At 39.3% G+C, this 58628-nt stretch overlaps 2 protein-coding genes across 2 annotated transcripts; both read right to left on the reverse strand.

Moving 5' to 3' along the window:
• Positions 1-4744: 4744 nt before the first annotated feature.
• edem1 (ER degradation enhancer, mannosidase alpha-like 1) lies at positions 4745-27911 on the reverse strand. Its single transcript, XM_062996704.1, has 12 exons — positions 27355-27911; positions 21274-21346; positions 19443-19546; positions 16390-16561; positions 15695-15878; positions 14312-14486; positions 12790-12910; positions 10891-11061; positions 9730-9803; positions 9495-9591; positions 7879-8040; positions 4745-6041 (listed from the first exon to the last, which is right to left on the reverse strand). Exons 1-12 carry the CDS (start codon positions 27807-27809, stop codon positions 5952-5954), a joined length of 1878 nt encoding a protein of 625 aa, XP_062852774.1. The 5' UTR covers positions 27810-27911; the 3' UTR covers positions 4745-5951.
• Positions 27912-29974: 2063 nt separating this feature from the next.
• On the reverse strand, positions 29975-52474 carry arl8ba (ADP-ribosylation factor-like 8Ba). The gene is made up of 7 exons (XM_062996705.1): positions 52234-52474; positions 39591-39671; positions 38009-38082; positions 35128-35221; positions 34505-34572; positions 32083-32153; positions 29975-30945 (listed from the first exon to the last, which is right to left on the reverse strand). Exons 1-7 carry the CDS (start codon positions 52354-52356, stop codon positions 30896-30898), a joined length of 561 nt encoding a protein of 186 aa, XP_062852775.1. The 5' UTR covers positions 52357-52474; the 3' UTR covers positions 29975-30895.
• Between the last annotated feature and the right edge of the window lie 6154 nt (positions 52475-58628).

Raw genomic sequence — 58628 nt, forward strand, 5'->3', positions numbered from 1 at the left:
AAAGGCACAAAATTGAAGTAAATTTTTCAAATTCAAATACAGTGAAAAAATAAATGTACAAAAATGACATTACAAGGTTCTGCAGGGAAACATTAATATTTTACAGATTTTCCTGAACTATTCTGAGCAACGAGTAAAAAGTTAATAATAATATTTAATTAATAATAGTTAATGGTGTAGTTTGAGTGTACAAGGAAGGTTGCCCAAAGGCTCAGCCTTTGCAAGCAAAGAGGAATCCAGGCTCACCGGTTCCTGTGAGAATTGTCAATCTTCAAATACTTTAATGGCTTTTACCATCTACCATATACTGTATAATATTATGAAAAGATTTAGGGAGCAAGATTTCAGTCTGTGTAAGACAAGGCCAGAAGGTACTTGTGACTGTGTGTGACCTTCAGCCCTTAGACAAGATTGAATGAGAAACCACCAAAATGTCAAGTTCTTCACTCGAATGATGAAATAGACAATCCAGACTGTCCCTCACTGCCTTTCAGCCTATCTGATATGAGAAGGTCCATGGTACAAATGCCAATTTATGTCATGGTCCATGTACATTTTCCTAAAAAGTACATGGATATTTTAGCAATACAGCATCAGGTCTTATTTCAAACACATTACAACAGTGTGGCTTGGTGGACAAAGAGTGTGTGTGTCTGGCCTGTCTGCATTCCAGATCTGTTTTCTGTTAAAAAAGTATGCAGCATTATAAAGACTGTTGAGCAAGAATAGGCCAAAATTCCACTTTTAAAAAAGCAAAAATTAGTACCCTTACTAACAATTAAAAAGTGAAATACATTGGAAAGGTGAACGAACACAAAAGTAAACATACATCTGTCCCAACTCTAAGTATTTACATTTACATTTTTAGCATTTAGCAGACGCTTTTATCCAAAGCGACTTACATGATGAGCTGAACACGATGAGCAATTGAGGGTTAAGGGCCTTGCTCAGGGACCCAACAGTGGCAACTTGGTGGTGGCGGGGCTTGAACCGTCAACCTTCTGTTTACTAATCCAGTAACTTAACCACTGAGCTATCACTGCCCTGTATGTAGTATGTTGCAGGTTTCGAATTCGTTTATATTATAATTTCAGAATACAACCAAATTGGTGTCTATTCTTTCTACTTTTGTCAGTTAAATACAAATTCGATAGAATAAACAATAACCCTCCATAAAACTTTTTTTTTAATGTATATACAGTGGAGCCAAAAAGTATTTAGTCAGCCACTGATTGTGCAGGTTCTCCTACTTAAAAAGATGAGAGAGGTCTGTAATTTTCATCATAGGTACACTTCAACTATGAAAGACAAAATAAGAAAAAAAAATCCAGGAAATCACATTGTAGGATTTTTAAAGAATTTATTTGTAAATTATGGTGGAAAATAAGTATTTGGTCAATAACAAACAAGCAAGATTTCTGGCTCTCACAGACCTGTAACTTCTTCTTTAAGAAGCTCTTCTGTCCTCCACTCGTCACCTGTATTAATGGCACCTGTTTGACCTCGTTATCTGTATAAAAGACACCTGTCCACAGCCTCAAACAGTCAGACTCCAAACTCAACCATGGCCAAGACCAAAGAGCTGTTGAAGGACAACAGGAAGAAAATTGTAGACCTGCACCAGGCTGGGAAGAGTGAATCTACAATAGGCAAGCAGGTTGGTATGAATAAATCAACTGTGGGAACAATTGTAAGAAAATGGAAGACATACAAGACCATTGATAATCTCCCTTGGGGTCAAGATCTCATCCCGTGGGGTCAAAATGATCATGAGAACGGTGAGCAAAAATCCCAGGACTACACGGAGGGACCTGATGAATGACCTGCAGAGAGCTGGGACCAAAGTAACAAAGGCTACCATCAGTAACACACTACGCCGAGAGGGACTCAAATCCTGCAGTGCCAGGCATGTCCCCCTGCTTAAGCCAGTACATGTCCAGGCCCGTCTGAAGTTTGCCAGAGAGCATATGGATGATCCAGAAGAGGATTGGGAGAATATCATGTGGTCAGATGAAACCAAAATGGAACTTTTTGGTAATAACTCAACTCGTCGTGTTTGGAGGAAGAAGAAAAACCCAAGAACACCATACCTACTGTGAAGCATGGGGGTGGAAACATCATGCTTTGGGGCTGTTTTTCTGCAAAGGGGACAGGACGACTGATCCGTGTTAAGGGAAGAATGAACGGGGCCATGTATCATGAGATTTTAAGCCAAAACCTCCTTCCATCAGTGAGAGCATTGAAGATGGAACGTGGCTGGGTCTTCCAGCATGACAATGATCCCAAATACACCGCTCGGGCAACGAAGGAGTGGCTCCGTAAAAAGCATTTCAAGGTCCTGGAGTCTCCAGACCTCAACCCCATAGAAAATTTGTGGAGTCCGTGTTGCCCAGCGACAGCCCCAAAACATCACTGCTCTAGAGGAGATCTGCATGGAGGAATGGGCCAAAATACCAGCTACAGTGTGTGCAAACCTGGTGAAGACTTACAGGAAACGTTTGACCTCTGTCATTGCCAACAAAGGTTATGTTACAAAGTATTGAGTTAAACTTTTGTTATTGGCCAAATACTTATTTTCCACCATAATTTACAAATAAATTCTTTAAAAATCCTACAATGTGATTTCCTGGATTTTTTTTTCTCATTTTGTCTCTCATAGTTGAAGTGTACCTATGATGAAAATTACAGACCTCTCTCATCTTTCTAAGTAGGAGAACTTGCACAATCAGTGGCTGACTAAATACTTTTTGGCTCCACTGTATGTATGCCAGCTACTTTTACCTGGAATTCAGACTGTCAGTAATGGTGGCATACTTTGACAATACCATGCTGAAAGTCAGAGCTTTTTAAGCTCTGTATGAACCATTTTATTGCCAATGATTTTATTGTCTGGCCAGTGTCTGGCACGTTTCACCTACAAATGTGGTTTAAATGGCAGAATTTACTAGTAAGGAGGGGTTAAAGTTGAAGATACAAAATGCAATTCTTTCTTTCATTTTTTAACAAGGGGTTAGTGACATACAGACATACTGTAGTTTAAAATGCTTAGAAAACCATAAAAAAATTCAAGCTACTAACTGAAACAACACGTAATCATTTATATCGTTTTTATGATTTCAACAAGTTGATTAACAAGTTAACATAATAAAATCACATGAAAGAGAAACATTAGTCCCAAGATTAAAGTAAATCCGTAACATTATTTGCACAAATGTTCATTAACAATTCACAATCCCTTTTTATGGCTTTGTTCAGGAATCACACCATCAATATGAACCTCATTGTACTAACCAAGTCTTACTAGTTAGAAAATAATGAGGGGGAAAAATAATAATAAAAAAATCCTGAGAATTCTCCTGAGATTTCAAGTTCTATAAGGCACACACCAGCCCAATCAGTATGGCTACTCCATCACTATGAATACAAGCAAGAATTTCAATAATAATAATAATACAAAAACGGAGACAAAGACATTGTGACCTGATTACAAGCAGATGTGCAAAGAAATATAGAAAAAAAAACACATCACAGTAAACCTGATGCTGTGACAGAAACAATCACACCTGTGCAGTGGCACTGACAGCATGCTATTGCTGAATGAATGCATTTCTTGTAAACAGTTTCATTCGCTGTATATTTCTGTAAGGCATGCTGTGCAAGCTCAGTACAACATTTTAAGAGGAAGCTCAAACTAAGGCTAGTTCTTATGAGAAGAATATGTGAAGATATGTGCAGTGGCTTTTGCTGACAAAATAAAATATAATGACACCAACATTAGTTCTAAAATACAGAATACTACATTAAAAAAGTACACTCTTACTCCATGATTATTGGTCAGCCATGAATATAAATTGGACACTTAATTATAACCAGATGTTGGAATGTTATTTACAAAGAAAAGCTTGAAAAAAAATGCAGAGGCAACAGTTTCACCTAGTGCACACTACACAACTTTCACACTCATTATGCAACATGCAATAACCTCAGATCTCAATCTGTCTTATATTTACCAGAGCGTTCAACTGACTAAAGCTGTAAATTGTATCTGAACCGTTGACTCATTGTGCCTTACTTAAAACAGAGAAGGTAATAATCTGTGAAATTATAAATTGTCCATCTAAAGTAACTGATTTTATCCTGATGAAAGAACTACTATGTACAGAATGTCACATATTTTATGTCTTTGTTGAAATGGGGTTTCTGTCAGCATGAGCAGAGTTGCTAGATATCAGTATCATAAGCCCCTAACCCCTAATTAGTTCTAAAGTTCACATTTTGCATATACTCTTCATAAACAAAAAAAGTGGCACTTAGCAGTTGCAGCAGTCATTTATGCTATGACACTAACACACAGGCTTGGCCCACTGGTCCACAGACATCAACAACAACATCTGAGGGGAAAAAAGGTGGACATTGCCGCTGCAAATGTGACACTTGCTCTCATGCTGATGGTATAAAGAAAAGTGATGTGTTGAAGAGAGCATGTGATAGTCTACAGTCTAACCAACAAATGCATTAATCCAGGACCATACAAGAAATAATTTTCCCATGGTGGTGTAAAAAATGGGAAAAATTTCACACAAAACAGGCCAAATGATCTAAAAATGTAATGGGGTGTGCTTCAATTATCATGGTTCAAAAACTCACTGCAACTATAAGACTCACTTGTTGGTATTGAATCTTGTTGTGGTTCTCATAAGGCAGAGCTTACTGCATGATCGATTACTGAGGGTCTGACACTGCATGATTTATAAATCAGTTTTTTTTATTTCTGTGACAAAATCCTATGGTATCATAAAAATAAATACTCATGCAACATAATACTTAAAAAATTGAAAAAAACTAAATCAAGGACTGAATGTCATCAGGAATACATTACCAGGGAGCATGTAACACTTAGCATAAGACATTTGGGTATAATATCCAAACGTTACATACAGAGTCAGGGGCGTTGAGGCTACTGCCGCTAGTGAGCTGAAGAGCTGCTTCTTAAACCACATACTATTTGTTATACTGTAACTAAGTTTAAAATAGTACTGTTGCTATTGGTAGAACACTAATGAATACTATTTAGGGACACAATAGCTCACTTTGTATTTGCTTTGTCATGACGCAATGAGTTTATGGCAAAGTGTTATATGTACCCACTTTTGATTAGTGCAGTTGTGTGGTGATAATTTAAAATAGCTGAAAAATACATAAAGTATATGAGCCCAAAAGAATGAAAGCAACTGGGTAAATTATGTCACTGATTCAGCCACACTAATAAGGCTGTCATGAAAGGGAATGTCTAGTGGTGGAAGAATGTGTGGCCCAGAGAGCTCTTCTAAATTTCAATATCTTTAACACACTGGCCACAGAATGGAAAACAAAATAGGGAGCGAACATTAACAAGGTCCTCAATTCTTTGGGGTCAAAGCAAAACCTAATGGCAAGCATTACAGAACTCATGTAGGGCCATAAAATTATAGAAATTAGAAATGTCTGGTCAGCAAAATGCTTTTCTGAAAAGCCGCCTAAATCCTATAAAAGTTGTTTGTGTTTAGCCTGCCCCCTTATGTGTCTGACACATGCCAAGTTTACATCACCACTATGTACTACAAAAATCTGCCACATCTAACATGGAACCCAATGTATACCATTCATTTATTAAAAAGTGGCGACATTAAACCAAGTGTTAAACTAGTGATAAAATGCTCAAACTAAATTCCAGGCATTATGGGGTTAACTACTGATTTGTCACTCTCCCTGAACTGCTAGTAATAAAAACTTGGCCTAATGCAGCAACATTATTGTTTAACAAAACCGAACACTACTTTTGTCCTATGAGCTTCTCCTTAAAATACAATTCTGTGTGCAACCAAAGGTTGTGAGTGTGGAAAACCACACTGCTGAACCCCTCCAGGAGTTAATTGTTAAGTTTTTTTAAACTCCCAGAGGCAGCATTGAGGTCATAAAAGGCCAACCATGTGGTCGAGCTGTCTCATGTACACACTCTTCAATGGAAGACCATAGCGACGCTCCTCTGGGATCCGGTCACACTGGAAAAGACATACATAAAAATAGTTTTGATTACATTTGATGTAAATAAATGCAGTTCATTTACAGCCTAGTGTCGCTTATTGCATTTTCTTTAGCCTTTAAATGATCTATCAGGCTTTCTAATAATCTGCTTTTTTTTCCTGGCTTTCCCCCACCCTTTAGCTTTCAATCCAGTAATTTCCAATTCCCAACTATGAAACTGCTGCTGCTTGTGCAACCCCCAAGCTGACCAAGGAGAACCGGATTACCACACGCCCGCTCTGTCTTCGTATCATTTGCCAGTGTTGGCTTCCCTTATTTAATCGGCCTTGGGACCGACACTAAGAGCTCACTGACGTGCACCTCCCACCCTCCTGCCAAGGGACACACACTCCCTCCGACATGTTTGCAGTCCAGTGACCCCTCTTATTGGCCCATACTTTGGTGGATTCACACAAGAGGCTAGTTTCGCACACGGAGAGTCATGCACATCCCCCTTCTTCCACATACAGGCACCTCAGGCTACTAACCAGTTTACTTACACAGCGTTGAAGACCCCACCACCTTTTAGACTGGTCTTTTCCCACCCAGCAGACTTTAGTGCCCCCTTTTTTTGCTACACTCACTACCAATTGTGGGGGTCTCCAGCAGACCATTAGCAGAGCTGAGTTCAGAATTCCAGCACTAGTGTGCTAGTGGAATATCCCGCTGTGCCACCTGGGTGCCCGATATTCATGCATTTAAGCGCAAAAGACTTTTTTTCAAAGCTTAACCCTTCCTATGACTGAAACATAAGAGGTGGAAAATTAAATTTACTATCTACAGGCATTAAAATGGAATTTGGAAGTTTTTATCTCTCATATGAATGTTACTGTTTAGTCAAGTATGCAATTCTTCCTCAGTTCTACGTTGACTAATGAAAATTAAAAGGTACTTAAATACAAAACATATGAAAAAAAATTTCAATGAATTGTTCTTAAGTAAATTTGACATCTATACGGCTGCAGACATGATACATGGCAAAACTGTTTTGTACTGGCTGTGCCGCTGTTTCATAAGAAGCACCTGTGTTTCTTTCCTAGCCGCTGCGCTACCTTGAGCTTGATTTTTACTGCTTGTCGGTGTGCTCAAAGTTCAATCTGACTGAATTTTGCTGCAGTTTGTCACTGACCTTTTCAAAGAGCTGCCAGTGAGACTAATTATTTATATGATTTTGACAAAAGTGAAGCACAGCAACAACAGATAGAAACTGATTCTCACCAATTCACAAAAACCCAAACTGTTTAATTCAACCTCAACTTGGATTTTAAGTTGTATAAGTCACACACTGTGTAATTGGGAAATTAGGTTTGCATTTTACATTTCAAGTCATGGCTTTGTAGCTCTTTGATATAGTGAAATTTACCCCTAGATTAATGAAATAAGAAAGTTTCATGAACCTGATTTATTTATTGATTTGCTAGGTTTTTTATCTTGTCACATCTCCAAATGATGGCCACTGTCAGAGCTTTCTTGTATTAAACTAAAATACATTTTATACAATAAACAAACCATAGTATATAGTAAGTATTTAGTATATGAATAAACCAGTATTGAGTATTGTATTCAAGTTTGCCGCTCAATGACACAGCCAGCTAAAACCAGTTTTGCCGTGTATCATGTCAAAGCCTTAACAGCTGTGATAAGTGCAAATATGCGCCCTCCCCATGGTATCATGTAAAAGCAGCTTATATCACTCAAGAACATAACTTACAGTTTTTAGCAGCTTGTCTGTTGCTAATAACCGTATACTGAATGAGGCACATCCAGAAGTCTCCCTGTTTTCATATCAATATTTAATCTGAAGTTTACTCTTACATTGGTGATATTGGCTGGGGGTTCCTTGGTGGGCTCATCACATGGGAATTGCTCTTCCCAGCTTCTCTGTCGAAAGCGCGGGTCTATAGGCACTACATGCCCTTCTGTAGTAAAGAGGAATCTGTTCCCAGACTTGTGCAGTGGGTTGTCTTCATCAAAGAGCTACAGAAAGCAAACAAACCAATCACTATGTTTAGTGATTGCACACAGGTAAGACTGGCTATGCCTGGAGGGAGGATGTCCTGTCTTGGGTGTTACTGCATTGTGCCCAGTAGATCCCCATTTCCAGTAAAGTTGGGACACTTTTTTTTTATAAATGCAATGAAATGTAATTCAGTAATTTTTTTAATTCTCTTGAACCTGACGTTTCACTGTTTTGAGTGACAAACTGACTTTTATTTGTTAAATAAACTAATTTAGACATACCTGAAACACACCCAACAAAAGGGGGACAAAGGCATGTTTAGCACTGAATCACATGACCTTTTTTATTATACTTTTTAAACATTTGGGATTTGACGATACTACTGGTATTCTTGCTGTATACAAGACTTGAGCTGCTCCACAGTCTGTGGTCACTGTTGTCTGATTGTGCTCAGGGCTGGCATTGTCCTGATAAAACAGACATGGAGTTCCTGGGAAAAGAAGTGGTCTTGATGGCAGCATATAAGCCTCCGTATGAATAATACCTTTACATAAAAGCAGATCACCCATGCTGTGGGCACTAATGCACCCCTGCCTGGATGGTCTTTCATCTTTGGCATAAAGAATCCAAGGTCTATAATGTCTATAGTCTATGTCATTATGGTCTATAGTCTATTATCACTCGACTGACCACATAACACATTTCCATTGTCTTTTAATCCATCTGAGATGACTTTGAGCCCAGAGAATTCCCCGACATTTCTGCACAAAATTAATATATGCCCTCCTTTTTGCATAATACAGTTTCAGGTTGCATTTCTTAATGCAGTGGCGGACTGTGTTACGTGACAATGATTTTCCAAATCACACCTGAGCCCAAGTGGCTCTGTCCATCACAGTAGCATGACGGTTTCTTAAACAATACAGCCTGAGGACTCGATGGTCACATACATTCAGCAGGGATTTTACCCTTGGCCTTTATGCAACTTTTTTAAGTCCCTTGGCTTTCTGAATCTGTTCATGATATCATGAAGTGTATATGGTGAAATACCTCAATTCTTTGCAACCTTGTTGCAATTCTCTCCTAAAGTGGTGAAATATGACCCCTCCTTGCTTGAAAGACTAAGTCTTTAATGGATGCTCCTTTTACACTTAATCTTGATGACCATTTTAACTGCGAATAGTGGAACTCTTCAGAACTGGGTTACATGTATAGACTTAGTCTTATTTTGCCTCTGTCCCAATGTTTTTGATTTAGTTGCATGTCTCATATTTTGTCTTATTATTTTATATATTTACAAAATACAATTAGGTTAGTCCATGAAAACACTGTTTTCTTTGTACTTTTATCAGTTAAATATTTTTTTTAGTTAATTGAAGCATTTTTAGAAAGTGTCCAAACATTTCTGGAAATAGGGCTTGCACAAGAATTGTGGAAAAAATATTATACGTACACAAAATAAAGTACATACCAGGTACAGGTATTTGCATGTCTCACTCAGGAAAAAACTCTCCATGCGGTCCTCCTTGGATTTGTCTACCACATGATGGAGGGTGGCATAGCCACATCTGCAGTAAACAATCATATGTAACCATGAGAAGAACATGTGAACTACAGAACATGTGAATTAGAAAGAAAACTAGCCTTGACAGCGTCATGTAACTTCTTGCTGTTATAAAGGAATCCCTTCAATATATAAAGCTTACTTGACTTTGGTATTATTTTCAAGGCTCTGAAGGATGTCCATGCCAACATGTAGATAGAAGGGATTCTTGGTGGCCTTTAAAAACACAGTACATTTTACAAAGTTACTGTACTATGATTTACTACACTGATCAGCCATAACATTGAAACCACCTCCGTGTTTCTACACTCACTGTCCATTTTGTCAGCTCCACTTACCATATAGAAGCACTTTGTAGTTCTACAATTACTGACTGTAGTCCATCTGTTTCTCTACATATCTTTTTAACCTGCTTTCACCCTGTTCTTCAATGGTCAGGACCCCCACAGGACCACCATGGGGCGCCGTTGGCTAGATATTTTTGGTTGGTGGACTATTCTCAGTAGCTGGGCGGTATAACAGTACATTCGGTATACCAGCTTTGATTCGTCTTATGGTATGGATTTTTTTTTTTTAAGCTGTAGGCTTCAATAGGCAGCAAATCATATAATATTGTTCGCTGCTAAAAGCGCTATGGAGCGCCGTGAGGATTAGGTAGAGCTCACTAGTTAGCCAGGTAGCTGTGTTGGCAGTTTAGAAGTTTAGCACATTTGAAACATACTGATTCCATTATACAGTATATTGTGTCATTTTGTGGGGCCAAGCAAACCTTATAGTACTCAAAACCTCCAATACATACATGGTGAAATTTAGTGAAATGTTTTATATTCTATGTACTTATGACAGTGAAATCATCCACAGACATATAAAACGTCCCAGTCATACAAAAAAAAAAACATACTGTGATATACTCTAAAAACCTTAAAAATATAAAAAAATACTGTGAAACAAATTTTTGGTCATAACCACCCAGCTCTAACATGAAGCTATTGCATAAAAAACTATTTATGTGTGTGTGTGTGTGGTGATGTTATATTTCTATTCTGCAAGTACATGTGTGGTAAACAGAGTAGTTCATATGCTCATACAACATGCAAATAAAGGCCGGATCTTGTTTCCCCACAACCAGAGTGGTTTGATCAGCTGCACTGGGTGAGCTTCATAAATCAAACAATAAGCAGTTTCACTTTGTGCACCAGAAACAACATACAAACTGCTTTCTATGTAACTGATGATGGTATATCTGTCCTACTTTGTCTGGTCTGTATTCATTAGTGAGAAAAAAATGAGAGCAAACTTGTACCTGATAGAGCAGGTATGTTGACTCGACTAACTCAGGTCTTAATGGATAAAAGAGTACATCCGGGGCTTGAAGCTGCCAGTTGTACCTTTCTGGCAGTGCCCCAAAGCGCCTCCAGATTGCATAGTAGAAGGCATGCAGGCAAATAGCGTTCTCCACATCTCCAATTAAAACCTAAGAAAAAAAGATCATGAGTGAATTCCTGTTTAATCATTTAAGATCAACTACATAATCCTAAAGCTTAAAACATTTCTGGGAAGAGAAACCACTATTATTATTACTATCTAAATAATTTATAGAGTGGGTGGATGAAAGATAATAGCTGAGATCATTTTCAGATTTCAGGTACAAAGGGAAACACTATTTATTTAACTACTTCAAAATGAATCAAACCCAAAAATATTTTTTTATATATTGTATACATGCTGCTACCGCCATGTTTCACTGTAGGAATGGCATTAGCCAAGTGATGAGCAGTGTCTGGTTTCCTCCAGACATGACGCTTGGAATTCAGGCCAAAAAGTTCAATTTTGGTTTCATCAGACCAGAGAATCTTGTTTCTCATGGTTTAAGAGTCCTCTAGGTGCCTTTTGGTCTGTGTGCTTCCGTCTGGCATGATTCGTGGAGTGCTGCCTGGATGGTTGATCTTCTGGAGCTGGAGCTCTGTCAGAGCGACCCTCGGGTTCCTGCTCACCTCCCTGGCCAAGGCCCGTCTTCCCCGATTGTTCGGTCTGGTCAGGCGGCCAGGTCTAGGAAGATTTTTGGTGGTTCCAAACTTCTTCCATTTACGAATGATGGTGGCCACTGTGCTTTTGAATTTTATATTTAATTTTTTTTTTTTTACCCCTTTTTCTCCCCTTCTAGCGCATCCAATTGTTCAATTAGCATCGTGCTTCCTCTCTGTCTATGCCGAACCCTGCCCTGACGGAGGTGATTGAAGCTAACCCGTATCCCCTCCGAAACACGAGCAGCAGCCAGATGCATCTTTGCCACCCACACATTGACGAGTTTGGCGCCACCTAGCGTTGCATGCGGAGAGACACACCCCAAGGGCACCCTCTCCCATCTCTGTGTAAGCGCCTCCAATCAGCCGGCAGAGAACGCAATCGCATTCTGACAAAGAGAGACCCACATCCGGTTCTTTGTCCCACCCCCCACATGAGCAACCGGCCAATCGTTGCTCATATAGCCACTCCGCTTCGAACCGGTAAAGCAAGGCTGGATTCGATACCACGCCTCTCAGAATCCAGCCCTGGTTGCAGCGCGTTTCTTTTTACCGCTGCGCCACCTGAGCGGCGTGCTTTTGATTTTTAATAAATTAGCACAAATGTCTAAAAACCTGCGTTCACTTTGTTTGTCATTGTGGGCTATTTCGTGTAGAATTTTGTGACAAAAAATGAACTCAATCTATTATAGAACGAGTCTGTAATGTAATAAAACGTGGAGAAAGTGAAAGGGGTGAGCAGACTTTCCGGCTTGACTGTATGTTACATTGTTTTTTTATTACATAGTATTTTTTATTGCTCAAAGTCCACATCACTGTTATTTCATAGCAAGTTAAATAACCGTTTCTATTTTGAAAATAGAAAACACGTGACAATGAATATACCCTGAACGTGACTGGGGGGGGTGTGGCCGAACAATCTACCATTTTTAGGTGCACTTATCAGTGCGCTCTTGGTGCTGGTCCCAAGCCCAAAATATGTGATGTTTAAATGACTTGTAGAATAATACATTTGAATATAAGGTATTTTATTTAAGAAAACAGAAGATGCAGAAAGTTTTGGTCAAGGTGTAGTTTTGTCTACAATGTTTTCTGGCAATAATTTTTACGCATTCCTACACATATTAGGTCAAATAAGCAAAAGTGTGATAACAGACTGTATAAAGAAAATGACTCACCTGCAGTCCAGGAAAGAAAGCCTGAAGAGAGTCAATCCATGTGTTCATGATCTGGCCATTAAACATATTCACATTTACATAGAGGGGAGGATCACCTTCTCCTTCATTACATGCCTCTCTCCTATAAAAGTAACACACAGACATCCAACAATCAACAACACCACCAAATCAGAAAAAGTTGGGACAATACGGAAAATGCAGATGAAAAGCCCTCCAGTGTTTATTATATTCACTTTAACTTTTACTTCTTTGCAGACAGTATGAACCCAAGATATGTCATGTTTTGTCTGGTCAACTTCATTTTACTTGTTAACATACAATCATTCCTGTAACACATACTACAAACATTGGCATTGGGCAATTTAGGGCTGTTTAGGGCAGCGTTTCCCAACCTTTTTTGCACCACGGACCGGTTTCATATAAGATATAATGTCACGGACCGGCCGAGAAGGCAGGACTTAATAATATTGCTCACAAATGGTGTAAAATGAGCTTTTTCCGCTGCAATTAGACGCTGCTTTCTATTATTGACAATCAGACAATAACAAAAACAATGCAAACTGCTTTTCAAGCAAATTATTCATTCTTTCTGTGCGGCCACGTAATAAATGACCCACGGGCCGAGTTGGAGACCACTGATTTAGGGTATTAAGGGCTGTTAGGCATGAATTTAGGGCATTGAAATGTTTGAAAACAATGTTCTTGTCTTAACGAAAAACGAATCAGTAATTCAGATCTTTTTACGAAGAAATGGACTTGTCTGCTTCGGACCAAAGATGAAAGGGACCATCCAGACTGTTATCAGTAACAAGACCAAAAGCCAGGGGCTGTCATAGTGTGAGGTTGTGTCAGAGCCCTCGGCAAAGGTCTGTTACACTTCTGTACAAATGAACATAGACATTTTAGAGCTGCCTTCAAGACAACATTTTTTCCAGGGACGTCCATGCATTTTAATGCAAAACCACATTCTGCACACATTACAAAGGCATGACTCTTGGAAAAAAGGGTACAGGTACTGAACTGCAGTCTGGGCCCGCCCGCAGTCCTGACCTGTCCCTAGTAGAAAATGTGTGTATTATTTCAAAACACACAATAGGACAAAAGAACACCTGAAACACTTCATCGCTTGATATCCTTGCTGCCCAAAATGTTGTAAGAAGAAATAACAACATTACAAAATGGTAAATGCTTTAGCATTCAAACTGTTTTGGAATGTGTAGCAGGCCTGAAATGCAGAATTGAATGTATATCAACAAATAAAATAAGACTGATCAGACAAAAAAAATACAAGGGGTTCATACTGTCCGCAGTGGTTTTTATTTGCATTTGTCATATGGTCCCAACTTTTTCTGACTCAACTTTTTATTTACATCGACATACAATAGCAAACACCAGTCAGTAGAACTGTGGTACAGTACGTTTTTAAATATGTGATCCCACATCTCCATTTCGAAGGTATTATTAAGGATTCAGACTACCTGTCATATAGGTCCTAATTGGCTGTTTTGTACAGAATACCTACCCTCGCCTCAAGTGGCTCTGAATGCTCTCATAAGCAGACATAAACATCCTGTAGTCCTCTTTTTCTCCAAACAGGATGTACGACTTGAGCAGGTACTCATAGAAAGAGTCCATGCCTGCACCAAGGCCGCTCTGCATCCCCACCCACTGACCTGTCTGGATGTTTACTACATTCCCTAAAACAAAATAAGAGACAAACAATGAAAATAAGAAAACAACACAAGCAGTGAGAGTTTTCATTTCATTTTCTGGTTAGGGTCACGGTGGTTCCGTTTGCTAGGAATCACTGGGCTCAGTGCAGACGCCAGTCTAACCATCCGGACATAGCCAATTATTTCTGTATGTAGACGCTTGACCTGCAGATAGCACCACTGGGAATTCTAACCCTGGATCCCAGCGGTAATGGACTAGCATAATTTACCACTTATGCACCACATGAGCAACCATTAGAGTTACATTTGACTTATTTATTTAACTAACTGCAAATTAATTTATTAAGCATCACCCACAAACATTGTGATAAATACCCTGGATAGGGTGTCATATACCCTGGGGTTGTTATATACCCTGGTTACGGTGTCATTTACCCTGGAGTTGTTATATACCCTGGATAGGGTGTCATATACCCTGGGGTTGTTATATACCCTGGTTACGGTGTCATTTACCCTGGAGTTGTTATATACCCTGGATAGGGTGTCATATACCCTGGGGTTGCTGTATACACTGGGGATGTTATATACCCTGGATAGGGTGTCATGTTCCCTGGGGTTGTTATATTCCCTGAATAGGGCGTCATATACCATTGGGTGGTTATATACCCTGGATAGGGTGTCATATTCCCTGGGGTTGTTATATTCCCTGAATAGGACATCATATACCATTGGGTTGTTATATACCCTGGATAGGGTGTCATATACCCTGGGGTTGTTATATACCCTGAATAGGGTGTCATATACCCTGGGGTTGTTATATACCCTGGATAAGGAGTCATATACCCTGGGGTTTTTATGTATCCTAAATAGGGTGCCATATACCCTGGGGCTGTTATGTACCCTAAATAGGGATAGGGTGTCACATACCCTGGGGTTCTTATATACCCTGGATAGCATGTCAATCCATGGTCAAACTAGTTTCACATTGAAGCTGCAACTGTAGCATATGCTGGCTGGCCGAGATGCCTGAATGAGAGATGGTTGATTAATAGATAGTGCTGGGTGATTTGGGTCTGCAGCAGCAGAGAAAGTTACATCTGGAGAATTAGATATGACTAGGAATAGAACAACTCTCTGTATTGCTCTGTAGCACCCTCTCGTGCCACTATGCTGGCCGCTTTTGCCAATGCAAAAATAAAGCAGATTTCATTTTATAATGCATTGGAATTTACCCAGCAGCCCCGTCTGGTTGCTCCTCAGGTTCCAGAGAGCTCGGACAGCCCTTCTCGCCACCCACTCAAACGTGGAGTCGCCGAGGAGACGGCTCAGGATGCCAAACTCCACCAACAGCGAGCCTGCGCCCGCTGTGCACGTCTCGTTTATACTGTTAGGAGGAACGCCGCTCTTTAGATTTACCTAAAACAAAAAGTACGCTAATTTGTGAAAATGCTTTTCATTTTAAAATATGGGCATGTCTACAGCATTAGTTTACATACTTGTTTTAAATGCTTAGTTTACATTTCTTCAAGATTTCCATGGCATTGTGCCCATTTAGGCAAAAGAGCACTATGAAGTTAGACACTAATGTAACTGATGTTCCGAATCATCCCAAAGGTGTTTAAATTGGCTAAGGCCACTTGAGTTTCTCCAGACCAAACTCATCAAACCATAATTTGAATGGGGCAGTGGTAGCTCAGTGGTTGAGGCACTGGACTATTGATAAGTAGGTCTCAGGTTCTAGCCCTGCCATCACCAATTTTTTTTTTTTTAATCTTGTCAACTGGTAGATCACAAAACTACACATAAATGAAAGTCTTTACCACTAAGCAGAAAAACATGTATTACTTTCCATTTCTCTCAAAATTGCGTTATAAAATATGTATAATTTGACAATGATAAATAACAGAGATATAAAAACAGGTCTAACCCTCGGGTAGGGGATGCCAGTGCTGGTGTTTTCGAAGGCAGGTAGCAGCCGAACAGCAAGATCATGGGCCAGATGCAGCAGCTCATTATCATAATCTTCCAGCCCAACATCCCCGAATGGGTGCCGAGGATCAGTCAGAAGAATATGGGCTGAGATTAAACTGCCCAGGATCCTGAGCAAGAAATGAAAGACTTTCATTTCATTTTGTTCTTAATGCTCAAAAAAATCATTCAAGTGTTAACCACACAACAAAATTTTGAAAAGATCAAAATCACAGAACAACATTAATAACTACCTACAACAAATGTTCATTTTCATGGTTTACAGATGGTCAGGGTCACAGTGGGTCGGGTTTCCCTGAAATCACTGAATGCAGCGCAGTGACAAATCCCAAACAGGGCACCAATCCATTGCGAGGCCTCTGCAATTCCTCGCCCTCAGACATAGCTAATCAAGTCTATATGTTATGTTGACGCCCGACTGGCCGATAGCATAGCTGGAGATTCAAACTCTGGATCCCAGCTGTCTTGGGCTAGTATAATTTTAAATGGCTATCAAAGTCCACAGACTAAAGTCCACCTGCTGGTATGACAGCGGTAGGAGCTCAGACCTAGTAAAGCAGGCTTTATGTATGCAGACTTTCATAACAATTGTTCATAGTGCTGGAAGTGCAAGCATTTGCCAGAGCCTGACCTACATACCTCAAGGGTTGGGCAAGGATCTCAAGGAAATCACAAACCGGTTTTGGCCTACAGTTTAAACTATGCTTTACTGGCTGAATAACAAATACATGGGTGCAGTTTTAACACCAGGATCAACTGTAAAACATTATATGCTCAGATCAGTTGTTTAATATGAAGACTTTCTAAACTTTAACTGGAGGGATCTTCTCAAACAATTCTTTTATTTTCTCAACTCTATAAAAATTGGCTAAAATTGTAGGACATAGTAATAAAATATGTTTGGTTGTTAGGGGTGTATCACAGAATTGACAGGTTGGTGCCTGCTCTCCAACCAGGAGGTGTCGGTGGGTAAGGGCAGTATGACCAATTCGGCACCTGGTTATAATTGTCTGGTCGTGCCTATTTAAGAAATATCGATTGTGTTTAATATTGATGTTGGGAGTTATTTCATACAGTTTGTTTTGGGTATTGGTGGACCAGTCTACTTGCCATTTTATTCTGCAATAGTTTTTGATTTCTGGGTAAGCATCAGTTTTTGGGATGTATCTCCAAGCAATCTCTTTGTTTCTTGCTTCCTTTGCCAAGCTGTCTTCTTTTTCATTTCCTTCTATACCACAGTGACTGGGAATCCAGCAGTAGACAATGGAAACTCCTCGGCTGTATAGTTCTTCGTCCAGTTTAAGCAGTTCTTGTATTATTGGGTGATCTGTTCTCATGGACTCGAGTGCTTGCATGCATGATTTAGAGTCAGAGCAAATCACAAATCGTTTATGGGGACTAACAGATATACTGTATGTCTAATGGCCAAGAGGAGTGCATGAGCCTCTGCCGTGAATATTTAGGCACGATGAGGTAGGCGAATACTATAACAGTGGCCATTGGTAAAAAAACGCGGCACCCACATGGGTCTCTGTTTTTGATCCGTCCGTGAAAAAGAAACTGTATTTTGGGAAACTGAGTCTGAATGTGTTGTAGAAAGACAGGTAGTCAAGTGGTGACATAGTTTTTTTGGAGGACTTTGAGGAAACCGAATGTAATACTTAATGTAGCAGAGTCCAAGGGGCAGGTAGAGGGGGCTTGGTGGGGCCCTCAGGGATATTTAAAGTAGTCAGTATGTGGCCAATTCTCAGGCCAAGGTGTCTGATAAGCTGGGGTCTGGCATCGTAAAGATGAGCAAGTGAGTCATCGAAGATGGCTTGATACGTGGGATTATTTTTGTTATCCTGAATTCTAAGGGCTGTTTGTAAGCTAATCTGAAGTCTTCTGATTTCATTTAATCCTCACACATAATAAATGCAACTTGTTCATTTTCTTGCTCTGTGTTCTCAGGTTTATAGCTCACATAGGGGGAAAAATTACTAACATTATTTAGCAAAATAAGTTTTTGTATATACACACACAGTGCTGTGTAAAAGTAATTGCTTTCTTTTTGGCTTGTCTCAGCTATTACATATTTTTTAATCAATTATTTATGGATTGTCCGGGGTGTGTTACATATACCACCCTCCACTTTATCCTGCTCAGGGTCACGGTGAATCTCTTAAAAACGTTGGGCACAAGGAATGTGCCCCCCCCCCCCCACCCCCAAACCATTGCAAGGCTTCAACCACCCACCTAGATATAACCAATCATATCTATGTAGACACCCCTTTAGGACTTGCTACAGTGTCTCTTTTGGGTTCAAGTCAGGACTTAAAAACATCATTTTTTTCCCCCTTTGAACCATACAGATGTGAACTAGATTCTGTGTTTTAAACCAGTCCTGCTGCCTAACAGACCTCAGCTATAGCTCACTGACATATGACTACATTTCTCTCACAAATTGTCAGAAAAAAAGTGTATCATTTAGTTACTGGGGGGCAAATCATTCCAAATAACTTAATATATTAAAATAGCCACTATTTGGAGAAGACTTTGCAGTATGGGGGAACGTGTGTGGGAACATGTGCGGGAACATGTGCCGATTCAGTCAGGACAATTTGTATGGCTGGGCACTGACGTTGGTCAAGAAAGCCTCAACTGATGTTTCAGTTCATTCCACATTCCGTTCGAAGCATATAATTTCCTTTAATTAATTGATTTATTACACCTGTTAACAATTACTATGGCTGAAACACATGAATTTATTTATTTGGATTTTAATGTTTAACACGTGTTTGTCATTTTATGGCAACATAGGTGTTATGTTTCTGTCTGCTTACTTTATCATGTCTTTATCATTTGGGCTAAACACATGAATTAAAAAGACTTTTTTCCATATAGTGTATATTGCCTTGCAGAACCCACTCTACCAGCTGCTGCAAAGTGCAACCCCGTTCAGAGTAAATATAAGAGAAGTGAAACACAAGAAGATTATAAAGAAAGCTCTACCTGATGTTGGCCTCGAACACTTGCACGGTGGAATCCTTGTCAAAGGAGACAGTGTCGATCACCAGCCTAACAGCCCGGTGGAATTCAGACACGTTCCCAAGCACCTGCAGAAAAGAACAGAACAAACAACGTCACTCAAAACTAAGATTTTTTTTTTTTTTACTTTAAAAAAATTACAAACAAAAAATAACATATTGTTAATATGCACTTTACGATCAATAACAACAAAACCTATTTAAAGTCATTTGACCAATAACCATTTGGCTTAAGCGGCACTTTCTTTCTGTTGGCTGTGCCACTAAATGGCAATCTTGAAAACAGTACACAATCTTTATTAATGTGTAGTTTTGTATAAAATGTATTACCACTTGGAGATGTTTATCATCATTTGAAAAAATAAAAAAAAGAAGATATGGTTTCATGAAACTTCATGAAACAATGTGCTTCAATCAAATAGTGTAATGTAAATGTAAACAGTGCATTAAAAGAGCTACAAAGCCACAACAAGCCATTCCAGGATTAGTATAATATAAAAAATCCTTCTGAGCGCTCATGTGGAGCAGTGGTGGTGGATTAACACAGGATGGCAATTACGCCGGATGCCCTTTATGCAACAACCCTATTTTATTCGGGGCTAAGGACCAGCACAGAGAGTACACCGACAACTGCACCTCCCAGTAGCCACTACTGCCCCCCTAACTGACTAACCAACCAATAGCATGCTAGTGTGATTTACCACTGCACCATCCAATCATCTGTGTAAAATCTACGGATGTCCCGATCCGGGCCGATCAAGGCATTTTTAACTGATCGGTATCGGCTTTACCAAGGCCAATCCTAAAGCCCGATCCTTCGTTTTACGTCAGCATGTCCGCTGTGTGGAAATACTTTAAATTGGAAAGTGAAACAAGTCCAACAGTGAAGTGTAATGTCTGCATCTACTATTTATATGGTGTGTGAGTCAAGGATCACTCGGGTTTACAAAACAATAACTTTTAATCCGAGTATGAAAACTTCAGGACCATAACATACAGCTTTTACGAGTTTACGTGTTACAAGACTGAACGACATCTCAGTATCAAGCACTCTGATTGGCTTAGTTATGTAACCGAGCATCGTAGTGATGCACTCGCTTAATAAAGAAATAAATACACGGTATATTCACAAATTGTCGGGAGCAAAACACTTTATTAACTTCTTCTGTTACGGTACTGAACAGCGGACAGCTAGAGTCATCGCGTTAGCCAAGCACGCTATTCTATGCACTATGGAAGCCCCGAAGGGTCAAAACACACTCACTTTGCATAGAAACGTCCATCAAACCATTGTCACAATACAACCACAGAAAAGTCTGTTACAGTTACAACACGCATACAAGTACGGTGGCTCATAAGAAACAAATCAGATATCATTTAACCAAACGATCTACAATTACTACCAATTTGATATGGCACCTAAAAAATAAACACTCAGCCGAATACAGCGAGTTTATTATTATATGATGAAAAGAGGAACCGGCTGTCCACTAACACGGCAGAGAACATTAAGCAATAGCTTGGATGCAGGCAATTTTTTTCCTACAGCACTTGAATAACTGTAATGTACTTGAAGTGTGCACTGTGTGAACAGTATTATCTAGTTAATATCTAGAAAATACAAGTATCGGTTTGAGACTCGGTATCGGATCGGGATCCAAATTAATGATCGGGATCGGGAACAAAAAAACGTGATCGGGACATCCCTAGCAAAATCATCTATGTAAAAAGGAGTTAGGGTACATACTTTTATCAGGTAACTGTACATTACATTTGTTTTCTTTAGCCAGACTCACCAGAAGAGTATCAAGTGTGTCAATTAGCGTCAGGGAGTAGTTTCCAAGCACATCATTGATGTTGATGTTTGACCTGAAATGAAAGCATTATATGTAAGTGAAACAAAAACCAGAGATGGTTTAATGCATCATAGATATTTTAAACCATTTCTTACATGCTCAGCAGTCCTGGTACTACAGTATTGTTTCCCTGATTTAATACATGAATCACACCAGCCTGAGGAAACTCAATCTGATCCTGGGACGTAAGCACAGTCAGTCCCAGCTAATTATTGGTTGGGAATACCAGGTTCTGTACTTAGAGGTAGCTTAGCCATTAAGGTTCTGCACAGGTTAGAGTGCCAAGTGGTACATCAGTCAGAAGAGCCGTGTCTGAGCTAAGGAAGGTCAGACAAGGGGTCTCTTCCCACTGCCGATGCGATATGTGATCTCTGGGACTGGTCCAGGCACCAGAAGCAGCCTCAGATTAAACACATTGGAGGGGTGTGAGTGGTGACCTGGCCTCTTTTTGATCAGATTGGGGGTGGTGCAAGTAGCAATGGATTCATAATTGGGAATCAGAAATTAAAAGACTGGGAGGTAAAAAGTGAGGGGATCTATTTTTATGCAGTATTTATGCAATATAAACAGTAAGTGTGCAGTAAATAGCTATGCCCAGATCAAACCTTGTCTTGAGTATGCTGCATTTAAGTCCTGTTGGAATTAAAGAGTAAGCAGACAGAAAACACCAATTAATAGAAATTGCTCGTAAAAACACAGCAGTAAAAAAAAGCTATGGTGGTTGTCGGTAGGGGCGTTACAGTAGATCTGATTAAAGTGCACATGTGGACAGATAGGATTGTAAACTAGCTGTATATCCATTATTAAGAACACACACTGTCAGGCATATTTATTTTAGTAATTAATCCATACTCAAACATATGCTGGTTTTAATATCAGAATAGAACTGCAACTTCATTAGACTGTGGATTCATTCATTCTGAATGGCTATAATTTCCATCAAGTTTCACTTAATCACCCATAATGATGAGGCTAATTAAGAATAAAATAAAAATAAAAATATGTATTGTTTTGTGGAAAACTGACTCAAAATGAAACCTCTTCTTCATAAATGATCGGCATTCTCTTCTGTGGCACGCCAAATTGTGGTCAGGTGCATCCTGTTCACTTTAGTTATGTCTAGAGTTCAGTTGTTTGGTCCCAGGAGTGTATTCAAACATCATAACTAAGGTATTCAATTAAGTTGTAAAACATTTATACATTTACATGAACAAAGCATATACAAATAAAAAATAAAGACTTCATGCTAGCTCATGTTCAGGATCTTGTAAATTTGTGGTTTGGTTTATGCAAAACAGCCAAATTCTTCACAGCATGAACTTTGCTGCAGTGTGGTTAAATGACATCTGGAAGCAGCTCTGTGTATAATACAGGCAGATGTTCAGGAAAGCATTCTCAGAGATATAATGAGACTGGGATGACTAGGTGTTTGTTTCGTGGTTCTTAAAATGTTGTAACACTGTAGGTGTTTGGGTGGTGCAGATTGCAGCAGACGGTATAGACATGATTGTTTATGTCTGGTGGGGGGCACCCTGTTCAGAGTATTCCCGCCTTGTGCCCAGTGTTTCCAGAGCAGCTGGAGCCACTGCAACCCTGACAATAAATAATTTATTTATTGTTTTTAAATTCTATTTAAGCATTTTTCCATTCTTGTCCCAATCCAGTCGAATCCAATTACCCAGCTGTATCTTCTCTACTGCTGCAGGCCCCTAGCCTGACCGAGGAAAACCATACCTAACACACACCCCTTCTTTTCACCTGCACGAGGCGTGTTAAGGTGTAAAGGATCAGTATTGCGTAATGAGAGACATGAGATGATCTTTATTATACCCCAACTCTTTGCAGGTGCCATCGCCATCGTCATCGTATCTAGTGAAGTCCATAATTGCAGCAGCAATGAGGCATTCTTTGGCCCGGCCACCATCAAACACAGCCAATCATGTCTGTATAGATGCCCGTCAAGCTGTTAGCAGAGCTTAGATTCAAACACCGCCGCGCCACCCGAATGCCCCTCTGACACAAATCAACAAAAATATTTAAGTTGTGGCATGGGAAATGTAAAAACAAACATGCGAATGCTGCCTGCCTTGTATGGACAATTAGCACACCAGTTAGGAACTAGACCCTTAAAGTTATTACCACTAACAGGATGGAACTTGTCATTGATTAAATGGACTGGTATTTTTTAATTTACAGACTTTTAGCTGTTAATAATGGCAGTAACAAATTGATAAATGCCATTATCCTGCTTTCGGCTGCCACTAATGATTGGTCTTCTGGCACTATAAGTACTTCTGGCCACTCCTTTCTGCTGTGGTTATGGTGGCAGCTAACGACTGAAAGATATAATTCATACAGTTTCATACAATGTTTTCAAACAGCTGCAGCTACCAAATGTCAGATGCCTATTCATCTAGCAGCTCATAATACTAATAGACCCTTACAGTACTGGCCACTGAACGACTAGCAGGTACTAATACAGACCACATGTTTGTAACGTCTGGCAGCTCCTACTGTTTAACTGAAAGCTGACATGAACTTATATCAGTCATTGTCTTCCAGCTGCAAGTTAGAGAATCCAAGACTTTGTGTCTACAAACTTGCAGGCCATGGACCTGCCACCAAAAGTCTTTCAGATGCCACCAGTAACAGCTACTGCCACGGCCTGCTATGTCCTGGTGCAAGCTACCAATGTAGTAATTTAATCATTACAATGTTCTTGCTGCTGACAAACCAACTCACCCAATAGACATGCATGTCACTGACCAGGCTAGTGGTCTGGCAGCTGCTACTGCTGCTAGTTCCAGCTGCCAATTAGAGATTAAACTATTTAGAGTAGTAGTTCATGATAGACAACAAACTGACCTAACTGGTAAGACACTGATATATGGTCAGCTGTCACTGTGGCAGGAATGAGAGTTGGCAGCTCTCAGTTTTAAGAATCCATTCACATTTCCTACTCTAGTTTAAGTAGACCCCAGTCCAGGAACACAGATCTGTCGAACCCCTGTTAGAACAATTTTTTTGTTAGAACAGGGTTTTAATCATCTTTTAAAGACGTTAAGAGACTCGGATGTTCAGACCGACAGAGGAAGTTTGTTCCACTACTTGGGTGCTAGTACAGAGAAGAGCCTTGATGCATGTCTTCCCAGAGTTCTGGGTGGAGGATCAAGGCTAACAAGACTAGTAGCTCGGAGGTTGCGTGGAACAAAGTAGGATGAGTTTTCAAGGTAGTTTGGAGCTGGTCCATTTTTGTCTTTGTAGGTAAGCATCAGTGATAGCTCAGTGGTTAAGGTACTGGACTAGTAAACAGAAGGTTCCCGGTTCAAGCCCCGCTACCACCAAGTTGCCACTGTTGGGTCCCTGAGCAAGGCCCTTAACCCTCAATTGCTCATTGTGTAAGTCGCTTTGGATAAAAGCGTCTGCTGAAAATGAAAATGTACATTTTAAACTGAATGTGTGTAGCTACAGGAAGCCAGTGAAGAGAACGCAGCAGTGGGGTGATGTGGCAGTGTTTAGGTTGGTTGAAAACCAGGCAGCTGCATTTTGAACGAGTTGCAAGTGTTTAATAGTGAACATGGGAGCACCTGCCAACAGGGAGTTGCAGTAGTCCAACTGAGAGATTACAAATGATTGGACAATCTGAGTGGCTTGCATGGAGAGAAATGGACGAATCTTCTTGATGTTGTAGAGGAGGAACCGGCACGATCTTGTCATGTTGGCTACATGAGGAGAGAAGGACAGCTGGTTATCCAGGACAACACCAAGGTTTCATGCCTTGTCAGATGGTTTGATCTGAAAGTCATCAAGAGAGATGACTAGGTCTTGGGTTGGAGATTGATCTCCAGGAATAAGTGTCAGCTCTGTCTTGCTGGGATTTAGTTTTTTGTACAAGTAATACTAGCTATCATTGGCTGTTACTAGTGGTGGGCAGATCGATCCAAATATCGATATTATCGATACCAACGCTGGTATTGGTATAGGATCGATACTAGTGTGATGGGATCGATACTTTAGTTGTACTTTTTCTCCGCTACATTCAGCACGTTTTTCCCGTTTCATCAGAAATTAAAGACCATGTCTGTACAGTCTCGCTCCTCTCACATCTTACATGCACAGCTCGCTCCTCCTCTCCTGCTCTGCTGTGTTTTGTTGTGGTGCGGTCATGTTGTGTGGTTTGTTGTGGTGCCGATGGTGCCGACATCGGTACAATGGTAGGCATCGGAAGATTGTAAGTTTTTGAATACTTTGCTTTGCAGATAAAAAAATAGGGTCAACTTTATGGAAGTATTAGTGTAAACTATACGTACGTAAAGTACGGCCGCACCTTACGCACTTTGCGCAAATGAATCGGAGCATGCGTAGGCTCTTATTCCTTGTGTTTTGGTGAATGAGAGCTCTTTTCTTTTGACTTTGTGCTTATACAGAATAGCATCAATTTTTTATTTTAAATAAATAAGGACACATATATTCGGTCACTATTAAAAATGTACCGATTTATTCACCCAGCAAACACAACTACGCGTTATGAGTTAGCTGCTTGGTGGTGATAAGCCATAATGGTAACGTTGTGAGAAAGTAAAGCTCCAGAAACAAGAAATCGGACCGCTTTAAACAACTGAATTGATCTACAACCCTACTGAGAGCAGCTACTTACAAAAATGTATGCATTACAATAATACACATAAAGGTCATGAAAATTCATTCAGATTTAGCAATTTGATGATGCATTTACCTTAATTATTAAAAAGTATCGATACTGGTATCGGTATCGGCTAAACTGGCCCTGTATTTACTTGGTATCAGATCGATACAAAATTTTGCAGTATCGCACACCACTAGCTGTTACTGCTTTTAGCCGCTAGTTAGATATGAACCCATATCACAACCAAACCAGTTTTGCAGCTGTGCAACTGAGTAGCAGCTGGTAGTCAGTCACTAGTGGAAAATGTGAAGAGAACACCAGCAGGCACTGACTTCGGCACTGGCTGGCGTGTATGTCTGGCTGCTGCCAGCTGCCAGTTACTTAGTATTTATTCATTTAATTATTAGGATTTTAACATCATGTTTTACACACTTTGGTTACATTCAGGACAGAACAAGTAGCTACTGGTTACACAAGATTCATCAGTTTAAAAGTTTAATGTCAAACACAGTCATGCAACTTTGCATTTCCAATTCTCCTCCCTATTTGTGTCATTTATTGCAAACCTCATCTTCAGTTTATTACACTCGCGCTGCTCATCGTATTTCACTGAAGGTTCCTAAAACGAACACCAGTCATCATTTCAAGTGGCTGCAGCCATAGACTGGAACAAACTGCAAGAAACTCTAAGGCTGGATAATTTTATTTCTAAGACAACTTTTAAAAAACAAATTACAGATATCTTAAGAGATACATGCAGCTGTATGACAAATTGATTCTTCTTTTATACTATTGCTGGGTGATTCGACTATGTGTTGTTGTATTGTGATCATCGTTGTTTGTTTTCAATGTCTTATGTAAATTTGTTTGTATGATTGTTCCTCAAGAGGCTTTGCCTTTGCCTTTTGCCAGGCCGCCATTGTAAATAAGAAGCAGTTCTTAATGACTTGCCTGGTTAAATAAAGGTTCAATAAAAATAAAAAATAAAACCTTACTGGCATGTTGGACTGTTAGAGGAAACCGGAGCACCCGGAGGAAACCCACACAGAAAGGTCATGTTTTACACTTTGGTTACATTCATGACAGGAACGGTAGCTACTCATTACACAAGATTCATCGGTTCACAAGTTTACATCGAACACAGACCTGGACAATTTAGTGTCTCCAATTCACCTCACGTGCATGTCTTTGGACTGTGGGAGGAAACCGGAGCACCAGGAGGAAACCCACGCGGACACGGGGAGAACATGCAAACTCCACATAGAAAGGACCTGGACCGCCCCACATGGGGATCGAACCCAGGACCTTCTTGCTGTGAAGCGACAGTGCTTCACAGCACGCCCACACTTATCTAAGTAAATATTAAGGAAACTCACGGGTTGAGTACGTCTGGTCCTCTTCCTTCACAATCAATGGGGTTAAGTTCATCTTCAGGAAAGGCATATTTCATATAGTTGTCATAACCGAAGTAGAACATGTCCCTGGCCATTTGTTTCATTTTTATTTTGAGAGAATCGGGAAACGACCCATACTTCCTATAGTTCTCATCTCGGCTAGCCTTAAAGAAGCTGAGGTAGGACTTCTTGGGCGTATTCTCGTTGATTTTGTGGCTGGTTCCCTCACGGTAGTCCTCGTACACCCGCTGTGACCAGCTGCTGCCCCGCTGCTCGGCATCTGGCCGCTGCTGCTCCACAAGTTTGTTCAGGTTGAAGCTGAACTGCAGCGGCAACTCGAAGCCCCAGCTGGGGGTCAGTCCAAACGCCAACCACAGGACGCAGTTTAGGGCCAACCGAAGCACAACAAGACCCACTACTATTGACCTCCATTGCATGTTTGCGCAGCGACAACCGTCAGAGTCATAATTCACGTCCACGACGCTTATTCTGAATTTATTAAAGCTTCTCTTCTTCCTTTCTGACTCACTGAAAAACGGTTCCTGTCAACAAACCGAGCCCTTCTCAATGCTCAGCTCTGATTGGTTTACGGGGTGTGTCGTTACCAGAGAGGCTAGGATTGGCCGGTGTATCTGTCAATCATACGCGCACGCATTGCATAGCTGTCGTGGCGAGTCGCTCGTTAAACTCAGAGCGGTAGAGAGATACATACTCTATCTACGGCTCTGGTTAAACTGAGCTGAGCCAATTATAAAGGCGAAAATGCTGTAGTCTCGCGATATTTCATATCGCTTTTTACAAATATGATTGCCATGAGTCAGGGAGTCATACTAAGAGTCGACTCGTTCAGCTCAGATTCTTCGTCCCAGTTGTCAGTGCGTTCCACAATAACTGATATCCATAAAAAACAGTTTTTATTGCTTCTCCTTTTGATGATTTATTCAAAATATGAAAATACTCCAATTTATTTGAAGAATAGTGATTGTTTATTAGGATTTTAACGTCATGTTTTACACTTTGGTTACGTTCATGACTCATGATTCATCAGTTCACAAGTTTAATATCAAACACATTCATGGACAATTTTGTATCTCCAATTAACCTCATTTGCATGTCTTTTGACTGTGGGAGGAAACCAGAGCTCCCGGAGGAAACCCACACAGACACGAGGAGAACATGCAAACTCCACATAGAAAGGACCTGGACAGCCCCACCTGGGGATTGAACCTCTGACCTTCTTGGGGCCCACTGAGCCACCGTGTCACCCAAGAACCCCAAGTAAACTACACCTGATCATGTTTTTCCCCTTAAATCTGTGTCAAATTACATTTTATCCAAAGCGACTTACAGTTGTTGCTCAAGGGCCCAACAGTTGCAACCTGATAGAGGTGAGGTTTGAACCGACAACCTTCTGATTACTAGTCCAGTACCTTAACCACTAGGCTACAGCTGCCATAATATTTTGCTTTTATTTAGCAGAAGCTTTTATCTAGTGCAACTTACAATTATGACTGAACACGATTGTGCATTTGGGCCTTGCTCAGGGGCCCCAACAGTGGTAACTTGGCAGTAATGGGGTTTGAACCGGCAACCTTCTGATTGCTAGTCCAGTACCTTAACCACAGAGCTACCATTCCCCTCATACTCAAATTTATTTTAAGAACAGTGATTGCTTATTTATATATTTATTAGGATTATAACATCATGTTTTACACTTTGGTTAGATTCATGACAGAAATGGTAGTTACTCGTTACACAAGATTCAGGTAAGAGTGTTGTCAGGCAGATTCGTAACATCAGGTTGCTGTAAATATTTTTATTATGGCCCTAATAGTGAAAATTGGCATTTATAACAACTTTCTATTGAAAATCATTGCTGTATTTAGGATTCAATTAGGAGAATTAAGGCTGCCCCTTTTTGCAGTTACTGATACTCAAGTAAAACAAAGTCATGACTGACTTTGACATGACGCCTTTTCTTAAATTTTAGATAATACAAAGGTTTTCGAGGTTTTTTCAGGGGTGCCAATACTAAAGGAACTATACATGCTTGGTATCTTGGGTAATTCTTTAACAATTCTTTTTAAATAAGGAGATAGCATTATGCTTGTTCTAAAACTATAAACATACAATATAACATTATAAAAACCCCATTTCTAAAAGCTGAATTTTTTTTGTACAATGCAACAAAAAAGAAGAATCTGTGATTTGTTCATTTTCTTGAATCTTAACTGATAAATGTAAAAAAATGTTTTTATTGAACAACCTCACTGTATTTTGTAAATATAAACAGAGTTTACCCCTGTGTTTCATCACCTTTCCTATTAATGGCTCTTTTTTAATGGGTTGGGAACTGAGGACACTAATTGTTGCAGTTTAGCAAGTGGATTTTCTCCATTCTTAGTTTATACGAGTCTTTAGCTGCTCAACAGTTCATGGTTGTTGTCTGATTCTCCTCTTCATGTTGCACTATACACTTTCAACAAAAGACAAAAAGCCAGGTCAGTCATTTTCAACGACTATATAAGAGCAGGCCAACAAGCTCTGTTCAGATGTTTACAGACTTCTAGCCATATAGTGTGCAATCAAATGACAAAACAGCTTTTGGTTAGATGTCAAGAATTTATTGGTCATATTTACAAAAGTGCACTGGTAATAGTAGGGTTTCAAATCGTTTTGCCTTTTACATACACCAAAGCAAAGACTGGGTTCATAATGACACTGATACAATAATCTATCTTAAAAGCATGCCTATTTGTTTCATTTTCTTTCAATTTCATACAGGTTCTTTTTTCAACTCACCCAATTCTGAGAGGACACACCAGGCATACTGTTCAGCTTCAGAGAGAGAGAGAGAGATCTGCTGCACAAGGCACTTTAAACTTTGCCATCTTTCTCCCATTTTACTGACAGCAAGACATCACCGAGTTAAAGGAAAGTCTACATCTAAACCTTTCATACATTCACTTAAATAGATTTCTGCTAATCTTAGTAAAAATGTTAATCAACATTTGTACACATCAGTCAAGCTGATCTGCTGACTTACTGAATCATTTCTTTGTGTTAAATATTACATACTTGTTTCTCAGGAATAAACATTTTGGCCAAAGAGAGGAAAGCGGGACAGGGAAAGAACAAGAAAAGAGCAAAAAAGGAAACAAAAACTGGGTGGTGGATGTTGATTGCAGCAGAAGCAGACCTTCACATGTAAAGCCTTCATTTTCCCACGATTTTGCAAACAGGGCTGTTTTGAGGGTGCAACCCACAAAACCGTTTAAGTGGTGTGTACAGGAGAAGACATGAGCATCTAGATTTAGCGATCTCCTCGGAAGTGGAGTCTGCAGGCGAGCATCTTTAAGCGACAGACTTGGAAGATGGACTCTGAGTTACTACTGGCACGGGTGAGATGTTTGGGAACAAGAAAGGTGGAAATAGTATGACGGGACGACTGTACAGTTTTACAGAGTGAGCAGGACAGGTGAGAGAAGAACATCAGCAGACAGAGCAGGAACACGTACAGCTTTCAGCTCCTCCGCGTTTTTGAGTGATGGATAAGCCACTGCAGTGTGATGTCTGGAACAAATAATTAAAAAAAAAAACTGTGAAAATCATACATCATACAGAACGAGACAAAATCCCAAACCCAATTATTAATATATTACGTCATGTTTTACACACTTGGTTACATTCATGACAAACGGTAGATTTATCGGTTCACAAGGTTATGTCGAACACAGTCATAGACAATTTTGTATCTCCAATTCACCTCCTTGCATGTCTTTGGACTGTGGGAGGAAACCGGAGCTCCCGGAGGAAACCCACGCAGACACGAGGAGAACTCGCAACCTCCACACAGAAAGGACTCGGACTGCCCCACCTAGGGATCGAACCCAGGACCTTCTTGCTGTGAGGCAACAGTGCTACCCACCGAGCCAAATTACTGTTTTAATATTGAATTGTTTTTAACATTGTTCAAAATAATACTGCTTTAATTACATGACACAACTGTGTTGTCTGCTTTTATTCAAGGTCCAACAGCTAAAAAATGATTTGTATAGAGAACACCACTAAGCCTGCCAATGCAGGTATCACATATTTGCACTAGGGAACCAAAACTGATGTTTCAAATTTTGTTAGTTTGACTATTTGATTCATTTGAGGTGGCAAAACTAACAAAAGTCATAGAAAACACATAAAAACAGAAGTGTGTGGACATGGTATAGTTACTTCAGGGAAGCGGATAAATCCCCTTATGAGAGTGAAACTAATTAAGAGAAGCCAGGTTTGTGTGTTGCAGGGAATAAAGGTTATTTCCCAAAGGAGGTCAGGGTGTTTATTATCTTAGCTGAGTTTCATGCTCAGAGCTGGATTCAGTCTCGCTTGTAATCGAAATAGCACAATAATGGTTTACAGTTGCAATCAGAAATGTTAAAACCTCTCCCAACCTTAAGAATTACTATGTGATGTGTATAGAAAGTATTAACAAAATATTCTGCTACTCTAATGGGGTATATGGGGAGCAGGTGCAAACTGATGCTGGTCTGACAACAAAGTCTGTGCTGTGATTTGTCTGATGTTTGAACAGTTACCATGGCTTATCAGGGCTGGTTATTAGTAAAAAACAATCTGACACACTTTCCATGCTCAGGCACACGTCGTATTCTATATATTCCTTTGAAGAACACACTGAGCCTGATCGTATCAGCTTACCAATGTTGTCTTTCTCTTTGCAGGAAATCGAGTAGCAGCATATCTCTCGGTCTTGAATAGCAGCCAAGTTCCTGACCAAGAAAGATAAAAGAAAAAAGATTGGGACGGGTTGTAGCAATATTTAAGCCTAATTTTCTCAAATCTCTTGTAACTGAATGGAAGTGAATCCCTGGATTCATGACCCATGATTCTGGATTAAGACTCAGAACTATAGGATTTGTATGTGAGGTTCAGTAGTGTGTCGTGACTTCCAGAACTGAGATTTTAATGGTGATAATTTACTGGTGATTTTCTACACCATTATAGCTAACACTAATTTACACAGCTAGCACAAAGAGAGGCTTGCTATTTATCCTAAAATGTGACTTGTCCCTGAATTGGAACCTTGCCCTTGTATACAATAGAAACAACATTGAGCAACTTTGCCTGTAACCAACAGATGGCAGTAATCACAATGAAAATCACAACATGTACGAGTTTTGTAATCTCAGTTCAACAAACACGCTTCATAATCTGATTCACCACATCCTTATTATCACATGATTTTATATTTTAGTTAAATTCCATACACACAATTTGTCTTGCCAACTGTCTTTTTTAAATATATGTATTTGTTATAGAACTGTTATACTACATATACATGGAAAATATCCATTATTCAACAGTATATAAAATTGTGAAAACACGAGCGCTCGGGTGGCAAAGTGGTAAATTATGGGAGCCCACTACCACTGTGATCCTGGGTTGACTCCCTAAAGGTGATATCGACCAGTGGGTGTTTACATACAGACATGATTGGCTATGTCTTGGCTATGTCTGTGGGCTAGCCGAGGCCACAGGATGGACAGGTATCTTTATCCAGTGTGTTACTGCATTGCACCCAGTGACTACGCAGTCTACGCAGACAAGAATGGCTAAGTCTTGAGGCTGAGATGGCCAAAAATGGCAATGGCAGCTTTCAAATGGTGCTTTATTTAGCAAAATATACATGGCTATGTTTGCGATGAAGATTTGTTTTTTGGCTGCTCCCGTATTTAAGGGTTTCCACCATGGATCATTTTGGTCTGCATACCTTATTTGGTACAGTGTTTATTCTGGGTTTGGGACTGGCACCAAGTGCGCAATAACAAGAACGCATCCCAATGGCTAGGCTGTTAAGCCCTTTGCCCTACAAAAACTAAGATTTCTCTGGACTCTTACATCTTTTTATAATATTATGTATGGTACATGCTAAAATAAACATTTTTAATTAATAGTTTGGCACAAAATGATGAGCCACAAGCCACCTTTGCAGAAACTGAGCATTTGGTGGATCCTTGTTTTATACTCAATCATGATTCCCTCACCTGTTACCACTTCTGTTTATAGAATGGTAAAGTTTTAAAACTGGAAACATTCCACAATAAACACTTATTCACACTTATTTTGCCTGGTTTCAACTTTGTGTGTTGCAGGCATAACATTATAAACATTTTTTACACACTTGTTTACAAAATACAATCAATTCAAGTCAACTTCAATTTGTACTTGTCAGTTAAATAAAGGCTCAAGCAAATGAACAAATAACATGTTTTTCATTTAAAAAAATTGTATAATTTTTTTTAACAGCACTATTGTCTGTTTTCTACATTAGGACAAAAAACCTTTACTACAAAATTGACATCAGAGGCCTTTTTACTGCCCAGCACACAAAGCTAGTGAAGAAAAACTAGAGGCCATTGATTTGAGACCACCAGAACTTGGCTAGCAATTCAATTCTCTCTTTTATCCAGTCACTAATGCTAGTGTTTGAAAGTTTGCCTTGTTAATGTGTGCCTATTTCTTGATGTGCCATCCCTTATGCCAAGTTCACACTACATGACTTTTCAAGTCGTCAGGTTGCTGTACAGTTCACACTACACAGCTTTCACAGTACACGACTGATCGGTGATAAGGGGTTTCACACTACACAATGTATCACCAACTGGAATCGCAGGTGAGCTTCTCTGGTCTCCCAAACTACGTTTTGTCACGTCCAAAAATGCACGTCAAGTAGAGATCAAAGTTTGTATGCTGATGTGCAGCGTAAAAGCAAGTAGGAAAAATGGAAACAGCATGGATTGTTCTATAGTGAGTTGGAGGTTAATAAATATTTTTTGCAATGCAACGTTGGTGTTTTGTAGAGAACGATAAGGTCAGAAATACTGTATAAAACTTGTGTGTATGCCGATGTATTCTGATATAAACTACATTATGCCCCAAAAATCGTGTAGTGTGAACTAAGCATCAGACGACCAAGTATTCTGGTTAGAATTTCAGCAATTTCAAAGGCATCCTGTGTACAAGAACAAGCTTGAACAAGCAAAATAGAGCACTGGATGCTTGTGATGAAACTAGCATAAAGTCTGTATTAAAGCTGCAGAGGTTGAGCTAGGTCACTTACATTTTTTCAATAAGCTGTTTCTCATCCAGGGCATCAGGTAGATCCCTCTTGTTACCAAGAACCAATACCTGAAATACAACATTTTAACATTTACCAGCTTGCTGAAGAGAGCCTGGAGAGATAGAGGTACGCATTGGAGCAAAGAGAAATGAACGTTAGCATGTACGTAAATGAGAGGGAGTGTTGGTGGAAGGTGAAGTTGCAAAAGAGATGATTTAAACTACTTGACACTGAGTGGACAAAGTAATGGAGAGTTAAGCAGAGAGGTGAAGAAGAGAAAAGAGTGCAAGTAGAGAGGAGTGGGCAGAGAAGAGTGGCAGGAGTGATTTGTGATAGAAGGGTATCTGCCAATTTGAAAGGCAGAGTCAACAAGACAGTAGTGAGGCAAGCTATAATGTATAGCTTGGAGGAGGTGGCACTGACTAAAAAACAGGAGAGGGAGCTGGAGGTGGCAGAGATAAAGATGCTGTGATTTTCATTGGAAATGAAGAGAAGTTAATTAGAGAGACAGAGAAGGTAGGATGTTTTAGAGACAAAGTTAGGAGGAGAATGAGAAAAGAGAATGTTTATGGATGTGGTGAGGGAGAACATGCAGATGGATAGGGTGACAGTGTGGAACTTACAGGGATTCCCTGTAATTGTGGTTTGTCTAATAAATTGTGCAGCTCGTTCCTAGAGGCTTCAAACTTCTCTCGGTCTGCTGCATCCACCATGTACCTGTAAGAAGAGTAAGAAACGTTAGTTGTTTATTAGTTGTGCATAACTGCAGGTCACACAGCAAGCAAGTTTACATGTAGTACAGTCAAAAGCTTCAACATGCCTTTTACTTTATGGCCAATAGTAAGTGGACACCCATCTTGTTCTCTGGGTTCAGGTGTTTCAGCCACCCCAATGCTAACAGTGCTTTAATTAGCCACACTGATTGCCAGTTACCTGGAATAAATCTTATGCCTTCAGCTTTGGGACAACATTTCAGGGAAGGCTCTTTTATAATTAAGCATTAAAGTCCATAAATACATGGTGTGATGGATTTGCTGTAAAAAAAATAATAATGGCCTGCAATGGCCTTTAAACAGCTTTGGAATAATTGAAACATTGATAATAAGCCAGACCTTATCGTCCAACATCAGTACCTGACAAAAATTCTTGAAACACATTGACAGACTTATGGAAAGTCGCCTTGTTAGTAGAACAAAGATATATGATATGTTTGTTTATTAGGATTTTAATGTCATGTTTTACACTTTTACACAAGGTTCATCAGTTCACAAGGTTATATCCAATTTGAAAAAGCCGGGATGCCCCTGCGTCGGAGCGACAAGGTAGCCGTCACGCTGTTTAACCTCCATCGCTCGACTTCTGATTTGGGGTTTGGACAAAGAAGAAGTCTATCGAAACAAGCCTCCCACTGTGGAAGATTTGAAGGAAAACATTCAACGTGAAAGCGCTGCTATAGGGGATATGCTTGTCTATACGTGCCGCAAAAACGTAAATCACTTCCAACATTGCATGTAATGCATTCGATGACACATACATCAAGGTATGTAGAGTATTTTTGGTTCAGATTGCTTCATCCTAATGGGAGTTGGCTTAAATTGCAATCTACTCCAAGCTGTACTACATTAATGCACCAAAACAAAACACAGTATTTCAGTCCAAGAAGTGTGGTATTCATGTCCTGTCCTGGTACAGGTCCTCACAGTCAGAAAAGACTTCCCATAAATTAAAAAAACATGCTGAATTCCATTCTGGAACAGATACAGGCTGCAGCAGTCCAACCATGAGCAGGGTGCTTGAAAATACCTGTTCCAACCGGCAGTATAATTTGCTACTTCATTGCAGTTGAACTTTGCTTGCATCATGTGTTTTAGTAATCTAAACAACTAAAATCGATTGTCTGTACAGCCGCTTTAACCACACAGCAAATTCGGTGGAATATTGCAATTAGTGATTATTTCTCATAGTGGCACAAAACTGCACTGCTTAGACCAAAATAAAATCAATGTAATGCGTTTTGTTTCAGCACATTCAAAGCAGCACAGAGTGAAATGTAGTACACCTGTGACCTGATTGCATTTGAGGCTGATTTTATTTCATTCTGACACAAATTCAGCATTTCATATTTTTTTTAAATGCAAATTTATATGAATCATTTTTCCGTTAAGCAACGTGAAATCATTGAAATAGATCTTTAACTTTTTTGTTTTGGCACCATGATAGTGAGCTGTGCAACAAGCTAATTGTCAGGTTTTCACATACATTTGGTTGTAAACTATATTTATTTATTATTTATCATGTTTTACACACTTTGGTTACATTCATGCCAGAAGAGGTAATTACTGTTTAATCAGTTCAAGTCTTCAATGTCAAACACAGTCACGGACAATTTTGTATTTTCAATTCACCTCTCCTGCATGTCTTTGGACTGTGGGATAAAAACGGCATTCCCAGAGCAAACCCACACAGACACGGGGAGAACATGCAAACTCCACACAGAAAGGACCCAGACCACTCCACCTTGGAATTGAACCGAGGACTTTCTTGCTGTAAGGCGACAGTGCTACCCACTGTGCCGCCCGGTTGTATACTGTATGTTGTAGCAGTCCTGTGATTTTACTACTGTAAACATTTATTGTGGATTACAGGAATGTCTGCTGGTCTATTTTGTTTATTAGGATTATAACGTCATGTTTTACACTTTTGGTTACATTCGTGACAGAAACGGTAGTTACTCGTTACACAACATTCATCAGTTCACAAGTTTAATGTCAAACACACTCATGGACAATTTAGTGTCTCAAATTCACCTCACTTGCATGTCTTTGGACTGTGGGAGGAAACTAAAGCCCCCGGAGGAAACCAACACAGACACCGGGAGATCATGCAAACTCCACACAGAAAGGACCCAGACCGCCCCACCTGGGGATCGAACCCAGGACCTTCTTGCTGTGGGGCGACAGTGCTACCCACTGAGCCACCGTGCCGCCCCTGCTGGGTCTAAAGCGTACTCGCAACAACTTTGATTATTAATTTGGAGAGTCTGGAAAGTTCTTTTGCTCTTAATGGCGTATGGAGATTGACCATAATATATTTCTGAGTTGTTGGGCCCATATTAGAATGCTAAGGCACTGAGGTCCATCAGCCAAGGGTTCTGAGTAGTGCCTGAAACTGAAAGTGAAAAACCGATTGTGCTTTTGCTGTTTGGGCTTATAAATTATGGAACAGTTTGCCCTTAGATATAAGACTCACTGGAAAGTGTTATATAAATAAATGGTTACTTACTTGGTCAAATTTACATATTTAAAAATGTACCATACCATAGGATACCATGTAGTGAAAGGGTACTTAAGGACCCAACAAATATTGTACCATTAAAACTAAAGTAAGCAGCATAGGAAAGGATTGCAGGTAGTGATGTTACAACACATCATGGTACCATAAATTTCAGTCACTTTATTACAGCATGAACATTGGCACAAGACATAAGCGTATAGAATCACTCACACAATGGCGTTTACTCCTCGACAGTACCGTTCCCACATGCTCCTAAACCTGGGCTGCCCTCCTATATCCCAAATCTGCACAGAAATAAAAATGAAAAATCAATAATGCTTAATGGTGCATTATACAGGGTTATAGATCATAGATTCATTAGCCACTTACAACTGGAATGGTGATTAAAGTGCACACAAAGTACCATGTTTGGGAAATAGTCAACTAGGCTACATTAAGGTAAATATTAAGTTATATATTGTAAGCAAATTGATCCAGCAGTAAAAACGCATACTATGATCTGCCGTGGCGACCCCTAAATACAGGAGCAGCCAAAATATTTTTTTTTAAATAATACAGTATGTGCATTATTACAGACCAGTGGTAAATAGAAATATTAAGTACACACCAATGAAATCAATAAATGTGCAGAGGAAAGCTTTTTGGAGTTTGCAGTTTACTATATATAATTTACACTAAAGGTCTAGCTCCAACAAAACATAATGCGTTACAAAAAATGCCCAAATGTCTTCATTCAGTGATGAAAACAACCTAGCTATTAGTCGAAATGACTTTTGAGATGCAAACAGTGATGTTTACTAGTTTACTAGATTTTTTTTAATGTAAGGATTAGTGTCATAGGTCAAAACCAAATTGAGATATATAAAAATAAACACCAGTCTATTGCATAAAAAAAAAAAAAAATGCAATTTTCTTTATTTCATATAATTTTCATGTGAAGCTGGTTGATAGAACAGCTGAGATATCTAGTCTGATCTCAGACGTGGTAGGCTAGCACATCTGACCACTGTGCTACCACAGCACCCAACTGCAATTGACTTTTAATAAGCATTTACATTAAATAAGTCTTAAATAAGTAAAACGCAGTAAAATAATTGTTAAGGAGCTGCACATGGGTGGAGGAGATCTCATGGATCAGTGCGTCTTGATGTAAACCCAAAGACGCAAAAACAAAGGCTGGTGTGTCCGAGTGTTCTTTCATTTTTTAGATGTGGTTGTTGTGAATGCCTAGCACCTGTACATAATGTCTGGTCTAAAGAAGAAGGATCTTCTGCATTTCAAAACATCTGTGGGCTTGTGTGTTAGCTAACGCTGCTTCTGTTGAGACACTCAAAAGAGGAAGACTCAGTGGGACCACACCTTCTTTGAAGCGCAGAGCAGTGTCCAAGGCACACCCTGAAATCAGATTTACTGAAGCAAACTAATGCACACAGATGCCATGATGCTGCATGTATAAAAATACTGAAGACAAGACCGTGCTTTTATTTTTTTTGGTCTGATGTATTTCTGGACAGTCAAAGGTAGTCTGTTTTATAGATTTTTTGTATTAATTAATCAATTAATTTTCAAAAAACAAGCAGGGCAATAGACTGTGTTTACACAGGGCAGTGAACTGTGGTTCATGGTTTCTTCAAAGCCAGTCCAGTACATGTTTAAACATGATAGAACAATATTTGCTTTACAGTATTTTTAATTGATTATTCCATTCAATGGGCTGTTAAAATATCACATGTAGGTGAACACTCAAACACATGAATAAATCTTAAGCGATTTAAAAAAAATAATCATTTACCTTAATTGTGACATTGCCTTTTGTGACCTTTCGCATGTTGAATCCAACTGTAGGAATCATATCTTCACTGAACTGTCCTGACTGAAAAAGATGAGAAAGTAAATAAATGAAATATATATATAAAAAAGAAAAAAAAAAAAAAAAAGAAAAAAAGCACTTCTTTGTTGGGTACATTTTTAACGCGATGCTTTAATAAAGATTCAGTTCAAGGTCTGTGTTTTTTAATGATTATTTAATGTAAAACTGCAGTGTGCTTTCTCTTAAGCTCATTCAAGTAAACAAAACATAAAGCATTGATGTACTGGGTTACCGGGGTTAACAGCAGTCTCTAAAAGATCAGCAAATATATGTTTGGTGTGCACAAAGTCCTGAACTTCAGAGAAATCTGCCTTTGTAATCAAACCCACAAGAGTGAGTGGTTTTCTTAGAAAACACCTTAGTCCTTTTAAAAACTGCAACGAGAGAAGGTGTTTTAACGATAAAAACATTGGAACAATGGTGTGTGTGTGTTTTTTCTGACATTGATTAATAATACCTAATGCAAAAAGACAATTCATGAACTGTACAATTCAAGATGATCAGATCAAAATAAACTATACATTTTAAATTACCTAATTCAACTGTTCAAAATAAGAAAATTCACGTAGGCAAATTACTTCAACATCTTATTTACTACATCAACAAAGCACTTTATATGAAAATATTTATTTCTTGTATTTATTAAGATTTTTACGTCATGTTTTACACACTTTGGTTACATTCATGACAGAAATGGTAGTTGCTCATTACACAAGATTCATCAAGTTCAATATCAAACACAGTCATGGTCAATTTTGTATCTCCAATTCACCTCACTTGCATAGTCTTTGGACTGTGGGAGGAAACCGGAGCTCCCAGAGGAAACCCACACAGACACGGGGAGAACATGCAAACTCCACACAGAAAGGACCCGTACCGCCCCACCTGGGGATCGAACCCAGGACCTTCTTGCTATAGTCGACAGTGCAACCTCATATTAAAATAAAACACATTCTAGTTTCACACAACTGTACTATACATACAGCTGCTCCCGTATTAGGTCACCAAAAGTGGATCATTCTGGTCTGCGTACCCGATTTGACAAGGTTTTTACACCAGACGCCCTTACGCAACCCTCCTTATTTTACCCAGGCTTGGAAGCGGCCCTTAGAGAGCATTGACAAAGGCACCTCCCAATGACTAGGCTGTTCGTCCAAAACCAGACATAGCCAATCATGTCTGTGTGGATGCCCAACCAGCTAGTAGCACTGCTGAGATTTAAAAACCTAGATCTCAGTGGCAGCAGACTAGCTTGATTTTCTGCTGTATTACCCAAAACAGCCATTAAACATAACAAGTAAATCACTAAAAAAAGATCTATATACTTTGATTAATCATTTGATTATAAATGGTAAACAAATTTAAATGAAAGAAGAGTTGAGCGTTTACTGTGCTGCTGTATTTAAAAAAATCTGCAGCATTTACAACTCTGAATACATTACATATCAATCAATCAAGAAACGAGATGGCTACAGCAAAAGTCTTATTTGCGATGTGTGATTTAATTTTTCCGAAATGAGCTCGTAAGACCCTAAAAACCTGACAAGACTGTTTGTAACACTATAACACTACACGATACTATTAAGAAAACACTAAAACAAAAATGGCAGAGATGCAGATTCTGAGATTCTCATTGGAAGTGACAAGAATGGACAGGATTAGGAATTAGTTTATTAGAGAAACAGTGCAGGTAAGATGTTTTGGAGACAAAGTGAGGGAGGAGAGATTAAGATGGTTTGGGCATGTGCAGAAAGGTATGAAAAAGGTGCTGAGTATGGAGCAACCAGGCAGGAGGAGGAGAGGAAGGGCATAAAAGAGGTTTTTGGGTGCGGCAAAGAAAAAAACATGTAGGTGGTTGGGGTGAAAAAGGAAGAAGTTCAGGACAGGACAAGATAAATGATTCCCTGTGGTGACTCCTAATAAGAGAAGCCAAAAGAAGATGAATAATGTTGAATGGTATTTGTTGTGTTTACCAAACATTTTCTTTCTACCTTTCTTTCTGATGCTATTCTAGTGTGATAAAAATAAAAAATTATTACGGGATATTCCGCTAGCACACCGGCGCCGAGATTCTGAACTCCTCAGTTTGAAACTCTGTGTTGCCACCGGTCGACTGGGCATCATCTAGCAGGCATAATTGGCAGTGCCTGCAGGGAAGGATGACCGGAATATGTGGTGTAAGGACGCTGTGTAAGGACCCTGATTGGTGCCTGTGCAGAGTGCCTGGGTGGAAAAGGGTTCCGTTAAGGGTTGCGCGTGGGTCGGAAGGGGATTAGGGATCCCCTGCAGCGGAAGACAAATTGACTACGCTAAATTAGGAGAAAAAAATTGTTATATTATCTTTTTCAGTCTTAATGATTTGTAATAGACTTGGGGAAATCTTTTTTTTTTATTAGATTTCCTAAATTTTAGGAAACGTTTAATAAACCAAATCTTCGATAATGATTAGTACAGATCCCATACTCACACTGTTCCACACAGTTAAACCCAGCCTGCGGGGGAAAAAAACACAGCCAGAGTTCTGAAATGTCCATTTTAGATCAGCGACACGTCAGATGCACTGTCCTGTTCCTCTACCACTACTGAACTATTGTTGCTTTAACGTGACATGTATCACACGACCACAGGCGTCACCTGATCTGCATTGCTTAAGTGGAAGTGGGAGAGTCTTGTGACTAAAAGAAACCCCTGCACTTACTCTCAAATACAAACACTCTAAACAGTGTTACTATAAACAGAATAAACATGACACTAGACATTTGGATATACCACAACTAATAGTAACTCCTAAATGTGACTTTTTTTTACTGCATCAGTATAACATTTATAAGGGAAAAACAATACACAGAAATTTAAACTGAGCAATCACTTACAGCCATGTAAATGGAATAGTCCTCTTTCTGGTGTTATTGTCACTGTTATTTATTTTTATTTGCTTCTGTTACTGAATTTATCACTCAAGATAAATGACTCAAGATTAACAAAACATTAATACAAAAACTAATTTAACCCATTCTAATCCCACTTATCTTGAACCTTACCATTACACTTAAGCAGTCATTCAGAAGTTTTTACTTCTACCTCAGGAACACAATGCCTAAATCTAAAGAACATCCATAAGAGGTTGTTTCTATATATAAGTCTTAAAACTATTAAAACACTGTGGCGCCACCAAATCAAAACATGAGCCATTATCTCCAAATAAAGGACACATGGAAGATTGCAAATCTACCCTGTCCGTGAGTTAAGACACAAGGCAAAGATCCAATATGCATAATCGAGAGTCTAGAATGGCTAAGAAGAAATAATTTAAGTTCTGACGTGCATATAATCTATAGAAGACACACCTGAATTACTGAACACTGACAGTTTTTACAGTTCATTCACATGCAGTTTTGTATAAAATGTATTTTAAAACAGAAAACTATGGTTAAATTAACGATGAACTTAATAATATTGCGGAGCTACAAAGCCATAACAAGCTGAGATGATGAAAATTGCTATATGAAACGCAAACCCAGTTTTCCCATTTCACATCTTGCTAGTCACCATCATGCTTTATGGCTAAATTAAACAGTTCAAGTTTTTTGTGAAACACTGAGAATCCGTTTCTTTGCACCATGTCTGTGCCTTGCTTCTGTCTGTGTCACAGTTTGTATCACTGGTGGCACTTCAAGAAGGTCAGCAGCAGACTGGGTCAAAATTCAACCCGACTGAACATTCGAGTGAAGTGACAAGTGGTAAAAAAAGAGCGTTAAATTTGCACAGCCAGCACAAAAGCAGTTTTGCTGCGCATCATGTAAATGCAGCTTAACTATGGATATTTAAAATGTCCAACCAGCCAATCAAATTAGAGCTGCGTCATGTAGATGATGGGGACGGAATTTGGTGGAATGATTTATCCTTTCTTTGACCTTTAGCAGTCTGGCTATTCCCCTTTCTGATGAACAAGGTATTCTCACCTGCAGGACTGCTGCTTTTTGTGGACTATTTCAGATAAAATCTAGTCACCACTGAGTGTGAAAACCACAGGAGGTAAGTATCTTCTAACATACTTAAACCACCAAGTCATCGAAGTCACACACCTAGCAGCCAATTGGTTTGTTACAGTTTAAGATGTTATGGTCACCAACTCTTTCAAGGAACCAGTTAAATGTGACCTTATCTCAGTTCAATCAAAAATCAATATCATATCATCAGTATCATAAATAATAAATTAATAAATTTTCTTTTAGGTCTACTGGCAAATTTAAGTTTTTTTAAGAGCAACGTAGCCATATGATTAAAGTTATACAACTAGCACATGACCATTTGGTCCATTTTATTTAATCCATTTGTGGCATTTAGCAACTTACAACTGTGACCCGAAACAATGCAAGCAACTGGGGGTTAAGGGCCTTAATCAGGGGCCCTAACAGTGGCAACTTGGTGGTAGGATTTGAACCAGCCACCATCTAATGATTCGTCTAATACCTTCACCGCTGAGCTACCACTGCCCTTGACATGTCCTGTTGCAGCAATTCAGATATTTATGCCTCATTTTAGCATGAATAAAACATCAATAACATATGTTTAAAGTGGTTTAGAATTAGAATTTAGATTGTATTTCAGTTTGTCAAAATTTATACATCCCTATTGTTTGTATATTTAAATAAATAAACAAAAATACTGACCGAAAAGGTGTAGTCTGAAGCTTTAGCTTATTTTGACTACCCTTTTTAAGACTCATACAATTCTTTCAATTCTGTGTATAAACCTGTGTTTAAACGTATATTCAAAATGTTACAGTAACAACTAGAAGTTGCTTGAAAAATCGAATACATAGTAAGCTTATTTTTCTAGATTTTGTTAATTTCATACACAAACAGCATTTTCATGTGATGTTAATTAATGTGTGATGATGCAAAAGCTGGATTCATAATTTCAATCACTAGCTGAGAATGTTGCCTTCTTTTTTGCCCTCATTTGTCAAAAATGAATCAAATTCAAATGAAAGCCAATATTTACAGGCTGTCTCAGACTGGCACACACACAGTGTTAACAGTAATACATACAACTTCGGGTATTTATCATTAAATTTGCCATTAAAGTCCTCTATTCTATTCTTGCTGACAGTCTGATCAGTTTCTGTCTGCACTGACATTGCTAGTCAGCTGAAAAACAGTTGCACAATTGTGATTTTTTACTTATCCTTGTCACGTGACATTTATGATTTGAGTCACATGCTTAGATTCATTTCAAAGGAGGAAAAGAAACACGAAACGTAAAGAGAGTCATATGCTACTCTCATAGGACTTCTGATTTCACCATGGAAAGAGGCTAACATATGCTCCTTTTCAAACACAGACAAATTTACTTTCACTTTATCCAGATCTACGGACTGGATGGGTGTAACTAAGATTTACTGGTAAGATTTCATAGCTTGGTCCAGGCATTGCTCGAGTTTGTCTCCCTGTAAAATGTTTGCAAACAGGTAGAACCCGTAAATCATCATGCTCCAGAAGAGCAGCTTTAGGCCTTCCAAGAAAATGCTACAGTAAAACAAACTTTAGGTTATAGTGAAGTTATCCACAGGCTTACTCTGAATACCACGGACTGCAAAAAATAAAAAATTATTAATGACCAGAAATCACTGTTAAAAAAGCCAAACAGTCTAGCCATTGGAAGGTGCACTTATCAGTGCACTTTCAGTGGCATTCCATACAGGAGCTGCCGAATCCCCAGGATCCACCTTAATATAATCCACAGTAGATATAATAATTCTTAAAATAATAATAAAAAATACTCATCAATTTATGTGCCATTATTGTTGCTAATTGTGAAAAAGGGTTCCCTTGTTTACATCTACATTACTAATCTGATCACTTCTAGATGTAGGCAGTTATTTAATTTTGTAATTAACATAAACAAAAACAGTTGTACATTTAAATGGAAGTCCGGTAGATTTTAGCCCAGTTGGTAAGTCATTCACTGCAAGTATAATCTTAATTATAGCTCTAGTATTGTATGTGGTTTGGAACAAATCCCTTTATTAACACCTTTAGATTAAAACGTGCAGTGTGGCACCGCAATCTAAAGTGGCAACACACCTCTGCAGAAAGTTCCAACTTGCGAGTTCGAATCTCAGCAGAGCCAACGAATTTGCCATATTTAAAGAAGGAAAGTTTAGACAGGGTCTCTTCCCGTTGCAATATGCCAGTGGTTCTCAAACTGTGGTACGTATGCGAAGCAGCACGAGGTGGTACGCCAGATAATCTCGAAAAAGTAATTACATGCACCAAAGAAATAAGTAATTTAATAATTATAAATAAAAAAATATGAAACAAAATGTGTAAATTACTAATAAAATCTGTTTCAAAGTTCTTATAATTCTGTTTTAATAAAAGCAGTTTAATTAAAACAAATTGTATTAAAACTAATGTGTTTTTAAAAATATTCGGGGCTACGCAGACACCGTACTTCATTACGTCTATACTTCACGTTCACGGTTTCCATCTGGAAATTTCCGAAACGTTATCAGTAGGTCTCTCGCTTTTGTCAGAATCGATGGTTGAAAATGAGTGCTTCCAATAACACTATTATATCGTGGCTGAAGGTAGCAGATGCCAGGAGCAGTGAGTTTGAAGCTCACTGATCTCGTTCCTGACATCACAAGGCTGTGCTCCACTAAACAGGCGCACCCTTCTCACTGAAATGGTAAGTGGTAACTGAATATATATATATACACACACACCTAATTAATGTGTGCCATATGTGGTTCTGTGATGAGAAACACAGGTGGTACTTGGAAGTTTTGGTTTGTTAATGGGTTGTACTTGGTCTAAAAAGTTTGAGAACCACTGCAATATGCTATCTCACATTTTGTTTCAGGTGCCTGAGCGAGTGGGGGGGGGGGGGGGGGGGGTGTCACATGAAGCTTAGCATGGTTCTCTTTATTTGCAACACTGCTCTGTGTGAGGAACTCAACATCGGCAGGTGACCGAAAGCGGCCAGAGATTGGACACATGTCAGAGAGGCCGCATATTAATCCGGCTCTATTTGGTCAGATCAGGGGTAGTGCAAGAAGCAGCAGATTAACAATCGGGAATGGAAATGACTAGATTGGGAAATAAAAGGTGACAATTTCATTAAAAAACAGGAAGCAGAGAGGACACTGTAATTTGCAACTTGCAACCATAAAAACTAAAATCAATATTTGCCGTTAAGGTAACTGGCCCTCCTAATACTATTTAAGCATCAATTAAAAGCCACAGCTTAGTACTGGGCGTCCCTTTATGGCCACAGTTTACTACTTCTAGGATAATAATGCACTATGTCACAAAGGACATGTCTTCTTTAACTGAATGCTCCATGAACACGAGTTCAGTGCATCTCAACTGCCAGTCAGCCACCAGATCTGAATCTGATAAAAGCATCTTAGGGGTGTAATAGAACAGAAAACTCAAATCATACACATGCAGCTGACAAATCTGCAGCAACTAGGTAATGCCATGGATGAAGCACTATGTGGATTCAACGACACAGAATAACAAGTATCGACAATGAATCTGGCAAGGAAATTAAATTCACATGCTCTCCCTCACAAGTCATCTGAGTGTGTGCTTCAGTGAAAAGGTTAAGATTTAAATTAATCTGACATTTTGGCATGGTCAATTTCCCAGTTGTGCCAACTTGCTTTGTACTGTGCCAAATTTTAAGAAATTCTAAAATTAACAATTCAGCTTTTTGGTTAAATTGTTATGACTGTATGATCTGTCATGAAAGAATGCTCAGATGGTGTGAGGGCAAAAATACACTAGCTTACTGCCACAGAAATCCAAGGTTTGAATCTTAGTTGTGTTACTGGCCCATTAGTGTCGACACCAGGGGTCGGCAACCTTTTTTGTACACTGTGCCAATAAAAAAAAATTTATTGAAAATGAAGTACTCAGTGTGCCATGGAATACATTAGTCATATAACACAAACAGTTGATGTGTATGTGACATAAACCAATTAATCAGCTAATTAAACTTACATGTCAGTGTGATCCTTGTCCCTGACTTTCTCTGCAAAGATGATCTATCTGTGGTGTATATGAGGTGACTTTGAGCTGAACACAGTTCTCAGAGTGGTCTGCAGTAAGCCTGCTTCGTGAGGGGTTGAGGATGGAATTCATGTGTGAGAAGATCTGCTCACACAGATATGTTGATCCAAAGACTGACAGCATCGCCAATGCAACCTTCTTCAAACAGTCATATTTTTCTGGCAGTGATGTCCAACACATGAACAGGGACTGTGCATTTTCTTTAGATGTTTCAAGTGAAGTCCGCAGTTCACAGAACTTCATTGTCCACAGAGATGAGCTCTGAAAGTCAATCAGCTGCATTTCAAAACCATCAATGCCTATCCATTGGAAAATTGACAAGTCCATGTCTTTCACACTAAGTTTGTCCGGATGAATGAGAAAGGAAAACATTGGTCCATGTGTCTGGAAATCTTGGAATCTCCTGGCAAATTCCAACTCAAGTTCTCTCATGTACATGGAAATGTTGGCTGTTCTGACTGAATTTCGAGTGGAGATCTCTCTCAAGTGTTTGAAATAGCGAAATGTCCCCTTTTCTATATCTTCTGCAAAAACTTTAAGCTTGGATGTGAATGACTTCCATGTCTCAAACAGCCCCATGACTGTTTGTCCAGCTCCCTGCATGCAAACATTGAGTTCATTCAAGTGTGATGTAATATCAGTCAAAAACATAAGTTTCTCAAGCCATCTGACATCTTCCAGCTCTGGGTAATTCTGGTCCTTGTCAACAAGAAATGCCTTGATTGCATCAATGCAGTTCACAAAACTCTCAAGCACTTTTCCACTACTCAGCCACCGGACACTGGAGTGAAGCGGGATGTCTTTGTATGCACAATCCATTTCATCAAGCAGTGCTTGGAACTGCCTGTGAGTTAAGGCAGAGCGAGCTCGCAGAAAATTCACGATTTTCACAACCGTTGCCATCACTGTGTTAAGATCAGAATTCGACATCTTTGCACACAGATTTTCCTGGTGTATTATGCAGTGAAATTTAAGAACAGGGTGCCCAATTTTGTCTTCAATTATTTTGACGAATCCTTTTTGCTTTCCCACCATTGCGGGGGCGCCATCAGTGGTGATTGCAACGATTTTTTGAATATCAACGGCAATCCTTTCAAAATATTCAACAAAGGTTTTAGCCAAGTCCTCACCTTTTGTGGTGCCGTACATGGGTTTTAAACAGCATAACTCCTCTCGTACTCCAACAGAGTCACAGAATCTGGCCACAACTGCCAAACGAGGCAAATCATTAATATCCACGCTTTCATCAAGCGCAACGCTAAACACAGCGCAGTCCTTCAGTCCGGTCACCTGCTGCTCCCTGATATTACCCGCCATATCTGTGATACGACGCTCAACTGTTCTTGCTGAAACAGGCACGTCTTCAGTCCTAGCAATGATAGTGTTTTTGTTCGTCAAACTATCAAACAAATCACTTGCTGCACAAAAGGCTTCTTTAATGTATTCTCCATCAGTAAATGGCTTTCCACGTTTAGCAATGCACTGAGCTATCTTGTAACTTGCAAGTGTGGCATAACTTTTACCATTGCTTAAATTTTGAAGAACACTCGTCTGTTTATAGTACCTTGAAATTGCTCGTTTGATTGATTCGTTTTTTTCAGCATCATCCCTAAATGAGCTTTGGTGCTTTGTCTCAAAATGACGGCGCACACTTGATGTGCGACTAACGACGCTTTCACAGCATATGGCACATACAGCCCGGTCTTTTTGTTGAATAAATCCATACAAATCTGTCCAGTCTTGTTGAAATGAACGAACATCCACTTTTGCGCGTTTAGCAGCCATATTATACTAAAGTTCGCATTGAAAGCCGACTCACTCCGACACCTTGATTACCTTAAACAAGCATAAATCATTCCACCTTAATTGGCCATAGGAGGAGGTGGCGAATGGAGTTAAGGTGGAGTAATTTATGCTTGTTAAGGTTAATCAAGAGGTAGGGAACGAGGCATAAAGTGTAGGGACGGATCCAACTAATAACTCGCAGCCCTGCACATAAAATACACTTTTTATGTGCAGGGCTGCGAGCGTGCCAGGCAAACGTGTATCGCGTGCCAGCTTTGGCTTTGTGCCTGGTCTACACAGACAGGATAGGCTAGGTCAAAGGGTGGACACCAAACAGCCTAGCCAATGTGGTTTGCACTTGTCAGTGCGCTCTTAGTGCCAGTACCAAGCCGAGATAAAAATAAAGACTGGTGCATTGGGAAAAGCATCCGGCATAAAAACAGTGCCAAATCAGGTATATAGAATGATAGATTGTGGTGTCTTTTCAATATGGGAGCAGCCAAAAAAAAGAGGGGGGTGATCTGCATAACAATAGTTATTATACTTATTAGTTCCTTTTTCTTTCATTTCGTTTCCCCCACATAACATTGTTCAATACGCACTGCAAATTTTGTCAGATCATCAAAGCCAACTTTGTTCTGAGCTCCAGTAAGTTACAGTAAGATCAACAGCATTCGTTTCTTTTCACTGTTCTAAACATGTTCGCTAAATGTAAACACTGACATATAGCATTACAATGTCAATGTTTATATTTAGCAAACATAATACTGTAAATGAAGCTTTTTGTTATAATTACTCTCTAAATATAATCAAACATTTGACCAGATCTACTAAAAAAAATGAATAAACAACTGCCAGCCAATCAGACACAACCATTTTTTTATGGCCAATGTACACCGACTAGGCATAACATTATGACCACTGACAGTTGAAGTGAATAACACTGATTATTTCTTCATCACGGCACCTGTTAGTGTGTGGGATATATTAGGCAGCAAGTGAACATTTTATCCTCAAAGTTGATGTGTTAGAAGCAGGAAAAATGGGCAAGTGTAAGGATTTGAGCAAGTTTGACAAGTGCCAAATTGTGATGGCTAGACAACTGAGTCAGAGCATCTCCAAAACTGCAGCTCTTGTGGGGTGTTCCCGGTCTGCAGTGCTCAGTATCTATCAAAAGTGGTTCAAGAAAAAAAACATGGGTAAACCGGCGACAGGGTCATGGGCGACCAAGGCTCACTGATGCACGTGGGATGCAAAGGCTGGTTCGTGTGGTCCAATCCAACAGACGGGCTACTGTAGCTCAGATTGCTGAAGAAGTTAATGCTGGTTCTGATAGAAAGGTGTCAGAATAGACAGTGCTTCGCAGTTGCAGGGCTGTTTTTGGCAGCAAAAGGGAGACCAACACAATATTAGAAAGGTGGTCATAATGTTATGCCTAATTAGTGTATAAACAAAAATCAGAAGCATAATAGTGTACAAGTAACAAGTACTATTAGATCCCCATTTGAATAAGGCTTGGGAACTTTAACTTCAGACCAGTAAAAACAAATAAAACATGCCCTTGACTGTTCCGGATGGTCTCCTCGTTAGGACAATGGTATCATATCAATATGGTTGCTGACACCATAAAACAAAATAATAAAATACCATTAATCTACTTTTAAATAAAATCATGTAGCATTTTATTCAGATCAGTTGGCCTTTGTGGCTTAGACAGACAGATTTAAAGACAAGACTTTGTAGCTGGAATGTGAGGGGGTCTGTAAATTATCTTATTTTAAGCTTCTTCTTGTCAGTACTAAGGTAAATTAAATGCTAACAGCAAATAAACAAACAAACAAATAACCCACCATTCCCTTATTTACCTTACATTACATATACTGCAGTTGATTGTTTATCTATTTGAGATGTTTACTTGATTTGACACTTTTACAATAAATAGGCAAACAATACATTTGTAAGTCAATAAAATTACACCTAATCAAAAAATAAACAATATACTTATAAAAAATAAAAGCTAAATGACATGCAGTACAAATGACAATACTAATATTAAACGGTATAAGAATAGCTGCTGTTTACTATCCTTTATTATTCAGGGATTTTAGCTTCTTGCCTTAACCTGATGTTTTGGTCTTTTTTGAGAAGGATGTTTATTTTGTTAGCACCTCTTAATTCTAAACACAAAAAGACAAAATAAAAGATAACATTTACAGTCGTTTGTACTCTAGATTTGTCCTGATGTCTGAAAGGAGTTCTGCCAACATTAACCAGTTAGCAGCATGACACAGTGTCAACTAATTAGGCAAAACCTATGCTAAGCTAACTAGACAACATATGCTCTGTTTTGTTATGTATACATTAGACGTTATATTTGAATAAGTGACTCTGTAAGCTAATTTACAGCGTAAACGTACATTATCACGATATATGTATTGCAACAGGTAAAATAAAAGACAAGTGGCTAGTGTCTAGGCCAAATGCGAATTAGCAAGTTAGCTGAACAGGCTAAGACGAATAACTCCATACGGTGGTAAAGTTAAATGCATTTACCTGTTTATATTTAACAGGCTTTACACATATAACTAAAGAAATTAGCTAAATGAAGTACAAACCAACTCAATGACCACTTTAAACCAGCAAGTTAGCATTATTTAGCTAATTCAGCTAGCCGTAAAGCTAAGGAAAACACTCACAGCTATCACGTTGACAAACGTAGTTTTCCCCGAATACTGCAGTCCAACCAACGTTAACTCCATCTCCTCCTTCCAAAACAGGGACTTCACCCAGTCCAGAAAGCGGTTAAACAGTGCCAACATGTCTGCTACTGAACTCAATCCAACAGTTCAGTATTGTTCAGCTGCTTAGTGTGTTTCAGCACAGAGCCAGTATGAGCGGCTGTTGTGTTTGGGAGGAACTGCTGCTGCCTGTCATATGACCCTGATCCATTACTCACTGCTGCTGCTAAACACACACACAAACACACACACACACACACACACACGCACACGCACACACACACACACACACACACAGTAAAAACACAATTATGTTTATCCGTGAATTCGTTTATCTCTTTCAAAAGCTTTTGCCAAAAACGCTGGACACAAGACAGGAACACTTGGACAGGTGCCAGTCAGTCACAGGACATTCTGGCCCTTTTTCATTGCACAGTACTCTTTGTTACAATTAGCATACCTGTCAAGTCTCCCGTTTTGGCCGGGAAACTACCGTATTTTACCCCTCTTTCCCGCCGTCCTCCCGTATTAGTATTTTCCCGTAAATTTCCCGTATTATATTATAATTTTAAAAAACATTCCTGTGCCTCTCCAAACTGAAATGTCACTAACCTCGCGAGAACTGCCACCCAGGCTGCTGCAAGTGGCAGTTCTCGCGAGGTTAATGCGGACAGCGGGAACAAACCTGGAACAGGGAGAGATGGATGGATGCAAGGAGAGAGAGGGCATTCCTGCCAAAAAAGTAAAGACTGCATGTAAATATCTAGAGAAATGGGACATCGAATTTACCTTTCTAAAGAGGAGAAGAAAATAAAATGTGTTTCACTTTAAGACAAGTAATGTGTATATATGCTGAAAATATGTAAAATAAATAAATGTGCTTCAATTCCCTTTTGTGTTTTCATTTAGGCTGTATTATTAGAATTACATATGTTGGAATGTCCACAGCATTTCAGTGTCAACAAAGGTAGGCCTATCAGATTCTGATCATCTAATTGTAGTTTGTAAGTGGTTCACAGGTGGTTATTTTAGATTTCTTGTAAACCTGTCTTAAAATGTAAGGGATACTGAACCTCGGTTGGGCTGGTGGGACGGCTCGAAGCGCGCGGCGGAAAATTTCCCTTATTTTTAAATCCAAAACTTGACAGGTATGAATTAGGGTGTCCATACGTCTGGTTTTAGGGCGGATGGACCGGTTTTTCACCTGCCTGCCCGCAGTCCGGCGCAATGCCTGACCGCATGCTTCTAACAATCATAATTAATTTGCCTGTTATCAGACATAACAAGTTGCAAAAACTCATTTCAGGGAGGTACCCTGAAAAGAAGCTAAAAAACCTTTTGCACACCAAAGGATATGGGTGATAACAGAACTTTTAGGAGCTGCTAACTGAGCTACTAAGCTAACTGTTCGCGTCACAAACACATAGTGCACTAGATAGTGTGAAAGATAATAGATTAATGTTCCCTACATAGTACACTAGTTTGTATATTAGAAAAGAATTTATGTTCCATATTTAGTGCACTAGATAGTGTACTAGATAATAGACTTATGTTTCTTACATAATGCTTTAGGTAGCGTATTAGTTAACTGATTTAGGTTCCCTACATAGTGCACTAAATTGTATATCAAATAACGTATTTATGTTCCCTACATAGTGCACTAGATAGTATTTTAGATATGAATTTATGTTCCCTACGTAGTGCACTAGATAGTGAATTAGACAATTGGTTTATGTTCCCTACACAGTGCACTAGATTGTATATCAGATTTAATACGCGATCGGGGAAAAAGTCCTCTGCGTGCCTGTGTGTGTGTGTGTGTGTGTGTGTGCTCTTGGCCGCTCGTGCAGACTGCTTCTACAAACATTTGTGAAAGAATGGGTCGCTCTCAGGAGCTCAGTGAATTCCAGTGTGGTACCGTGATAGGATGCCACCTGTGCAACAAGTCCAGTTGTGAAATTTCCACACTACTAAATATTCCACAGTCGACTGTCAGTGGTATTATAACAAAGTGGGTGCGATTGGGAACGACAGCAACTGAGACACGAAATAGTAGGCCACGTAAAATGACAGAGCGGGGTCAGCGGATGCTGAGGCGCATAGTGCGCAGATTTAGTATCGCCTTTGGGATGAATTAGAGCGGAGACTGTGAGCCAAGGCTTCTCGTCCAAACATCAGTGTCTGACCTCACAAATGCGCTTCTGGAAGAATGGTCAAAAATTCCCATAAACACACTCCTAAGCCTTGTGGAAAGCCTTTCCCGAAAGGGTTGAAGCTGTTATAGCTGCAAAGAGTGGGCCCACATCATAGTAAACCCTATGGATTAAGAATGGGATGTCACTCAAGTTGCGTGTGAAGGCAGACGAGGGAATACTTTTGGCAGTATAGTGTATCAACAGAAATGACTTAAATTTCATTAGTTTAAAGCCACCGCTATTTGTGAGGACATTTACCACTTTACTGCAGAATGTCCAGCCCTGAAATGCTAGTCACTGCTAGTTAGTATGATTTAATAACTATTCATGATGTCACCAGGCCAAAACGAAAAACAACATACAGCTCTGAGTAGTCAGCTCACCACATGTTAATTCTAAATTGTAGGAAGGTTTTTTGTACTAAGGTATCACATATATACTCTAAATGTTGAAAGTAGAGCATCCATTAATATGGGATCCAGGATTCAAATCTCTAGCGGTGTGACCAGCCAGTTGGGCATCTACATACAGCGTGGATTGAGGTGTGTTAATGCATTTCACAAATTGATTCTGGAAAAGCAGACCAACTGTGACCCTGACCAATGATAAAGAAGTAGTAAAACATGAAAAGTTATTTTTTTTTAATTACATATCGAAGACAATTAACCATCCAATTAATAGCCACCACTATTTGTGAGGACATCCACCACTTTACTGCAGAATGTCCATCCCTGAAATGCACTGCTAGTTACTATGATTTAATAACTATTCACGCTGTCAATATGCCAAAAAAAAAATAACAACGTACAACTCTGAGTTGTCGGCTGACCATCCTTTCATTTAGAAGAGTAGGAAAGATACATTTCATGCTTGTACTATGCATGCTTTGTAATAAAGTATCACAAGTAGACTGTAAATGTGATGATTAGAACATTCATTAATATGGCAATTTTATAGTTCATTTGGTTGCACCACAATTATATCAATTAAGGTTTTAATTTTGTGTGATGTTGACACTATTCTGAGATGTCCTCCTTTTTGAGGTCTGATTTCCTCCTTTTTGGGGTTATAGAAGTGGCTAACCTTGTTACACTATGTTTTTAAATTTGTAATCCCACATTTATTGGCTTTCCATTGCCAAATAACCTGTACTATAGTACCTGTGCTAAATGTGGTTACACTCTTGACCAGGGACTAAGCATACCTAAGTAGGACTTGTGGGAAGCACAAGAAACAGTGCACACAGTTGACTTGTCAACCAGAATTGCCACTGCAGTGAGATGATACAAGTGCCATATTTAAAACCCAGCTGCAACAGATGGTTATTAAAGTGGGATCATAAAAAAACGTAAAACTGTAGCAAGGCAAACTACAACCCCAATTCCAATGAAGTTGGGACGTTGTGTAAAACATAAATAAAAACAGAATATGATGAATTGCAAATCTTTTTCAACCCATATTAAATTGAATACACTACAAAGACAAGATATTTAATGTTCAAACGGATAAACCTTACTGTTTTTTTGCAAATATTCACTAATTTTGAATTTGATGCCTGCAACACGTTCCAAAGAAGTTGGGACAGGGGCAACAAAAGACTGGGAAAGTTGAGGAATGCTCAAAAAACACCTGTTTGGAACATTCCACCGGTGAACAGGTTAATTGGAAACAGGTGTAAAGGTATAAAGGGAGCATCCCCGAAAGGCTCAGTCGTATACAAGCAAGGTTCACCACTTTGTGAACAACTGTGTGAGCAAATAGTCCAACAGTTTAAGAACAACGTTTCTCAACATGCAATTGCAAGGAATTTAGGGATTTCATCATCTACAGTCCATAATATCATCAAAAGATTCAGAGAATCTGGAGAAATATGTGCAAGTAAGCGGCAAGGCCGAAAACCAACATTGTGTAACGGATATTACCACATGGGCTCAGGAACACTTCAGAAAACCATTGTCAGTGAACACAGTTTGTCGCTCCATCTACAAGTGCAAGTTAAAACTCTACCATGCAAAGCGAAAGCCATATATCAACAACACCCAGAAATGCCGCCAGCTTCTCTGGGCCCGAGCTCAACTGAGATGAACTGACGCAAAGTGGAAAAGTGTCCTGTGGTCTGACGAGTCCACATTTCAAATTGTTTTTGGAAATCATGGACGTCGTGTCCTCCAGGCCAAAGATGAGGCCAATGAAGTTGGGACGTTGTGTAAAACCTAAATAAAAACAGAATACGATGATTTGCAAATCCTGCATGGTAGAGTTTTAACTTGCACTTGTAGATGTGTGACAATGGTTTTCAGAAGTGTTCCTGAGCCCATGTGGTAATATCTGTTACAGAATGATGTCGGTTTTTAATGCAGTGATCAAAGGTCACGGGCATTCAATGTTGGTTTTCGGCCTTGCCGCTTACTTGCACAGATTTCTCCAGATTCTCTGAATCTTTTGATGATATTATGGACTGTAGATGATGAAATCCCTAAATTCCTTGCAATTCCACGTTGAGAAACGTTGTTCTTAAACTGTTGGACTATTTGCTCATGCAGTTGTTCACAAAGTGGTGAACCTCGCCCCATCCTTGCTTGTGAATGACTCAGCCTTTCGGGGATGCTCCCTTTATACCCAATCATGACATTTACCTGTTTCCAATTAACCTGTTCACCTGTGGAATGTTCCAAACAGGTGTTTTTTGAGCATTCCTCAACTTTCCCAGTCTTTTGTTGCCCCTGTCCCAACTTTTTTAGAACGTGTTGCAGGCATCAAATTCAAAATGAGTGAATATTTGCAAAAAAACAATAAAGTTTATCCATTTAAACATTAAATATCTTGTCTTTGTAGTGTATTCAATTGAATATGGGTTGAAAAGGATTTGCAAATCATCGTATTCTGTTTTTATTTATGTTTTACACAACATCCCAACTTCATTGGAATTGGGGTTGTATGTAATGTGGGTTACACTTGATGAAATACAACTTGTTTTGAAGCAATTTGATGAATATTTTACAGTTTTTCTGAGTTGCTAAAACACATTTTCTGAATTGTCCTCTCCTTTTCTCAAAACAGTAAACACAAAACCCAAAATGTAAGCTACTTTCACAAAACCTCTGACTTGTCTTGCAAAATCAAACTATCGACTCAAAACTATTTTATCTTTACTCAAAACCAAACACTGCCGTCAAAATACACACAAATCCAGCCAATGCATGAACACTACACAGCAGTCATTACACACTACATAAAACAATACAAAACACTGTGCTTTTATCATATCAAAACCAAACATCTTTATTCAGGAATTCTAAAATGTTTTTTGTTTACAAAAAACATATTTACTCAAGTGTTTACATATTTAAATACTAGATAACAAACAAAGAAACACAGTATATGAACTGCAATGTATTTATTTATTGTATATACTGTACAGTTTGCAAAGTCAATCATTTTTCTGCCACAGGATCATGTCTCTGGGCTCGGTCAGGCCACAGGACTTCATCTACATCACAGGCAATATTCTCCCTACCTAGACAATGCAAAAAAAAATCCATGCAGATTCCAGGCTTGAGAAGAATCCACTCTAATATCATCACATACTGCATCCACTGACTGGAGCAGATTTTTCTGGGTACGCCGAGCAGAATTCCTCAAATGATTTTAGGAAGAGAGAGTATGGTTGAAGGCTTAGATTTATGAAACAGAGGTTATTGATAAACCACTAACGTTTAGACGAAGGTGAAAGCTCACATTGGTCAAACAACAACGTACACAGGGTGGTGCTCTCTCAGCTCAGGATCCCCCGCTGAAGTCCAATCAAAGCATCTTGTAGACCATCCAGAAATGTTAGTAGTACCCCACTGCTGTTGATGGCCGCACATACATTTTACATTTTCAGCAATATGCAGACACTTTTATCCAGACAACTTACAGTATACAGTCTAAGCAACTGAGGGTTACGGCTCATGCTCAAAGGTCAGTGGCAACCTTGCAGTGGGTTTACTAGTCCAGTACCTTAACTGCTAGGCTACATGGTCACATTGCCACTATGATGAACAGGCATTTCTATAATTGCAGGTTGATCAGTTATGTTGAGACCTCTTCTCCACCTCTTTGTGAGAATAAATTCAGCTTTGTTCAAATGTAAACATTCATGGGGCCTCGCCGGGG

Source organism: Trichomycterus rosablanca, chromosome 6 (genome assembly GCF_030014385.1).
Source record: "Trichomycterus rosablanca isolate fTriRos1 chromosome 6, fTriRos1.hap1, whole genome shotgun sequence".
Taxonomy (NCBI): Eukaryota; Metazoa; Chordata; class Actinopteri; order Siluriformes; family Trichomycteridae; genus Trichomycterus; species Trichomycterus rosablanca.

Coding starts and splice junctions, on each gene's coding strand:
- arl8ba (XM_062996705.1), bottom strand. CDS start 52,356: ATGTTGGCACTGTTTAACCGCTTTCTGGACTGGGTGAAGTCCCTGTTT. Junction 32,154..34,504: donor AAACAGCTTATTGAAAAAAT/GTAAGTGACCTA, acceptor TTTCTTGGTCAG/GAACTTGGCTGCTATTCAAG. Junction 30,946..32,082: donor CAAAGAGAAAGACAACATTG/GTAAGCTGATAC, acceptor TATTTGTTCCAG/ACATCACACTGCAGTGGCTT.
- edem1 (XM_062996704.1), bottom strand. CDS start 27,809: ATGCAATGGAGGTCAATAGTAGTGGGTCTTGTTGTGCTTCGGTTGGCC. Junction 21,347..27,354: donor GGACCAGACGTACTCAACCC/GTGAGTTTCCTT, acceptor CTTTCATTTCAG/GTCAAACATCAACATCAATG. Junction 14,487..15,694: donor CAACCAGACGGGGCTGCTGG/GTAAATTCCAAT, acceptor ATTTTGTTTTAG/GGAATGTAGTAAACATCCAG.